This window comes from Giraffa tippelskirchi, chromosome 5 (genome assembly GCF_054371585.1).
Source record: "Giraffa tippelskirchi isolate mGirTip1 chromosome 5, T2T-mGirTip1v1.2.pri, whole genome shotgun sequence".
Classification (NCBI taxonomy): domain Eukaryota; kingdom Metazoa; phylum Chordata; class Mammalia; order Artiodactyla; family Giraffidae; genus Giraffa; species Giraffa tippelskirchi.
In genome coordinates this window covers 30,556,578-30,628,666 of record NC_137279.1, presented here as the reverse complement: position 1 = coordinate 30,628,666, position 72,089 = coordinate 30,556,578, and the positions used below count along the sequence as shown (strand labels likewise).

Here is a 72,089-nt window from a genome sequence, read left to right as displayed (position 1 = left end):
GAATCCAGCTGCTGTACCCCAACATTCAATTAAGTCTTGGAGACAGACTTTGGGTGAAGTAGAGAAGAATAGCTTTATTGCTTTGCCAGACAAAGGGGGCCACCGTGCTAATGGCCTCAAATTCATGTGTCCCAACCTGGAGGGGGCTGTCAACTTAAAAATTAGTCACAGCCTGAAGGTAGAAAGTGTTTTATTCGGTGGGAATATTTTAGGACTTCAAGCCCAGGAAACAGCAACTCTGAAATCTGTAGATCCGAGATCTGTAGATCTGAGAGATTGCTACAAGGAGGCGGGAAAGGAAGTCAGGGTTATATACAATCTTGCCACAAAGAGGGCAGGCAGTCTGAACATCAAAGATTACTGTTAAGTAAGGCAAGCCAGATATCACACTAAGGAATTTAGCATTCTTCTACATACGGGAAGATGCAAGAGTCTGGCACTGTTGAAGCCATTCCTTTCATATGCATCTCAGCTATCTGAGGCCAGCATCCTGTTTTTGTTTTGTTTTGTTTTTATTTCTCACATCCCTCCAAGTTACTCAGCAATCACCATGGGGGGTGGGGGGTGGCATCTGCTGGATCGCAGGTATTGCTTTCCCTTTTAGGAGGCTTCATTCACTTTTGGAGGCCCAATCACTGGTGGCTGTTACATCCTTGTTTATTGATATGGCAGGAGATATTCCATTTCACAGGGTAGGGAGGATTTTTATAGAAATGGTTCAAAGAGGGCATGGTTAGCTTCTGGACAGTCTTCTGATTGGTTAGTGGTGAGGTAATCCGAAGTCAGCATCATCAACCTTCTGGTTGCAACAGGTCTGGGGTCTACGTGCTTGTGGACAGCAGTTAACTTCTCCCACCTGGTGGGGGTTTCAGCATCTGCAGAACTTCTCAAAGATACTGTTGTGTGCATACCTTGAGGGGGAACCAGGACCTGCCCCAAAGTTGCACTATTGCTTCTAGACTGCTCCTCCCTTGTCTCTGTATCCCCTCCCTTCCAACTGTTTGAATCTGCCCTTGGGAACCCAGGCAAGGTCAAAAAGGCCAAATGAAGCCTGTTTCCTATAATCAAGAAGTGGGGGAGGGACTTCTCTGGTGGTCCAGTGGTTAAGACTCAGCATTCCCAATGCAGAGGGTGTGGGTTCAATCCCTGGTCAGGGAACTAAGACTCTATGTGGCAAAGAAAAAAAAAATTGGGGACACAGAAAGACTTTGTGCCAGGAGCCTCACAGGATCCTGCTAGGTTTCAATGGCATCAGATATGCCAACCCCTAAATATGCCATTTTGGCAAAAAGACTGTTTTGAGCCAAAGGCAACTGAGAAACAGCAGACTCCGGAGGAACTTTCTGCCCTTCTGATCTGCCTAAAAGCAGGATGTATTGATAAGTTTTCCTTGTGATGATGTCCTCCTCTCGTTCCAGGAAGGAAGGGACAACCTTGAAGAACAGAGACAGGCAGAGTTGCACAAAGGAACCTCAGTGACATCAGTCTCTCTCCACTTGCCAGCTTAACATTGACCTGACCCCGGCTCCCTGCCCCTTTGCCTTTGCTGTGTCTCTGCTCACAATTCATCCCTAGTTGTTATAATGATGTGGAGGCCCCAGAGATTAGCCGCCTCCTTGGGTCCTCACTTCCTTTTCCTGGAGGCCCTTATGTGTTCTTGTAATAAACTTTTTCTCCCGTTCATCTGTCCTATCAGTTTAACTCATGGGCCTAAGTCACAGAACCTAAGAGGGTGAAGGAAAAGTGTTTCCACCCCTACAAGGGCCTGATGATGGCACCATCTGCCAGTGCCCCATTGCCTTGCATCTGCCACTATGTCAGGAAGGGGGATCCTTTCCAGGGCTTGAGAGTGGTTTCTTGCCTAACACTCGGAACCAAATTGTTCAATGAGACACACACGCTGACAAAGCAAGAGATTTTATTGGGAAGGGGCGCCCAGGCAGAGAGCAGCAGGACCCAGGAGAAATGCTCTACCATGTAGCTCACAGTCTCTGGTTTTATGGTGATGGGGTTACCCATAGTATGACTCAAGGTCGTTCCTGACGGCAGGTGCATATCTCAGCCAAGATGGATTTCAGCGTGAGGGCCGAAATCTGGGAGGTTGGTCATCTCCTCCGTCTCTTGTCCTCTCCCGAATTCTCCCAGTTAGTTTTCAGTGGCAGCATCATGTTCCTTATTGGGACCTCTTGTTGTGAGACAACTCAGGCAAGCAGGCCTGGCCAATGTGATGGCTTCGATCAACAGTTCCCTAACAACTATACCTGGTATTATATGAAGGGAGTGCTTCTTGCATTTTAGAGGTTTGTGCCATCAGTAACCTTTACCTGCAAAGGGTCAGACACTACTTTTAGTTTGTGGACCATACAGGTCCCTGTCACCACAGCTCAGCTCTGTCACTGTAACTTGACACGGCCATAGACAGTATTAAATAATCAAGGATGACTGTGTTCCAATAAAGCTTTATTTTCAAAATGGACAGTGGAGCTGGAGATGATGGATTTGGCCCAGAGGTGGTAGATCTACAGGGTGAAGTAAGCATCCATTGGATGACAGCAGACTGTGAGTAAACAATATAGTAAAACTGCGTTTCCATTCCCATGAGTACGAACAGATCATTAAAAGGTTTCCTCAAGGTTTGCTTTCCTCAAGATGCTATCGCTTTAATTCTACACAAAGTCATGGTCATCTTCTATTTGAATGGCTGCACAGTGGCCAGTTGACCGCCACCCCTATCTGACTCCTGCCAGCCAGCACCACCACTGGTGGCCCCACACCAGCATCTCATGCTCCCCCTCTCTGGGCTTCTCGTCATTACACAGGGTGACTATAGGTCTCACCTTGCCTGGGACGGCCTCCAGGCAGGCCCATGCTCCCAGCAGAACTATTGATAGCCCCCTTTGTGCGCTCAGCAGGTCTGGTTGGGATGATGACTAACATATTTACCGCATCAGGATGCAACTCTTAGCACATATTCTATGATGCCTTCTGTGTGCCAGGTACAGCACAGGCTCTGAAAAACAAAGCTCAAGAAGATAAGTGTATAAACACTATATATGTGTTTCTGTCTGCATACAATGTATACACCATATTTTTTGTATATATGTATATATACATATGCACACAAGGTATATACAATATTATGTATATATAAATACAATGCATATACAATATTGTGTGTATACACAATGTGTGTATATATATAAGCATGTTATATATGCACACAATATTTTATAAGGTATATACAATATCGTGTATACATACACACAATGTATATGAAATATTATACATATATACACATATATGCAATGTATATACTATATTGTATATACACACATGCAAAATATATACATTTTATACATATACATTCAAGGTATATACAATATTGTTTATATACACAGTCAATGTATATATACCATTGCATGTGTATATACATGTGTACAATGTTTATAAAAGATTTTATATATATATAAACACACACATACAATGTGCATATTATATATATATACACTGTCTATACATACAATATTTATACACACAATGTACATGCAATGTTTTATATATACACTTAATGTGTATACTATATATTTATTAGCATATATATGAACCAGCATACACCTATATTGCTGTTGTTGTTCAGTCACTCAGTCATGTTTGACTCTGTGACCCCATGGATTGCAGCATGCCAGGCCTCCCTGTCCTTCACCCTCTCCAGGAGCTTGCTCAAACTCATGTCCATCACAAAAAGCTGCTTCTCACCTCCATACCCTCAGTATGGCTATCCCCACTGCTGGCAGGGCACATTTTGAATTCTTCCTTTTCTTAACAAACTCCTCAGCAGCTTCTGAGATTCTATCCAGATGCTCCTTCTCCAGGAAGCCTTCTCTGCTTGCTCTAATGACACAAAGTGCCCTCCATGGTACTGGTATCCTCCTTTGCCTTCCTCACTAGGCTGGGGCTACTTGATAGAAGGGTCATGTATACATACTTTTATATATATATATATATATATATATATATATATAAAATTTCATCCAGTGGATGACAGAGGACAAGATGATATACATATTTATGTATATATACGTAAATATGTATGTATGTATCCCATCACCATGGAAGACACTATGTGTCATTAGACCAAGCAGAGAAGGCTTCCTGGAGGAAGGAGCATCTGGACAGAATCTCAGAAGGTGCTGAGGAGTTTGTTAAGAAAAGGAAGAATTCAGAATGTGACCTGCCAGCAGTGAGGACAGCCATACTGAGGATACAGAGGTGAGAAGCAGCTTCTTTTGTGAAAAGTACTATCATATTCTAGTGTTGCTGAGGAACAGAGATTTTCCATGAAATAGTAAGATATCTGTCTATTTGTGCATCTACAATTCTTTCATGCTATCCCAGATTTCTCTTTATTAACAATGGGCCCCATAATTTACATGTAATTTACTAGTGGTTTAATATCTAATTATAAACCTCTAATTAACTCTTCATCTTGCAGTGAATAAGGCTCACCTTGTAGCTTAGCAGGTGAAGACACTTAATTTACTAACAGAGTGCCTGCAAACAACCACACAAAACAAAACAGGAAGGAACCACATACTCTGTATCACCCTCTCATGATAATCTGTTTATCTGTGTTATGTGAAGATACCTTTGGTTGGAATTGTCCAGCACACTACAAACAATTCCTAATTGTACCCCCTGTGGCTGCACCTCCTCACTGCCCCTCCCCACTGCCCTCCAGCCAGACCCAATGACTCCAAAGAAGTGGAGAGGAGTCAGATGATTAAAATAACATTTAGCAGGACAAATGTGTGTATGTAGGTAATTCAGGAGATGGTAAATGCTATATAATATATTACATACATTTTACTGCTAACACATGACATAAAACAGAAAATTCACAACATCTACGTGCATGTCTTAGCGGTCTGTTGCTTCTGTACAAGTTACCACACACTTAAAGGTTTAACTCTGCACCCATTCATCGTCCTAGAGTCACAAGGTCAGCAGTCCATGCACCGTGTGTCTTAAGCTACAACTCTGTTGAAATCAAGGTGTCCGATGGACTGAACTTTTTAATGGAAAACAAGAATAAGATTCTCTGGGTGATGTTGAGCTTCCAAGTACGTTCAGGTTTTTGATCAAATTCAGTCCTTGCAGTTGTTGGACTGAGGTCCTGTTTCCTTGCCGGCTGTCGGGTGGGGCTGGTCTTTGTTAGATGTAGACCAAATTCCTCCTCGTGCTTCCCACGTGGCTCCTGAAGCAATGGAAGGTTGAGTCTCTCTCATGCTTTGAATCTTTTTGGATCTCTCTTCTGCTCATATGATTACACTGGACCCACTTAATTGAGAATAGTTCAGTTGCTCAGTTGCATCCAACTCTTTGTGACCCCATGGACTACAGCATGCCAGGCTTCCCTGTCTTGCTCAAACTTCTTGGAGCTTGCTCAAACTCATGTCCATCAAGTCGGCAATGCCATCCAACCATCTCATCCTCTGTCATCCCCTTTTCCTCCCGTCTTCAATCTTTCCCAGCATCAGGGTCTTTTCCAATGAGTCAGGTCTTTACATCAGGTGGCCAAAGTATGGGAGCTTCAACTTCAGCACCAGTCCTTCCAATGAATATTTAGGACTGATTTCCTTTAGAATTGACTGGCTTGATCTCCTTGCAATCCAAGGGAGACTCAAGAGTCTCCTCCAACACGATAGTTCAAAAGCATTGATTCTTCGGTGCTCAGCTTTCTTTATGGTACAACTCTCAGATCCATACATGACTACTGGAAAAACCATTGCTTTGACTATTGGAACCTTTGTTGGTAAAGTAATATGTCTGCTTTTTAATATGCTGTCTAGGTCTGTCATAGCTTTTCTTCCAAGGAGCAAGTGTCTTTTAATTTCATGGCTGCAGTCACCCTCTGCAGTGATTTTGGAGCCCAAGAAAATAAAGTCTTCACTACTTCCATTACCTCTTCCATTGTTTCCCCATCTATTTGCCATGAAGTGATGGGACCAGATGTCATGATTTTCATTTTTTGAATGTTGAGTTTTTAGCCAGCTTTTTTACTCTCCTCTATCACCTTCATCAAGAGTCTCTTTAGTACCTCTTTGCTTTCTGCCATAAGAGTGGTGTCATCTGCATATCTAAGGTTATTGATATTTCTCCCTGCAATCTTGATTCCAGTTTGTGCTTCATCCAGCCCAGCATTTCGCATGATGTACTCTGCATATAGCTTCCCTGATAGCTCAGTTGGTAAAGAATCTACTTGCAATGCAGGAAACACTGGTCCGATTGCTGGGTCCGGAAGATCCACTGGAGAAGGGATAGGTACCCACTCCAGTATTCTTGGGCTTCCCTTATGGCTCCTGCCTGCAATGTGAGAGACCTGGGTTGGGAAGGCACCCTGGAGAAAGGAAAGGCTACCTATTCCAGTATTCTGGCCTGGAGAATTCTGTGGACTATACAGTCTATGGAGTCACAAAGAGTCAGACACAACTGAGTGACTTTCACTTTCACTCTGAATATAAGTTAAATAAGCAAGGTGATAATATATAGCCTTGATGTACTCCTTTCCCAATTTGGAACTAGTCCATTATTCCATGTCTGGCTCTAACTGTTGCTGCTTGACCTGCATACAGATTTCTCAGGTGGCAGGTAAGGTGGTCTGGTATTTCCATCTCTTTAAGAATTTTCCACAGTTTGTTGTGATCCACACAATCCAGGATAACCATCCTGTTTTAAACTCAACTGTTGAGTAACCTTCATTCCACCTGCCAGGTTCCTTCACAGAAGTACCTAGATTAGTGTTTAAATTAGCAGGGGATGAGGATCTTGGGGGGATGGCTTTAGAATTCTGCCTTCCCTTATATGTGAAGTGCAAAAGTGAAAGTGTTATTTGCTCAGTTGTGTCCGACTCTTTGTGACCACATGGACTGTAGCCCACCAGGCTCCTCTGCCCATGGAATTCTCCAGGCAAAAATACTGGAGTGGGTAGACATTTCCTACCTCAGAGGATCTTCCCAATCCAGGGATCAAACCCAGGTCTGCTGCCTTGCAGGCAGATTCTTTACTGTCTAAGGGAAGCCCTTGTATGTATACACACATATACATAATATACTAACTGAACCTCATGCTAGTCCCATGAGAAATGGAATTAAAATTTAAGAAAAAGCACAAGACAAAAATGCAATTCCCTGGATTATAAAGGGGAAGGGATATTCATTTATCTACTTATCATTATTTAATTACTAAATTTGAACATTAATTTTCTGAATGTGTGCTTTCTTATGCCCATGACTTACATCTGTTAAAAACTAGGGTCCAGAATGCCAGACATTATTCTAAAAGAGACTTAACCAAACATTGACATTCTCTGCAAAAACATCTCTGAAAGAAGGTAAAGTATGAGGCAAGTGACCAACTGGCCAGGTCAGATTCAAATTCACAGCCTTCCAATGCCCACAGCAATGCTATTCACCATGACCCTAAAGTGGAAGCAACACGAAGGCCCATCAGCAGATTGTACCGACCATTGGTGGTACAGCCAGCCAACGGACTATTATTCATCTGCAAAAAGAAATGAAATTCTGATTCATGCTATACGGATCAACATTAAAACTCAACATTCAAACAATGAAGATCATGGCATCCAGTCCCATCACTTCATGGCAAATAGATGGGGAAACAATGGAAACAGGGGCAGACTTTACTTGGGCTCCAAAATCACTGCAGTTGGTGACTTCAGCCATGAAATTAAAAGTCACTTGTTCCTTGGAAGAAAAGCTATGATAGACCTATACAGCGTATTAAAAAGTAGAGACATTACTTTACCAACAAAGGTCCCTATAGTCAAAGCTATAGTTTTTCTAGTAGTCATGTATGGATGTGAGAGTTGGACCATAGAGAAGACTGAGCACCAAAGAACTATTGCTTTTGAACTGTGGTGTTGGAGAAGACTCTTGAGAATCACTTGGATGGCAAGGAGATCAAGCCAGTCAATCCTAAAGGAAATCAGTCCTGAATATTCACTGGAAGAACTGATGCTAAAGCTGAAGCTCCAATACTTTGGCCACCTGATGAGAAGAAATGACTCATGGGAAAAGACCTTGATGCTGGGAAAGATTGAAAGCAGGAGGAGAAGGGGACGACAGAGGATGAGGTGGTTGGATGGCATCGCCGACTCGATGGACATGAGTTTGAGCAAACTCCAGGAGTTGGTGATGGACAGGGAGGCCTGGCGTACTGCAGTCCATGGGGTTGCAAAGAGTTGGACACGACTAAGCAACTGAACTGAACATGGATCAAATTTGAAAAATAATGCAAAGTGAAAAAAAACCCACAAAAGTTCATATATTGTATGATTCAATTTATCTGAAAGGTCCAGAACTGGAAAATCCACAGGAATAGAAAGTTAACTGGCATTTGCCGGGAGAATAGGGAATGATTGCTCCTGGGTCCTGGGCTCCTTCTGGGGTGACGAAACTAGTCTAAAATTAAATAGTGGTGATGGTTACACAGTTTTGGTAATATACTTTTAAAAGCTTTAAAAGGGAGTGTTTTCAACAAAGATTTACTGTATAACTCAGGGAACAATGTTTAATATCTTGTAACAACCTATAATGGAAATAATCTGAAAATATGTAATAATAATAATCTGAAAAAATATAATAATCTGAGTGTATACATATGTAATTGAATCATTTTGCAGTACACATGAAAGTAACACAATATAGTAAATCAACTGTACTGCAATTTTTTAAAAAAAGAATATAAAAAGGGAGTGTTTTATGATATGTGACTTCTATCTCAATAAAGCTTTGATCTGCACCCCACCTGAGTATCTTCCATTCAAACCTGTGGACAATGATACATGGAAAGATATTATGCAAGAAAAAGACACTCTCGGCTTTGCATTTCATTCATCTCTTTTGTCTACCAACACATCCAACCCATGTGTTGTCACTCGGTGAAGCAGCAGCCACAGCACCAGGCGTGGGGATCCCATGAAAAGTGAAACACCCCTACCCTTCTGGAGCTTGAAGTCTGGTGAGTGAAGCAGAATTCAAACCACCAATTATCACAGGCTGTTCACAGACAGATGTTAAAGCACTAATTATTACACCTATACATGACTATCAAATAATAATGTGTGTAAAGTGCTCTGGAAAAAATATAGGTTGGGATGTAAATACATAGCTGGGGATACAAGAAGCTTGCAATTACGGGGGAACTGGGTGGTTTTCCTGAGAAATAGGCCCTCGGGTGAGATCTAGGGAGGAACAGGTCCAGGAGGTGAGGCAAGAGCTGGACGTGGAGGGAAGAGCAGGCGTGAGGAGCAGGAGGTAAGAAGGACCCTTGGTAGCCATGAAATGCTTTCAGCTTGTTTTACATGCCCGGATATGTTCCAGTGTCTCCAGGTTTATAGTCTTTGGGAACTTGAATAGAATTTGTATCCTGCTGTCATGTGAAAATTGTATAAATCTTAATTATATTGAATTGGTTCATAGTGCTTTTCAGTTCTACTATATCCTTCTACCTTTCTGTCTAATTCATTCTATTAATTTTTAAGAGTCTGATATTGAAACTCCAACTAAAAATCTTAATTTATCTACTTAAAAGAAAAATGACTGTAATATACAGTGGAAAAGGGAATGGCTATCCACTCCAGTATTCCTGCCTGGGAAATCCCATGGGCTGAAGAGCCTGGTGGGCTACAGTCCATGGGATCGCCAAGAGTCAGACACAATTAGCAATTAACATGGTGGAACTATATGTAACTTTGTTCTGTATCTTCCAAGTCTCCTGTAAATGTGTTATTACACTTTCATAATATTTAAGAAAAAGTGCTTTCAATTATTAAAAAAAGAAAACAGAAGGACCCTAGGTTGAATGTCTAGGGACTTGGAGGTCCTGGGAGAGAGAACCAGAGGTTGCACGTGGGTGGGGAGGTCAAGGGCTGGACCCCAGGGGTCACTGCAGGCCCAAGTGAAGAGGTGGGACTTTATCCTAAGGCAAAGGGAAAACTCAGAAAAACTGGAAACATGGGAATGATGTAGTCATATTTGTGCCTAGGAAGACTGTGCTGAAGACGTGATTCACACAAGGTGGCAGAACAAAGGTGTCTTGGTCTGTTCCAGCTGCTGTAACAGCATGTCTTGGGCTGGGGGCTTCTAAAGTCCAAGATCACGACACTGGCCATTTGGGTGTCTGATGAGCCCTGCTTCCCAGTGCATAAATGACTGTCTTCTCTCCATGTCCGCATATCATGGAAGGGGTGTGGGAGATCTCTGAGGTCCTTTTAACAGGACACCAATCCTAGTCACAAGGCTCCACCCTCATGGCCTAAGCTCCTCCCAGACCCCTCGCCTCCTTACATCACCATCCTTGGGGGTGGGGGAGGCTACTTCATGTGAATTTTAGGGGGACACAAACATTCAGACCATAGTAAAATAACCCAGATATGCCAGGTTAAATATAGCAAAATATATTTTAAGTGCATATTTGATCTTCCAAGAAAGAAAGGAAACACTCCTGGTCTCAGGCATAACAAGAGAATGACAAACCCGAGTGGTGCTGTTCCTGAATGAAGTGGGTAGGTGAGTGGACAGGTAAGGAGACAGGTGAAGGGACAGGTGAGGGGGCAAGTGAAGGGGCAGGTGGGCTTTTAAACATGACCTTGAACTGTAACACCAGGTGTCAACAGCAGGTGAGGCTGAGAACCCAGCTAACCTGGGGGTCAGAAACAAGACCCCTGAATAAAATGCAACTCATAACTGTTACAGCTTCAGTCATGATGTGCACCCCTAGCTGTATGAGAAGAGATGAGGAAGTTCAAATGCTTCTGCCAGAATTCAGGATGGAAACAAAACCCCAAACCAAAATCTGTCTGAGCATCAAATAGCTTGAAACCATGCACGCCGGTGTGTGGGCTTATCAGCATAGTCTAGCGGTTCCTCTGGAACATTCAACAGCTGCAAACCTCAACCAGCTCTGGAGGGACCCTCCCCCACCATCCCAAGACCCTCACAAGGGAATACAAACCTGTGACAGAGACAAGTGTCCAGTCAACACCCCAGGACCCATGAGGACTTCACCTTCCATGAGGGCTCAGAACATGTGAGATCTTACAGGAGGGGCCGACAACCTGCAAGGAAACACATGTGTGATTAACATGATGCAGGACATGTGAATGGACAAAGGCTCAAGGAAAGTCCAGGACCAGTGCCCCCAAACTCCAGCCAGGCCCCTCCATCCAGCTGCATCTCCACTTGAGGGTCTGCTGACCTCCACCTTCTCCCATCTTAAGAGGTGACAAGGCCACGTTTCCAGGCACATGGGACCAGGTCCCTGAAGTCATCCTTAGCCTCTCTCTCTCTCACATACTTCACAACTCACTCCATCCACAGTTAAACAACAAAATCAGGTTGATTTCCAATGAGTAGGGGAGAATTTCCCCATCTTGTAAACCTTCTAAAGCAATGCCACTGTTGCTTTCCAACTGAGTGTGGCCATGCATTTTAGGATTGTGGAATCACTTTTTGGTGAAAGAAAACATTATAGATATTAAATTATTAAGCTTAGCACATCAAATGAAGAGAACAGAATTGATCAAAATGAAACAAGATGGAGTAAGATAAGACAGAAGACAGCAGAACAGAACATGTCACACGTAATCAGGACAAGTAGAATTTGGGGGCAATATCTGTTTCAGATATTTGTGTATGTAGACAGGTACATGGGTACTGGTCACAGAATCAAGAGGGTATGTGTGTGTGTGTGTGTGTGTGTTTGCTGTGGGTGATGAAGATTTGGGGATCCAGTCTATTTATTAGAACACATATGGCAAAAGTCACACTTCATGGAGATGTGCCAGGCACAGTCACTCTACAATCAGGAACAAGACAGGGATGTGCATTTGTATTCAACATTGTGCTGGAGGTCCTGACCAGCACAGTAAGACACGAAAAAGAAATGAACGTTGCACAGACTGAAAAGGAGAAACAAAAACCAGCATTATTCACAGCCACTGTGACCAGCGCACAGAAAGCCCCAGAGATCAGCTCAGAATACAAATCAGAGAGCACTAAACAGTTTCTGGATACCTGGTTCAACCCTCAAAATTAGCAGCATGCTTTTCGTTCAGCAACAAACAGTAATGGTAACAAAATATAATACTTTCTAAAAGTATCATTTACAATAGGAAAAAATAAAAGGTACTGAGAATAAATCCCACAAAAGACATGGAAGATGATCATAAAGATAACTAAATTTTGCTGTTAAAAAATTAGAAATAAACACTTGTTTTTTGTAAGTCACCCAAGCCCATGGGATTCTGTCAAGCAACCCGAACGGACTATGATAGCTCATAACACTTGTGATTATCCAACAATGAATGTCAGCCTAATTATTTGTTGTTGTTAAGTCACTAAGTCATGTCTGACTCTTTGTGACCTCATGGACTGCAGCATGCTAGTCTTCCCTCTCCTTCACCATGTCTCAGATTTTGCTCAAACTCCTGTCCATTGAACCAGCAATGCCATCCAACTATCTCATCCTCTGTTGTCCCCTTTTCCATCTGCCTTCATTCTTTCCAGCATCAGGGAGCTCTTCACATCAGATGACCAAAGTATTGGAGCTTCAGTTTCAGGATTAGTCCTTCCAATGAATATTCAGGGCTGATTTCCTTTAGGATTGACTGGCTTAATCTCCTTGCTTTCCGAGGGACTCTCAAGAGTCTTCTCCAGCACCACAGTATGAAGGCATCAATTCTTTGGGACTCAGCCTTCTTTATGGTCCAACTCTCACATCCACACATGACTACTAGAAAAGCCATAGATTTGACTATATGGATCTTTGTCAGCAAAATGATGCCCCTGCTTTTTAATATGCCAATGTCTAAAACTCAAAGAATCAAGAAAGAAGACAAATGACCCAATGGAAAAGGAGGCCCCTGTGACAAACCTGTTCAGCATAAGGGGTGAGATCTCAGAACCTGGCCACAGATCTAAGATCTACCCATGAGGGTGCAGAAAACCTCTCATTCAGAACTCATCTGTGGTAGTTGTTTGAGTTAATTGTTCATCCTGAAAGAGATGGATAAGCAAGGGGTAAGCAACATCCCCAACTATAGGCAACAGACAAGACGTGCGCATGGCAACGAGAGATCCTGAACACTGACAATTAAAGGGAAAAGAGGCACAAAAGGAAATTTATAGCACTTGACCAATGATGTGATGCATTTTGTAGGGATTTGTGTCTATTTAATGACAAATATCAAACTTGTTACTGTGGGTGACTGTGAAAATAGAGAGAAGTTTAAATATGATAGAGACAGAATCGGAGGTAAAAGTAGCAGGGTCTGAAGATGAGTCAGGTGCATGGGAGAAGGGAAGCAGAGGGGTCAAGGGTAGCCTCCAGGGTCTGAATGAGCCTCTTGTTGAGTAGTGATGTCATTTCCCAATGCAGAGCCCCCTGGAAAAGAAGGGGATGGGCATCCCGTGGGACTGGTAAGAAATGAGACACTCATTATGGACTTAATGAGGTGTTGAGGTGTCATGGTGCCTGAGAGTCATTCACAAGGAAATTTCAAAAGAGTCACTGCTGACATTGGTGTTCTGAGATGGACAGAGTGGTCTGCAGGCTGTATTTGGGAGTAGTGGGCTTCTTGGTGGGGCTTCCAAGGTGGCTCAGTGGTAAAGAATCCACCTGCCAAGCAGGAGATGCAGGTTCTCTCTCTAGGTTGGGAAGATCCCCTGGAGTAGGAAATGGCAACCCACTCCAGTATTCTGGCCTGGAGAATCCCATGGACAGAGGAACCTGATGGGCTACAGTCCATGGTGTTGCAAAGAGTCAGACATGACTGGGCCACTGAGCACACACACATGGGCTTCTAAGTGCTGTAGATTGTCCAGAGAGGGTGCAGAATGAGTCTGTCATCAGGCAGATGGCATGGAGGACCAATGAGACTAAGTTCTCTGATCCAAAGGATATTTGACAACCTGCTCAGTGAAGGATCTCTATTTGGGTCCAATCCTGGGGCTCCTGTTCAATGTGCTGACCTAAACCTCCATGTTCCAGGAACCCTCCCAGGAGTCAGACTCACTGTGGCTGGATTTTGGACCTCAGTCCCGCCTGCCTCTTCCCTTGGCTCACTTGTCCCATGGACCCCAGGCCGAGCCTGCAGTGGAAATATCGGAAGAACATTTGGAGGAAAAAAGCTCTGTCTGTGGATGAGCCTTGCCCAGCAGTGAACAGTTATCTGATGTCTCCGAGCCTGTAGAATGGAGATTACATTATATGGTTATTATGATAGTTCCCCAAGCCTGGTGAGTGTAAGCAAAGCTGTCTGAAATCCATGTATGCCCTTAGCCTTTGAAAACGCTCTGAAGAATGCAAATATGTGGGCTGTTGTTATTTTTATTCCTGTGCACCTTGATTTCTGACCTTTCTTTCACTCTCTATTTTCTAACCTTTTTTTTCTCCTTTCTTCATTTTATAGAGACAATAGCATTCACGCTTTTATCATTCCGCCAGAGCTTTGTAGCAGCCAACATCTTTAGGGGATTCCATAAAATGTCAGACAAGATTAAAGGGTTCTCCAAGGAGCCCTGAGGACTTTAAGCAAGTATGTTGTCAGAGCTGGTGGGATCTGAGATGGTGTCAGGAGAGCTGAGAAGCACAGCTTGTGTTACTTTGGCCTCTGTCTGGGTGCCTCTGAAGGAACCAAGGAATCCTATGGTGATGACCTGCTTGAGACTAGCTCCTGCCAGGGACCAGGGCCTCCTGAAACTGTGGTGGCCAATGTCGCCTCTGGGCTGGGACGGCTGATGGATTTGCCTGAAGGCCAATGAACATAAAGCTTCAGGGTCTCTTAAGGCTGCTTCCTTCCACTCAAGTTCACTGTCACACACCCTTAAACCCTGGCCCAGGCACTGATGGAGTAGCCATGGCACTGGGGGTCCCACCAAGGGGAAGCCGGGTTGGGGAGACCTTTAGTTTCTATTAGTAGAAGAGATTCCATAGTTTGTGCTGTGCTTAGTTATTTGCTCAGTCATGTCCGACATTTGTAATCCCGTGGACGGTAGCCCGCCAGGCTCCTCTGTCCGTGGGGATTCTCCAGGCAAGAATACTGGAGTGGGTTGCCATGCCCTCCTCCAGTTCCATAGTTTAGTTATTGCTAATATATTAGTTTGCTAAAGTTGCCATAACTAAGTACCACAGACTGAGTGGCTTAAACCACAGACAGTGATTTTCTCCCAGTCCTGGAGGCTGGACATCTGAGATCGGGTGTGGGCAGGGCTGGTTCCTCCCGAGGTCTCTGTCCTTGGCTTCCTTCCTCTGTCCTCACCACACAAAACCGCCTCCTCTGTCTGTCCCCAAGTGGTCATCCCTGTATGTCTGCATCCTCATCTCCCTCTTATAAAGATCACAGTCATATTACATTAAGCCCACTCTTGGAAAAAAAAAAAAGTCCTATGACAAACCTAATCAGCATATTAAAAAGCAGAGACATCATTTTGCCAACAACAGTCTGTAGTCAAAGCTATGTTTTTTCCACTAGTCATGTATGGATGTCAGAGTTGGACCATAAAGAAGGCTGAGCACCAAAGAATTGATGATTTCGAATTGTGGTGCTGGAGAAGACACTTGAGAATCCCTTGGGCTACAAGGAAATCAAGCTAGTCAATCTTAAAGCAAATCAACCCTGAACGTTCATTGGAAGGACTGATGCTGAAGCTGAATCTCCAATACTTTGGCCACCTGATACGAAGAGCTGACCCATTGGAAAAGACCCTGATGCTGGGAAACATTGAGGGAAGGAGGAGAAGGGGGCAGCAGAGGATGAAATGGTTGGATGGCATCACTGACTCAATGGAAATGAGTTTGAGCAAACTCAGGGAGATAGTGAAGGACAGGGAAGCCTGGCGTGCTGCAGTTCATGGGGTTGCAAAGAGTCAGACACAATTAAGCAACTGAACAACAGTAACAACCGTTTGTTGTAACAACCCTTACTATCTTATTTTTTGGGCTTCTCTGGTGGCTCAGATGGTAAAGAATCTGCCTGCAATGCAGGAGACCTAATTTTGATCCCTGGGTTGGGAAGATCCCCTGGAAAAGGGAATGACAATCCACTTCAGTGTTCTTACCTGGAGAATTCCATGGACAGAGGAGTCTGGCGGGCTATAGTCCCTGGGGTAGCAGAGTCAGACAGGACTAAGACTTTTTTCACATATGAGCTTATTTTTAACTTAATCACTTCTGTAAAAACTCTATTTTCAAGTAATATCAACATATGAATTTGAGGTGTGGGGGCACAATATAACCCATGCACACTCGTGTCCTTATAGAGAAAAGGGTCTCAGAATTCTCTGGCTGCCCACTGGATCAATTCACCCCATGGAGAACTGTGATATTGGGGCACCAGGCCAGAGCTGTATCAGGCAGTTAGTTAAAAAAGATAACTACCCAATTGGTCTAGATTTGTGATGTTTCTTGTATTTGTCAGCTTTTTAAAATGTGTAATTGTTCATGATTTATTTTCTTGTTGTAAATAAATTTGCATGTTCAAACACACTCAACACATCCATATCTCTCCTCACCACTGCCTCTTACCCTATTGTACCTGGCCGCCCCTGAGAGATGTTTAGAGGGTGAAAATGCTGAAGTGAAAAAATAAAATGCGTAATATTCACATGCTAGCACCCAGCCCAGGAGAGCTAATGGTGAAAATTTGGGTTAGCTTACTTTCTTGATAAGTCCTTCTAATACCTGCAGTATCTTGCAAGTCTACTTCAAATCCAGGAATTCTGTTTAGGAATCTGTTTATGTCAGAGATGGAAAACTTTTCTGGAAAAGACAAAATGGTAACTGTTTTAAGCTTGGCAGACCAATTGGTCTCTGTGGCAACTGCTCAACACTGCCATTGCAGTATAAAGCAGTCACAGGCAATAGAAAAGTGAGTGGGCATGGCTGTGTTTCAATAAAACTTTATTTAGAAAAGAAGGGCAAGGGCCGGATTTGTCTTGTGGGCTGCCATTGCTGGCCTCTGGTTTCTGTATGAAATTTATTACACTGCCTTAAAGGCTAGTGAGGACCTGACACTTCTCTCTCTGTACCTTTGCGTTTCCTGTTTACATTTCTCAGTCTCCACACAGTGCTACCTATGTGGTGGGGGGTAACCCACACATTCTTATTTATTTCAGGTCCCACCCAGGAAATATATTGGGAAAAGGTTAACTGGCCTTAGGCACATCTTCTTAAGGGAGAAAGGATTCACTTTGAAGGGAAAAAAACAAAAAAACAAGCGTTCTTTAGGCTCTTAGTACACAAGTATATTCCCTGGATTCTGTGTGAGGCTGTGTCTCACTGAAGCTCTTTCAGGCCCTTTTCCTTACTCTCTCGGGGTCTGTCTCATCACATCTGAAAAGGGGGTGAAGATGAGGAGTGGCTGGCAGCTGTGCTCACATCTCTGAGTTGTTTTCAGGATGAGGGACCTATCTCGCAGCCATTGACTTGAGGGAAGGAATGTGTGCATGCTCAGTCATGTCTGACTCTGTGACATCATGGACTGTGTAGCCTGCCAGGCTCCTCTGTCCATGGGATTCTCTAGGAGAGAATATTGCGGTGGGTTGCCACCCCCTCTTCCAGGGGATCTTCCCAACCCAGGGATCAAACCCAAGTCTCCTGCGTCTCCTGCATTGACAGGCAGATTTTTACCACTGCACCACCTGGGAATGCACTGAGGCAAGAAAGGTCGATGCCAAGTGCTGGGGGCCCCTCCCCTGCCTCTTGATGGGTGGGGGCAGAAAGGCAGCCAGCTCCCCCTACTTCTTGCTTTTTTAATCTGACCAGCTGTTCTCCAAAGCCAAGGACATGTAAGCCTGGTGGTGAAAGAACTTGAAGGGTTGAAAAACTCCCTCCCTCTGAGTTGGAAAGAACATGGCAGAAGGAGTGTGGGTGCTGGCGGATCACATTTTACACAGGTCACCCTTCATCTGCTCCGAGTTACTGGGGCCTCTTCCATGATTTCTTACCCTGGAAAAGGTACGAAATACTTGCCTTTTCCTGGATGAGGACTTGCCCATAAATTTGGTCTGATCATCCCGGGACCAGAAGGCACTGCTCCCTGCAGGACATCCTGATGTCAGGGTGACCCACCCCTGGCAGGTCTGTAGTGGGAGGATGTGAGGGATCCTGGGGGTAGTGGTAGGAGATGACCCAGTTCTCCAAGGCTTCTGAAAAGAGCAGCAGTGGATGGCTCACTCCTGGGGCCAGAGCCATCAAGGCGCTGGCAGACTGGGTGTCCTCAGAATGTCTGTGCCATATTAAGGGGATCCCTTTTGGAACAAGCTAGTTACCTCTGCTTCATGAATTCCAGATTACACCAAGCTTGAAATGGGTCTTCTCTCTCTCTCTCTTTTATTTTTTTTCATCCAAACTGAGAATCTGGACGAAAGTCCCAAGGCCCTGGAGACAACTGGATTTCTTCTCCTGCAATACCTGTCACTTGAGAGAATCTTACACTTAATAAGAGGGACCTATAGAGGCAGATGTGAGTCATTTATATAGGGCATCTGTGTCCCAAGAACAGGCCACAACATCACCCTAGAACGGATGGTTCCCTCTAAGTCTGATGGAGAAGGAACATTGTGACCACACCCTTAAGCGGGCTGCATTCCAAGTGGATGGGGGTTGGCTAAGTGCTACCCATGCCCCATGGTGAGGGCCATTCATTGTAGCCTGGGTGTGTGTGTGTGTGCGCGCGGAACAGGGACCATGACCCTAAGGGGCTCCTCTTGGCTGGAGAACAATGCCCATCTCTTTTCTGACAGGCTATGACCTCGAGCACGGATGTCTTGGTCATCAAGGATCACTCTTGCCCTCGGGGAGGGAAAGCATCCTCAATGGCCTCCTCTAGCCTCTAGATTTCTCTCCTTTTCAGTGAAAACAACAGAGGTGAGTTTTTAGGACATAACTGAGCAAAAGGCACACAGCAAACATTCCCAAGCGCTGCCATTGGTAACTACAAATGCCTCCAGGATGCTCTGAATGCCTTTTCCAGCAGATTCCCAGGGTGGATGGTAAGCGTCCCCCCAAGACTGTTCTACTACTGCTCAAAGAGCAAAGGTTCCCTGATCAATAAACAGAGGAGCTCAAAGTAGTCTGTTAGCCATGAGATGCTACATGGACCGCCATCCAGGACTCAGCCTCAGTGCATTCGCTGGGCACAGGTGTTCATAGCAGCCAGAGTTTGGTTGGTCCAGGCGGACCTCAGCTGTGCTGGTTGGCATGAGCCACGTTCCTGCCATCCTTCTGGGAATAGCAACTGCCCGAGAGGTTTTCTTGTGGAAAAGGATGAAGCCAACTTCACAACACATTTCATGGGCTTTCCTAGTGGCTCAGCTGGTAAAGAATCTGCCTGCAGTATGGGAGTCCTGGGTTCAATCCCTGGGTTGGGAAGATCTCCTGGAGAAGAGAATGGCTACTCACTCCAGTATTCTGGCCTGGAGAATTCCATGGACTGTATAGTCCATGGGGTCGCAAAGAGTCAAACACAACTGAGAGACTTTCACCTTCACTTTCACAACAATTTCAAGCCCTCTTGGTCATGTCCTGGAAAATCTCATCCATCAAAGCAAGTCTGTGTCCCTGGTCTTGTGAGCAAAAGGACATGCTGGGGGACAGAGGTCAAGATGGTGGGGGTGAATTGCTGGAACCCAGAGTTGGTTACAGTATCTCAGCCCTGCCTTTGGAATCACGAAAGCGGGTGGTGCTCTCAGACTCCCACTGTGACAAAAGCTGTTTAATGGAGCCCAGCATCTCCCATACTTCCAAACATATGTCCTATGTTCAGAGGACATCCTTTCTAACCTGTGGAGGCAGCTTTCTGCAGAACACACAGACCCAAACAGTATAATAATATAAATAGCATGTGATTTCTAACAAGCCAGGTCAGTTCCATCAGTATCCCACTGTCTCCAGATGGGAGAAACCACTCGCCCTCCCTCGTTTCCAGTCCCTCATGCCTGAAATAAGAGTTAGACCACCCTTGACCTGCAAGGGATGTGAGGACTGGGAGAGATGATAGGTGAGCACTCCCTGGCGATGGGGCACATCTGTGATCATCGAGAGAGATGAAGCACTTGTACATCTGAACTAAGAGTTGTAGGATTGGATGGGCCCCAGGAATTTGCCAAGAAGCAAGCCAGGGGCTGGGGTTGTTTCTAAGCCTGGTTTCTGATCATTCTGTCCTGCCAACATTCCAACACATGTGCCACAATTGTGGCAGGTTCTTTACAGGGTGTGTGACACTCCATAAGTATTTCAGACTTAGAAATGTGCGTGGGGCCCCTCATTACTGAACCGTCCCCTCTCAGCAGAGAGCATGGGTGTCATTGCCTTGGCATGTGGATTTGGCCATCTCTCTATAGGAACTTCCAGAGTGCAGCTGAAGCTACCAGATGTCTCTGTGGTGATTAGGTACAGGTAGAGTGATAGCAAACTCAGGGAGATATTGTGGGACAGGGAAGCCTGGTGTGCCGCAGTTCGTGGGGTTGCAAAGAGTCAGATACAACGTAGCGACTAAACAACAACAACAATGATAGAGCGAGGTGAGAGGACTAGGAGCAGCTGTGGGGACAGTGGGAGGGCAGGCCTGTCCAGAGGTGACATTTGGACACTGACCCACAAAACAAGGAAGGAAGCAGAGAACCTTCTGGGGATCAGACCTCCAGGATGGGGAACAGAAAGGGCAAAGGCTCAGAGTCTGGACTGTAGGACGAGCTGCAGCACAAGAAGAAGGCGGGGGTGATGTGGGCGAGTCTGGTGGGCCAGGGGAAGGCCAGCGTCATTCTGGGAGAACCTGGAAACCAGAGAAGCCAAGAAGTGTTGTGATCTGACTTTCCTTGAAAATCAGGCTCAAATCACTTTGAAGGGAAGATATTTCCAGAGATGCACCTGCAGGTGGGGAATTAGTAAAGAGGGGTTTCCAGGGGCCAGGTGAGAGGATACCTGCTCCTTGTTGTCACACAAACGGGGAAGGACAATTCCAAGCAACTGCTGAAAGCTTCTGGCTGAAGAGGACACCCTCCTGGGAAGATGAGGCTGGTGAGGGGTGGTGCTGAGTGCCATCCACCCAGGTGCTGATCTGGGTGCCACTGAACCATCTTTTAGGCTCTTCGCCAACTTCCCTTTAGGATCATCCCTGCTTAGCTGCTGCCAGGCAGCCCACAGCTGCTTCACCTTCAGAATGTACACCAAATTGGCTTTTAGCCAGCCTGCTCTGTTGACTTTTTGTCCAATCACCAGCCAACATCATGGAAACAATTCCTTGGATGGAGGTGAAATATTTAAAAACAAGGAATGGGAAAAAAAGCAGAGTTTATTAAAAGGACTCCATCATTCCAAATCGACACTTTCAGTAACTCCTTTGTCATTCATCCTTATAGATATAAAATTATCATCTGAAGGGAGAATGTTAATAAAACTGACATTTCACCATCAGTCAACTTAATTCACAATATAACATTTTCCAGATCCAATTATGTTTGCTGATGACTGACACCCGGTGAACATTGTTGTTCACGTGGAAAAGTGCATTAAAAAGGCCTGGAGATAATTTATCACACAGAGCACTGCCTTTTCTGATGGGAAGAATGTTAATACTGCCTTTTCCAATGGGAAGAATGTTAATGTGAAGATGAGCAGGGGATCTCCTCTCAGACAGAGGCAGGCTCGCTCATTCTGGGAGCTCACAAGAGCCCAGGTTGTGACAGCTCAGAGGGAAGGGCAGCAATCATGAGAACCCCACCTGAGACAGGACACCCTGGCTTTGTCCCAGATTAGAGAGCAACCTTTCTCCCCTCCCATCTGACCCCACCTTTACAGTGCACCAGTAGTAACCTCCATGCCCACCCCCTATGACTCAGCTTCGTGGGAGCACATTAGGTTTGCAGAAGGATGAGCAAAATGCATCAGAAGGCAGGGGATTCCAAGGATGTAAAGGAATGGAGTGTTGTTTTCCTGGGGCAACCATAACAAAGTGCCAAGGACTGGGTGGCTTAAACAACAGAAATTTGCTGTGTCCCAGTTCCGGAAGCTGAGAGTCTGAGATGGAGATGAGACTGAGTCTGAGATCAAGCTGTTGGCAGGGCTGGTTCTTTGCAGAAACTCAGAGGGAGAAACTGGACCAGCCTCTCTCCCCACTGCTGGTGGTTTGCTGCAATCTGTAACATTCCTTGGCTTGTGAATGCATCACCCCATCCCCGAGTCCATCTTCACATGTCTGTCTCCCCGTATGCATGTCTCTATTCAAACCACTCATTTTATAAGGTGTTAAAAAATTATTCCAATACTTGTTAAAATGCTGAGGAAGACATTATTTAAGACTATTGCAACAGGGAAGAGAGATTGAGCTCAGCCTCCAATACAGCAAAAACAGCGGGGGATTTATAGCCAGTGGGCAGAGCGAGGGGGTCAGTGAGTAGAAAATGAATAAGGGGGGACATCAAAGGTAGGGATTCTGGTGAAACTGACTCAGCAAACTCCTGTCACAGCCAAGTCAGGCAAGCCAAGGACAGGATGGGGAGCGAGGTGGAGGCCTAGTCGAAAAGGGGTCAGAGGATCCTGAGTAAGGTGTGAGGTCCAAGGACACCAGGCATATTGGACCAGGCCCCCCTTAATGACCCCATCTTAACTTGATGACCTGCCAAGGCCCTACTCCCAAATGAGAGCATGTTCACCGGTGCTCAGGGTTAGGGTTTCGGCATCTTTACTAGCAGAGGGGAGCAGGAAGCACCATTCAACCCATAACAGAAGGCATTCTTCATCCCTGACCTTAAAAAATCCACTGAGGGCGGTGGTCAGAAGCCTAGTTTCTCAAGACGCAGAGCCTGAGACAAGGGTTGATGACTTGGGAGGGTTCAAGTGGATGGGTGATGCTATTAGGAGGAAACTGAAACAGGGAAGGAAGTTATATGGGATAGGAAGTGCTGAGCAGGAACTGAGTCTCAGGCTGATCATGGCCTTGCCCTGAACTGGGGGTCCTTCCTGCCCCTGTATGAGTCAGTCCTGGAAAGAGTGTACCCCCCCTGTCATGAAATGATCGGTGGCTGAGGCTCATTCTCCTGGGGACAGGGTGGCTGGGAAACTGCAGGAGCCATAACACAGCTGGGGACTGGTCCCTGTTGGCAAGAGGGACCGTGCCGGGCAGTGCCAGGGGGACCAGACATGACAGAACAGGAGGATCAGGGAGGACAGCAGGAGGAGGTATGCCTAGAGGCTCATGCCCCTGCCAGCCTCACCACCAGCTGGGAGCTGCCAGACTTCCTGCCATATCCAACCTGCCTGAGCCACTTGGTACAAATTGCCGAGAACTAATGCCCTTTAATGAAATCCAGTGACAGTGACAAAAGCCCTAATTTTGTGTCTTTTCTATTCTCCAGCTGCAGCAGCAATGCCCTGAAGAGGTTTCTGTTGACCGAGTGCAATTTATCAGACCAGCCAAAGGAGCAGGAAACGGCAGCCCTAACTCAGGTTTCCGCTCCCTCAAAATATTTATCTGTTTGTGATGTTCTATTGGGATGTCATCACTGTCAGCTCAGGGGTGGTGACCAAGCTTGTTCCAAATTGCTTTAAATTGAAGCAAAGAAATAATCTTTTCCCCCCTTCTGAGATTAGGGAGGAAAACTTTGTTTCAAAACGAATTTTTTTTTTAAAACACTCAAAGGTTTGTATTGGAAATGGCATGAAGAGACCGTTTTCATTGAATACTTTAAAAAAAACATAATCTTGTAGTTTAATATGTGAGGGAGGATGGGGGAGACAGGTGAAAAGATAATTTCTTGAAAAATATTTTTTAAAATGTGTCCCCAAACAATGAGGCAGAATGGCCCTAAATCTTTGGAGGATAGAATTTTTGGCCAAGTTAAAAAATTCTTCACATATTTGCACTGCTTGGTTTCCATGGGAACCCAAAGAGGTACTCCATAATGCCTTGAGAACTTCTATTTTTATATTAACCCTTCATATCACAAACAAAGGAAAACTAGAGGGGAGGGTGGGGTGGAGAGGGGGTAGTTTACAGATTCTTGCATCTCATTTCAAGACCAAGGAAGTATGGTTTCACTGGAGGAGAAGTAAGTTAACACTTACCTGAAAGCAGAAAGCACACTGTGTATGCCAACCATCTAGATTCAAGGATGTGGTGGGGAAAAATAATTAGCATAAATAAGACTCATTCAGCCTGCTTACATTTGTACGTGACTGGGGACTTGGATCCACCAAGATGTGTTTTCAGTCTGGAATCTGCTGGCCCTGGGCTGAGGGATTTGATCCTGGAAGCAGTAAGAAGTGTGGGTAAGTGGTTATTACTCTGGGTCTACCCGCTGGCTCATTCGATGCCCCTGGGTCTGAGTTCACAGCAGCCCTGAATACCCTGGGAAGAGCCTCAAGGCCATCGGAACATGGAAGAGAAATTGCCTTTTAGGAGATAATGTGAACCTCAGTCTACATCGGCGCCTGACCTATTTCACAGACTCCCAGGACATTTAAATTTAAGCTCCTTTCCTGTGTGAGAAGAAAAAGGCAGAACTTACAGAAGAAACAGAGACTTTACCAACAGTGGGAGTACGATATGGCTTCACAGATGTTTCTAAACCTTCTGAATGCTGGTGGAAAAAAAAAAAAGACACAACAAAAACAGCAATGTGAGTGAGTAAATATGAGTGGGTTTTTTTCAGGTCACATTTCTCCTCAAAATAAACCTATTTTAAAAATAATATGTGAATCAAACAGCACAGGAAGCTGATGAAGCTAAATGTGAGCACCTGTCTTTCCTACACAAGAAACAAAAATAAACTCACTGTAATGAAAATCAAGTGCAAAAATGATTGCCTAATTAATTGAATGCCTAACTGATGAGCTGTGCTTGGTAAATGTCTCTGGTGTCTTTTCCATTGATTGACAGTTCAGAGAGATGACGAGGCATTTTGGCCTCCAAGGATGTTGGTCCAGAGGTCCACCCTAATGGAGCAGCCTCTCAGCTCACCTGCCCGACACCCTGCGTTTCTCTCATCCTTGAGGGAGGAAGTACGAGGGTGAGGCCAACAGGTGGTCTCAGGGTGATTTCCCAACAATTACTAAATTGCTGGGACCACAGAAGACACGCATAATGCCCCTGTTGCATTTGTCATTCAGCACTGTTGTAATTTCAGAGAAGGCAATGGCACCCCACTCCAGTACTCTTGCCTGGAAAATCCCATGGACGGAGGAGCCTGGTAGACTACAGTCCATTTGATTGCCAAGAGTCAGACACGACTGAGTGACTTCACTTTCAACTTTCCCTTTCATGCACTAGAGAAGGAAATGGCAACCCACTCCAGTATTCTTGCCTGGAGAATTCCAGGGAAGGCAGAGCCTGGTGGGCTGCCATCTATGGGATCACACAGAGTCGGACACGACTGAAGCGGCTTAGCAGCAGCAGCAACTGTTGTGATTTTACCCATATTTTATTAGCATTGTTTCCCCAGCTAGACTGTAGGCTCCATGAGGGCAGGAACTGAACATGTCTGGGTTTTCCCCCATCATTTTATACTTAGCACCTATTCAGAGGCTGGACACAGTAAGAACTCAATATATATGTATGTGTTGAATACAATTAGTGTTTAAGAAGAAGAGAATAATAATATCTGGTTAATTTCCTACTGCTTTGCTGTTCAGTCTCTCAGTCATGTCCAACTTTTCGCGACCCCGTGGACTGCACCCCAGGCTTCCCTGTCCTTCACCATCTCCCGGAGTTTGCTCAAATTCATGTCCATTGAGTTGGTGATGCCATCCAACAATCTCATCCTCTGTCGTCCCCTTCTTGTGCTACCTTCAGTCTTTCCCAGCATCAAGGTCTTTTCCAATGTGAAAATTATGCAAGGTAGTGGTGTAAAACAACAGACTTATTCTCTCGCTCTTCTAGAAATCAGAAATATGAAGTGGATCTCAGTGGACAGAAACCAAGGTGTGGGCAGGATTACACTCCTTTCTGGAGGCTCCAGGAAGAATCCATTTCTTTGTCTTCATCTCCTTCATTCTTTTGCTGGTGGCCCCACCCTCCATCTTCAAATCCAGCAACATCAGGTCAAGCCTGCCTCACACTGTTCTCTCTCTGACTTTCTCTCCTATCTCCCTTGTCCACTTTTAAGGACCCTTGTGATAATGTTGGGCCACCTAGGTCATCTAGGACATTCTCCCCACCACAGGGTCAGCTCATGAACAGGCATAATTCCATCTGCAACTTTCATTCTCCTTTTCCATGTAAGGTGGCGTGGTCACAGGGACCAGGAACTAGGACATGGTTGTGTTTGGTAGGGACCATTATTCTACCTACCACAAATACCACCAGACAAAAATAGACTTCTGGAAGAAAGCAGGAGGAGACTGCAGAAGTCCCCTACATATGAACCTTCGAGTTGTGAACTTTCAAAGATGCAACCACTCAAGGAACCAGAACCTGAGCCATCAACATCAGGCATGAGTGAAACTGCAGCTTGCCCTCCAAATCCTGTTGCTGACAATCCTTCAATTCTACCATCTCCCACCTCCTCTTTCTTCTCCAGTCAGTAACTCTTGCGTCTTCACTTGATGCCAGCCCCTGTATGACAGCTGTTGTACTGTACTCCTATACTTTTCAAAGTACTATACAATATGATTAAAAATGTTTTCCTTGTTTTTTGTGTTTGCTTGTTTTTTACATATTATTTGTGTGAAAAGTATTATAAACCTATTACAGTATAGCCCTATATAGCTGATTGTGTTAGTTGGTTACCTAGGCTAACTTTGCTGGACTTAAGAGCGATTTGAACTTACCAACACAGTGTTAGAATGGAACTTGTTTGTATGCCGGGGACTTACAATATATCAAGGTGGTGTTTTGTTCATTTTTTGTGTTGTCCACAGGGCCAAGCAGAGGGAATATATTGCAGATGTTTCATTAGGAAATGTTTGTGGAATAGATTCATATCCTACACTCTCCTGTCAGGAAATAACCACCTGTTCTGTGCTCCTAATAGCACAGAGAATCACTGGACTAACAAGAATGCACAGATCAGAACAGCACTTCTATAATTAAATCCGGACTCCTTGGTGATAGTAACCAACACACAGCAATCATAACTAGCCAACATTCAGAGAGCACTTTTAAATCCACAAGGTCTTTCACAAACCTTATCCCACTGCATCTTTATCCACACCCTGTGGGTGGCAATGATTAGTTTCATTTTACAGAAGGGGAAATGTTACATTCAAAGAAATTGAGTAACTGGGTGGAGATCTTTTGAACTGTGGTGTTGGAGAAGACTCTTGAGAGTCCCTTGGACTGCAAGGAGGTCCAGCCAGTCAATCCTAAAGGAAATCAGTCCTGAATATTCATTGGAAGGACTGGTGCTGAAGCTGAAACTCCAGTACTTGGGCTACCTGATGCAAAGAGCTGACTCATTTGAAAAGACCCTGATGCTGGGAAAGACTGAAGGCAGGAGGAGAAGGGGATGAAAGAGGATGAGATGGTTGGATGGCATCACTGACTCAATGGATGTTAGTTTGTGTAAGCTCCGGGAGTCGGTGATAGACAGGGAACCCTGGCATGCTGCAGTCCACAGGGTCACAAAGAGTTGGACACAACTGAGCGACTGAACTGAACTGAACTGATCAGGGTCACAGGGCAAGGCCATCCCATTTTACCACATTGCCTCCTGAAACAAAAAGGAGATAAAATAACCAGTCTTTGTGGTTGAGGCCAAAAATGCTGAAAGTAAGATTAATGATGTCCAGGCATAGAGAAAAGTCTGCAGTGGGGCGGCAGAAGCGTAAAGACCATAGTGGTGCTGGAGCATGAAGACCATAGTGGGGCAAAAGTACAAAGACCACGGTGGGGCAGAAGCATTAAGGGAGGGAGCAACTTTGATTGGCTACAGACAGGGACCCCAGGTATCTTCATTCTTATAACTTAGTGCGGTCAGCACTCTGATCCCAAACTGCCATTTCTAAATTATTCTCCACCACCTCCTCCAGACATGACATGCTCCATCTCACTCTCCACCTACTAGTATTGTCCAACCCCTGAGACCTGACTCTTCTACTTTGGAAATCCAATATGAACTGAACTGTTTTTTACTGAATTGCCAATACCCACATCATGATTGCTATGTGGTAAAACCACATCAGTAACTCTGGAGTGACCTAAACACCATTTTCCTGATTTATTCTTTTTGGGTCTGATCATGTCCAAGAGAAGGAGAGTAAGACGGGAAGAGGGAGGAAAGAGGAGGCAGGGGAAGAAGGTGTGAGGTTCTTCTCAAGGTCCTTGTGTACTGCTATTGGCTCTTCCTGTGGTCGATTAGACCACACTGTGGACTCGCAAAGAAATGCCTTTCAAAACCTTTCTTCACCTCCTTGTTTTCTCTGTTCTCCAGACTTCTCCTTCCTCACGCTTTTCTGAAAGAATATTCATAAGGCATAGCAGGTTACAAAACCCCAAGAAATGAACTGACCTGCCCACAGTTAATTTTAGTAAAGTCTAAGGTGGGGAATTTCCAATTGTCCAGGCTTCCTGTCCCTTCCAGCAACAGAGCCCCACCGTCACTAACCAAGGAGGAGATAATGCAGATTCTAAGGCGAGGGCAGGTATGGATGGAGTGCAGGACTCAACCCAGGCATCAGATATTCAAATGCTTTGATTGTGACGAGCCATGAAGAAACTGGAGATGGATGCCCACCCTTGAGAAATAATTTGGTTGGGGGAAAAAAATGTTCCTAGCAACCCATGGAATGAGTAGACAATCAATGATTTATTCACCAGTGTGTAACTGTGACCTAAACTGCATACATCAGGATGATGGGAATAGGGGGAAAGAATGGCGTTAGCATAACTCTCAAGTTATCTCTAAACAAAGCCAATCAGCAAAGATTTCCACAGATGCATGAATTCATTCATTCAGACATGTTAACTGGCACACCGTGCCTTGGTGATGGGCTCAGGGATAACCCAGGAAACAAGAAGGATAGGATTCTTGTCTGCATAGAATGCAAGGAAACAAAAAGTTGTCAAGAACTTTGTGAATAGAAAGAACAAGAGAGAACAGGAAAGAGAAGGACAGGGTGAACCCACAGCAGGGACCACCCCCCCACACACAGTCACCTCACTGCCCTTTTGTATTTCTTCCCTAGCAATTATCACGATCTGAAATCATTGCCTTTGTTGAATTCTTTCTCATTTTTTAAGCAATGCTACATTTTTTTTTCATCTTCTCATGGAAAATTTCAAACATATACCTAAGCAGACAGAACAATCTAATGAATCCCCGTGTACCCACATCCCTGCTCCCTCCATGATCAATTCATGACTCTCTTATTTCATCTACACCCACTGGTCTTCCGCCTACTGCCTTGTTTGAAGCAAATCCAAGTTCTTGTCTCTGTAAATATTTCCATATGTATTTCTAAAAGATAGAGAATTGTTTTCAAAGTGTATTTCCATAATGCTGTTATCCCAACTTTAAAAATCAACAATAACCTCTTTAAAATATCAAATATCATGTCAACTTGAAATTTCCAATTGTTTTCATACTATGGTCCACACATTGCAAGTGATTATGTCTTAAGTCTGTTAACCCACAAGATTCCCCTCTGATAGTTCTCTCTTTCCCTTCCTCTTAATATATTTATTGAAGAAACCAGTTCATTTGTCCCCCAGAATTTCTCTGGTCCGGGTTTTGTGGATGGCAAAAGTCATGTGTTCATCTGACTTCTGTGTTTCCTGTACTGGATTATTTCTTGAGCATCCCCACCTTCCTCTTCAGAATGTAAATAAATGAGGGCAGATGGTTTCCCCCTCCTTGTTCTCTACTGTATCCCTACTTCCAAAACAGTTTAAACTTTTTATCTGTGCTTAGAATGATTTGCTAAATGGACAACAGTGTGAATGATGAGGTAGGTCTTTACACTCAACAGAGGCCATGCATACACAGGAATAAGAATCTTTAGAGACATGCGGACAGTGATGCCTGTTGGTGGCTGTGGTTGTTTGATCAGACTCCAGCTAGTGGCAGCATCCCCTTTCTTTTTTAATCAACACCGTCTCTTCAGTGTAGTCTACGGTTGTCAAATTTTTCGTGCCGTTTTTATGGGACCAGGTTTGTGCTATGTTAAAAATGAGATGGATCAACTGAATTTTTTGGAGAAGACTTTACTGCTCATTGCTCCAGCACAAATCGCGTATAGCATGTTATAGTCTTCATAGTCCCATCTGTGCGCAGAATAGATGTTCCGTCGTGGCTGAGCAGATTCAGAGGATGCTTGATGACACTCCCATTTCCTTTTTAGATCACGGGAAGAGTGCACTGAAACATAACATCTCTTATTGCTTGTACCCCAGAGGCACTGCAGGGGGTGTTTACCAAGGGGCTTGGAACACAAATATTTTCAGAGATTTTCATGCAGTTGAGGACCCAGTCTATTTTGGACTTGAGTAGATGGCACAATTGATCTGTAAACTTCTTGCTTCAACAATTACTTCTAATACTCTGGGTTTTCAGGATGTCATCACACTTTCCCTGCAGGTTGTATTACTGTCAATGATCCCTTCCTGGCAATGTGTTGGCTGTTAGCTGTGAGAGGTCACTCCAATTCTCCAATTCCAAATGCAAAGTCAGTGGCCTTGCTGAGCTCTAGGATCTCAGAAAGGAGATGCAGGCAGACTTGTGGCAGGAGCCAGAAATGTCAAATAGGCTGCATTTCAATGTGGATCTGCAGAGGAAATGCACACACTCACACACATGCAGACATGCATGCACATGTGCACACTCAGGTGGAGCTGGGTTATGGCTAACATCAGCTTCAACTTCATCTGTTTATTGTGTCAGCAGCAGCTACTAAGTGGAACTGGAGATGGGACTGTGCCTGTCTTCCCACATCAGTGGACCTGCATCTGCCATAACTTCATTTAACATCCCATCAGGAGAGGCGGCGCCACCAGCCCATCTAGGAACGGCCTCATTATCTCCTGATACAGCAATTGCCTCACACACGGGCTGAACCAGGGCCCGGTTTGCATCAGGCCGTTCCATTGCCTCTGCACCCCTTTCTCCTGCAGCCTCCTCTCCAAAACACCAGATGAGGAGCCGCTGGTGGCCTTCATCTGAGAAATGGCCTGCACTCTGGCTCCTTCCAGCACTGAGGGGCTCCCTTTCTGTTCCCTCAAAGGAGAGGAGGGGCTCATAGCCCCCTAAAATACATGAGATTGGAGAAACACACCCTCTGCTGCCTCCATTTCCTGGATAAGCCCCTCACTGAGCCAGGCAGGGGCTGAAGTTCCAGACATCTTCCATCTCGATTAGAACTTGAACAGCTTTCTCTGCTCCAACACAGCAAAAGTCTATTAAATATATATAGTTTAGGTACTTACTGATGCTCAGAAAGAAAATAAAGCTCTCTGTGGACCGGAAACAGAAATGTGGTAAGGAGGGGACTGAAGTTTTGGACACGCTGGGCTCTAGTTTTTTTTTTTTTTCTTTTTAAAATCTAGAAATAAAGGGGCAGTAGTAATGAGACAGCAGTCTTCTATGAGAACTGAATTAGAATACTAATGTTAACAGCTGTCTGTCACACTGCACACCTCTCCATTTCTAAATGGCTACTATGTTAAGAACAACAACTGTTGTGTTAGTAAATGTGTGGTCAAAACTCTTAAAAAAAAAAAAAAGAATCCTCCAGAAGTGGTAGAAGGTTTTGGTTCCTGAGGCCAACCCCTTGGGAATGGGAAACCACAGCTAAATTCGTGGATGAAGCCAGGAGCAGGTAGAAGGAGGCTAGGAAATGCTAGGAGCAGAGGATCCACATGGTCAGACATGGGTTGAGCAGCACATTGGCCCTTAAATCCATCACTTCCTCCCTAACATCCCCATGGGCTGGGGGATGGGACCCTTTAATGCAACACTGGTCTGGACCAGGATTCTCAGGGTCAGAGGAAAAGCAACTGTCAAATCACTAAACAAGGTCAGATGGAGGGTGGGGAGAATGAGAGAGAGAGAGGAGAGCCCCCCCCCCTCCAACTCAGCACAAAGTTCTAGAGACCATGAGGGGGATGCAACTAATGGCGGCAGTGAATACATTACATTGTTAGCTTAAGGCACTCACCACTGATGAGAGGCAAAGATTAGAAAAACCTCAACAATGAAAATCTTATGGACAGAGGAGCCTGGCAGGCTGCAGTCCATGGGGTCACAAAGAGTCCACACAACTGAGCACACATGCATACACACAACAACGACTCTAGAATACCTCTCAGGGCCTCAAAGAGATAAAGAAAGAAATAAAAGACAAAATAACAAAAGGTTACGAATCAGATACAAAATAAAAGCAGATCATTTTTTAAACCTCAATTAAAGATCTTAGAAGTGAAAAAGACAGTCATTGGATTTTTAAAGTCACAAATGGATGTAAATCTGGTCATAGAAAGATGTATGAACTGGAAGACAGTACTCTTTTATATATATGCATGACATATATATAAAATTAAGATGGGTGAAAGACAAGTAAGAACCATAAAAGAGAAACTGAGATTCCAACATCCAGGAAGAAAGCATAAAGGGAGATGAGAAAGAAACAGTATTTGAAGAAAGCATGGCTACAAACTTTTAAGATTTGATGAAAAAGCATGAGCTTCTTTGCTAAGGAGCCACCTTGAGTGCTGAGTAGGATAAACACAAGTAAATCATAATGAAACTGTTGCAGGACAGAAAAAAAGAAAGAAGATATCTAGAGCCATCAGAATAAATCATATTATTACAAAGGAATGACAAGTTAAACTGACAACAAATGTCTCATCTGCAACAGTAGATGCCAGGAGACAATGACCAGCATCTAAATGTGAAGGAAACTTAACTCTTCAATGTACCCTGTGAGGTCATTGTTCAAGAGCAAGGGCAGAAGAAAACAAGGTATTGACAGTGAGGGAAATGAAATACGTGCTTTACCGTCCTCCAATCATTGCAGAGAAAACTACTACAGGATATATTTCAGAAAGAAGAGAAGTGAACCAAAGGGGAAACGGCAACCTGCCAGAGATAATTCTGAGCAAAGAAACTGATAAAAATATTTTGGTAAATCTATTTAATTAAAATTTTAACTTAAGGATATTTAATTGAAATTTTAGACAACAATGTAGGATGGGACAGCTTGACATGGACAGAAATGTCAAAGAACTTGATAGACTTTGTTAGAAAAATGACAGCTATGTCAACAGTTTGTGTAGCTGAAATATAGAGAAAGACATAATATAATAACTTTCAAACTAGAAAGGGAAAAGACACAAGAAAAAAATTTTGTAATTAAAATCAGGAAGAGAGAGAAAATGGAAGCAAGCATAAATACAAAACAAATATAAGTTGATAGAGAAATATCTATTGATACTCAATAAATGTGACAATCAAAATTACCTACAAAAGTCAGAGAGCTATATAAACAGATAATAAAAAATCTAGTTACATGTCATTTAAAAGAGACAAATCAAGAGTCAAATGACAGAAATATTTCAAATGAACAAGTGGAAAAATGTGTACATATATAAATGTACATGTATACATTTATATATATATATATATGTACACAACATAGCTTGTGGGTTAAAAAACACATCACAATCATAACAGCAAACCATTTAGAATTGACTGGAAAAATGCCATTTGTATCAGAATTCATGAGACGTAGAGCAGTGTTTAAAAGTAAATTGCAACTTTCAATGCATTTCTTGAAAGTTATTAAATAAGTGAGCTAACCATTTAATTCAAGAACCTACTAAAATAAAAGGAGAGGAGAAAAGAAGTAACAAATAAGAGCAAAAAATAACAAACACAAAAGACAAAAAATGGAGGGATCCATAAAACCAAATTCTGGTTCTTTGGAAAGGAATTATAAAGCAGTTGTCTGAGTGTGATGATCAAAGCAAAAAAAGAAGGCATGAATAAATAGGACTAGAAATTCAATGAGTTTAAAATCATAAAACATTATGAATAATTTCTGTCAATAAATATGAAAACTTAGAAAAGATGGACAATTTTCTAGGTAAAAATTGCAAAAATCATTCAGACAGAGATTCTGGTGGTTTTTAACAAAGAGTTTCACAAAAGAACAGAAAATTTTTTCTTATACAGATTGTTCCAGAGAATAGATAAAGCAAATAAAAAGCCTGACTCTTTTTTAATGCCAGTATAATTTGATATCAAAACTGGACAAGGACATTATGAGAAAAGAAAATTACAGGCCAGCCTCACAAAGACCATAGAAGCAAAAGTCCTAGATTAAATATTTGAAAATTGAATCTAACAATGTGTTAACAGCAGTACATTGTAGTCAAATGGGTTTATTTATCCTGGGAAGTAAGAGGCAGTTCAGGTAAGAGTCTAGGACCGTCACGTATGGATCTGCCTCCACAAAGAGATGGACAGCCAGGGCCTCAAAGGGCCTCCCCACCCTGCAGCGCTCTACATCCAGGGCATGTACAGAATCAAACAAAACAGAGCTGGACAGGACAATGACAAACCAGAAACCTCCTAGCAAATCCAAAACAAAACAAAACAAACCTCCCAACTTGATAAAGAACAGCTAAAAAGAAGCGGGGAAAGGGGAAGCCATGACAAATTTTATTTTCTTGGGCTCCAAAATCACTGTGGACGGTGACTGCAGCCATGAAATTAAAAGACGCTTGTTCTTTGGAAGAAAAGCTATGATGAATCTAACCAGCATATTAAAAAGCAGAGACATCACTTTAACCGATAAAAGTTAATATAGTCAAAGCTATGGTTTTCCCAGTAGTCATGTATGGATGTGAGAGTTGGACCATAAAGAAGGCTGAGTGCCAAAGAATTGATGCTTTCAAACTGTGGTGCTGGAGAAAACTCTTGAGAGTCCCTTGGACTGGAAGGACATCAAACCCATCAATCCTAAAGGAAATCAACCCTGAATATTCACTGGCAGGACTGATGCTGAAGCTGAAACTCCAACACTTTGGCCACCTGATGCGAAGAGTTGACTCATTAGAAAAGACCCTGATGCTGGGGAAAATTGAAGGCAAAAGCAGAAAGGGCTGGCAGAGGATGAGATGGCTAGATAGCATCACCGACTCAATGGACATGGATCTGAGCAAACTCCGGGAGATAGTGAAGGACAGGGGAGCTGGGCATGCTGCAGTCCATGGGGTCATAAAGAGTTGGACGTGCCCTAGTGACTGAAAAACAACAATTGCCAGCACCCAGATGCACCCCAATTCTGGCACACTTGTGCTCTGCATGGTGGAATCCTGGACTCCACAGTCACACTGGAGCCAAGATGGTAAATATTACCCAGATGACAGAGTGGGGCTTGACTACAGCACCTACCACTATGGCTGTTTTCACTGCTTTATCTTCATTTTGTGCTCACAGGCATCACATTTTGGGCCAGAATCACCTTGGGCTAGAGTGCTGAGGGAGGTCTGACACATGTCCAGAAGTCCAGCTTTTGTGATACAAGTGGAAATAGTAGAGACAGCCAAGTTTTCAACACACTGGTGATGTTTGCCCAGTTCTTCCTGGTTTCTCTCTGGGGTGGCATAGAGTAAATCCACACTGGACCGGAATACTTGATTTAGGGCACCCTGGTGAAATGAAATGAAAGTGGCTGAAATACCCAGAAACATCTTTGTTTCAACCAGACTTGGAATTTTATTTCAAATTTTTATTGGAATACAGTTGTTTTACAATGCTGTTATTTTTCTACTGTAGAGCAAAGTGAATCAGCCATAAATATACATATACCCCCTCTTTTTTTGGCCTTCCTTCTCATTTAGGTCACCACAGAGTACTGAGTAGAGTTCCCTGTGCTATACAGTAGGTTCTCATTAGGTATCTATTTTATATATAATATCAATACTGTATGTGGATTAGTGCAGCCACTAGGGAGAATAAGGTAGGAGTTCCTCAAAAAACTGAAAATAGAGCTACCATATGATCCAATGATCCCACTCCTGGGCATATACCTAGAGACCGTAAGTGAAAAAGATACACCCACCCAAGGTTTATTGCAGCACTATTTACAACAGCCAGGACTGGAAGCAAACTTGAGTCCATCAACAGATGAATGAATAAAGAAGTTGTGGGACAAATATATAATGGAATATTACTCAGCGGACTGAAACTGTGCCATTTGTAGAGATGTGGGTGGACCTAGAGTGTCAAACAGAGTAAAGGAACCGGGGCTGGAATTTTAAATGCCCGGGATCCCCGTGCTGGCTCAGGAGGTTATGTGGACAGGCCTGGGTGGAAGGGGACCCCATGATTCTGGGCTCACAGCCCCACCGACCACACACCTGGACAGAAGCGAGACGCAGGAGATGCAGAACCTGCAACTGTGGGTCCCTAAGTGGTAGGGGCTGGGGACTCTATCCGGGGTTTGATTTAGGACTTGCCTTTCCTCCTGTGACACCTGTTTGATTCCTTCCTGCCTCCCTTGTCCCTCTAGGACCCATCTGGGGTGGAAGTAAGTGATCATTCGGAGGCTCCTTGGGAAGCTGGACTTGTGTGGACTGCAGCCCTGACGGATGGGATGCAGCCGTAAAGGCCAGTGAGAATGTGTGCGACGGGTTTGGAACAAGGTCATCCTGATGGTGCACACGTGACTGTCACCACACTCAGGGGTCAAGGATGCCTGCAGCCAATGGGAAATGAGATTTTGGGAAAGGGGTGGGGCAAGATGGAGCCCAGGGAACCAGCAGTAGCAGCTGCTCTTCAGTGATCCTTTGGGGTTGATCTAGTCCAGCTCAAAAGCCTCCTCTGTGTTTTCCCACCAAAAGATCGGAAGTGACTCCTCCAACATGAATGCACAATGTTATTGTAGAAAAGCATTTTGGGAACAGTCACATGCAAACTATTGTTCCCGTTTAAAGTGAACCATGAAGACCCCACCCCATATTTCCCAACCCCTGCACTCGGGCTTCCCTCGTGGCTCAGACAGTAAAGAAATTGCCTGCAATGCAGGAAACCTGGGTTTGATCCCTGGGTTGGGAATATCCTCTGAAGAAGGGAATGGCAACACTCTCCAGTATTCTTGCCTGAAAAATCCCATAGACAGAGGAACCTGGTGGGCTACAGTCCATGGGGTCGCAAAGAGTTGGACACAACTGAGCGACTACCACTTTCACTTTCTTTCACACTGTCCCTGTTCCCTTGAGCAGCACAATTTTTTCCTTGCCCTTCTCACCACCCAGCCTACCTCTTGGGTGCACATCCAACCTCCCAGACCTCCTACAAGCCCCTCACTTGGAGCCCTCTCAGCTGCTCCCCTTGTAAACACCAGCTCCACTGAGTGTTCCTGTCTCTCCTTCCAGTATCCCCTTGGGCTAGACCATGGACCCCAACTCCAAATCAGGCATGGTCTGTAGGGTTGTGGGAGGCCTGGGTTCCTGCTGCCACCTGATTCCTCCACTGTCCCAAGGGGATAGCAGCTCACAGGGTGGTGTGAGGATGGGCTGAGGAGGAACCTGAGGCATAGTAAGAAATCAGAAAGAAATTAGACCAGGGCAGGAGTTCCCATTGGGCAGAGCTCACTGCTTGCCCCTCCCCTGTCCTCCTCTCTGATTAATTAGAACAGGCTGCCTGTTTCCTGCTGGGGGAACCATGATGGAGGAGAGGGTCCCAGGGAGCAGAAGAGCCAGCAGGCTGCATCTTCGAGAACATTCCACTTCAATGTGGCTTGCAGACTCCAGAGCTCCTGGAGTTCACTGCCCTGGCCACACAATCGAAGCACCTGCTTTCAAAAGTACACACACAGACTTCCCTGGCGGACCAGTGATCATGACTCTGCACTTCAAATTCGGGGAGTGTGGGTTCGATCCCCGACCTGGGAAACAGATCCTGCATGCCATGTGGCTTGGCCAAAAAGAAGAAGAAACACAAACAGACACACACACACACACACACACACACACAAACACACACACAGATCCCTTAAACTAATGGAACCAGGATCTCTAGGCTTGGGCTCTGAGCATCGGCTCATGTGGACCCTCTGTAGAAGATCACCTCCGATAAGCATGGGGATTCGCACACCAGAGATGAGTGCTTCCCCAGGCTTCTAAAAAGGTGCAGAAAAATCGTCCCAACGAACCTAAAATCCAGAGCAATTACAAAATTGCTGGGTGTGTCACCAAGTCACTTGCCACGCTCTAAGGGAGGCTTTCTGCCTTACTCCAAATGCAGCAGAGACTCCAGTGCCTGGGGGAGCCAGAAAGACCGCTAGTCCCTGGCCCTTGCCTCCCTCCCCACCCTGCCCTTCCTCATTTACATACTTTTCTTTGTTAAAGAGGGTTATTTGTTTAAAGGCAAAGAATCTCATCGGATTGTTACAGGCAGCAATATCTTAGGCCTTTACGGCTCTTTGGGGACACAATTTGTGTGTCATTTTGCTTTTTATTGCTTTTTATTGGCTGTGGGACTGCTGGAAAGAAAATGAGGACTATTTATCATGCACAGAGGAAATCTGCCACAGAACTCTGCGGATAGCTGTCAGCCAGAGAGAGAGGCAGCCAGGAGGACGCTGTCGGGTGGAAACAAGTTGCGGGGAGAGAGCGATGAAGAGCAGCGTATGAGAGTGTTCGTGCAGCCTCAGCTCCTGGGGCAAATCAGCGGTTACATGCCCATCCCGTCACCAGACATGCAGGGAGGAATCATGAGTGTTTTCAAAGGCGATAGAGCCATCCTCCCCATCGTGTAAAAAGAGGAGCTTCAGATCACAGACAGCTCTATATTCACTTACTGGACTATGGGCTGCACTTAGGAGACTGGGGGCCTAACCATGAAAATGCAGCTTCAAAGGGCAGGGTGTGCAGAACCCATGGAAGGCAGGCGAGGCCTCTGTAACAGGGTATCCCTGACACAGGTGATGCTGGATGTAGTCCTGAGCTGGACCATCTGCCAGGAAGCCAAAGTTTGGAGCACAGATGTAAGCAGGGTTCCAGGAGGGGAAGGAGGGAATGTTAAAAATTTAATATTGATCAGCCTTAAAGAAAAGGAGGAAATCCTGGCATTTTCAACAATGTGGATGGACCTAGAGAGCATCACACTAAGTGAAATAAGCCGGACAGAGAACGACAAATACAAGTGCATGGAGTCACTTATATATATGATGTCTTAAAATAAATAAATGGATATACAAGATTTTTAAAGGGCAAACTCATAGAAACAGTAGAAAAGTGATTGCCAGAGACCAGGGCGGAGGGTACGAGAAATGGGAAGATATTGGTAAAAAGATTCAAACTTTCAGCAATTAAAAAAGAAACATACTGTTTCTATTTTTAGAAACACAGATAATCAACCAGAACCAGACTTTAAGCCAATAAAAAAAAATGGATTAAAAAAAACAATAACATTGTGGTAAAATACATATCACAAAATTGACCATCTTAAACACTTCTATGCGTGCAGCTCAGTGGCATTAAGTACCTTCACATTGTTGTGCAACTGTCCCCATCATCCGTCTCCAGAACTCTTTCATCTTCCCAAGCTTCCCATCTGTCCCCACCAAATACCAGCTCCTTGTTCCCCTTCCCCAGGTCTTGGCACCCACCATTCTACTTTCTGTCTCTGCAATTTTGACTACTCTGGATGAAAAGAGAGAAAATTTAAAATAAACATTTAATTTTAGAACAATTTTAGATTTTTAGAAAAATCGCAGAAATAGTTCAGACAGTTCCCATATCCAGTTTCACCTATTATTAGCATCTTACATCAGTAATGCATTTGTTAAAAAAATGAACTCCTATTGATACATTATTATTAACTAGAGTTTACAGTTGACTTGAAATGTCCTTAGCTTTTCCCTAATGTCCTTTTTGGCTCCAGGGTCCCATCCAGGACACTGCACGACTTTAAGTCAAGTCTCCTCAGGCTCCTATTGGCTGTGACAGTTTCTCAGATTTGTCCTTTTTTGATGACCTTGACAGTTTGGAGGTGTCTAGTTAGGTAGTTTGTAAGGTTTCCCTCTATTGGGATTTGTCTGATGTTTTTCTCATGGTTAGACTTGGGTGATGGGTTTTGAGGCGGAAGATCACAGGAGTAAGATGTTATTTTCATCACATATCAAGGGTACTTGCTATCAACATGATTTATCACGTTGATGTTGACCTTGACCACCACTGAGGAGTGTTTGCCAGGCTCCTCCACTGTGAAGGTCCTCTTTTCTGTCCTTCCTGGAAAGAAGTCACTGTGTAGCCCACACTTAAGGGTGGGGAACTATGCTCCCCCCTTTTGAGGAGTGATTTAATTTTCTTTTCTCTCTCTCTTTCTTAGACTGTTGAGCTGTGGGGGACTTTCATTTCCCATTCACACCATGCCACCCCTAACTCTAGGCTAAATCTCAAAGTGAGACGAAGGTCAGTCCAGGGCCCAGAATCTCGTCAAGTGTACAACCTCCCCCAGAACTGGAACCACTGGCTGGGTCTTTGGTGTTGGGATCAAAGCTGAACTGTCACTGGGTTCAGTTTCCTTGGTCAGAGTGTCACGTCCTCTGGACCATCCCTGACTGCTGTGACCCAGCCATGCATGAATGGATGCCCCAGGCATGGAGGTCCACCTTGGTCTGGAAAAGAGGCTTCCACCCCATCGTACCATTGGCCATTTTGCATTGCTATGTATTTACCTCTTGCTCTTAAACCTTGGCTCCCTGGCCTGGCTATATGGCCCTGGCGTGGGGTGGGGGGTGAGGTCACATCTTGGGATCCTTTGTATCAAGCCTTTATCCCTTTGATGGCTCAGTGATAAAGAATTGGCCTGCCAATGTAGGAGAAGCAGGAGATGCTGGTTCCATCCCTGGGTCAGGAAGATCATCTGGAGGAGGAAATGGTAATCCACTCCAGTATTCTTGCCTAGAGAATTCCATGGGCAGAGGAGCCTGGTGGGCTATAGCCCCATGGGATGACAAAGAGCTGAACATGACTGAGCGTGCACACATGCCTGAGCTCTTTACCTTCAAGAGCAGAAATTCTGAGCTCCCTGGACTGGAGAAGGTCTATAACAGGGAAAACAGCTCTGAAACATCTGCTGGGATTCGCAGCTGAAAGCTCTGTTGGCCGGACACGCATACATCATGTGTAAGAAGGTGTCAGGCACGGCACCCCCCTTCACCAGGAGGCCCTGCCGTGATGGACTGTGCTTTCATCCCTTGGTAAGTAGTGAGCAAGCTGCTGGGGCAGGGTGTGACCAGGAGGTGTTTTCCATTAAAAAAGAAAAAATATGCTTTTTTCCATCAACGATACTCATATCTTCTAAGTAAAGTCACAAGAGAATCCCCTCTCTTGCCCCATAAAGCCCCCAAGAAAAAGCCTTTCTGGGGGAATAAAAAGGCCAGCATCCTCCAGAAGTTCTTAGCTTTTTGTCCACAAGGCTCATCCCTGACTCTCTCCAAAAAGAAGCTTCACTGATTTAAATGCCCTGCTATCAGGGAGAGTATGAGGCTTCCCAGGATGCCTGGCTTTTTTTGGTGCCCACCTTCAAGTGGCACAAGTGTAGATGAGTTGGTGCCCATCAGATTCATAAAAGCTTGGGCACAAACTCTGCTGCACCATCCCCCACGTTCACTATCTAGACACCTTTATTGGACCCGCCTGTTCCCAGACCCTCAGCAGAAAGTAGTGAAGGTCGGTGTGTAAATACACGAAAGCCAATGGGGCCACTGGCATTTATTATTTGCAAAGATTCCTGAATGGAAACCAGCAGCCCCTACCCCAGGAGCTGTAATCTCCAATATGATAGCCATGAGCACTGGACCATAAAGAAGGCTGAGCACCAAAAAATTGATGCTTTCAAATTGTGATGCTGGAGAAGACTCTTGAGAGTCCCTTGGACAGCAAGGAGATCAAACCAGTCAATCCTAAAGGAAATCAACCTGAATATTCATTGGAAGGACTGATGCTGAAGCTTCAATACTTTGGCCACTTGGTGCAAAGAATTGACTCGTTAGAAAAGACCCTGATGCTGGGAAAGATTGAAGGCAGGAGGAGAAGGGGATGACAGAGGATGAGATGGTTGGATGACATCACTGACTTAATGGATGTGTTTGAGCAAACTCAGGGAGACAGTGAAGGACAGGGAAGCTTGATGTGCTGCAGTCCATGGGGTTGCAGAGTCGAACACGACTTAGCAACTGAACAAGAACAACAATCTGTGGCTGATTAAGTAAATTAATCAAAATTGTATAGGATTTGAAAGTCAGAGCCTTGGCTGCGCTAGTCACATTCCAAGGGCTCACAGCCTCCTGTGGCTGGTGGCTACGGTGTTGGACCGTGTCGACCTGGAAAGTTTCATTGCTCGCCACTGCCCTTAGTGGTCCAAGGGAGCCCTCAGAAGGTGCTGCGGATATGACAGCAGAATCTCTGTGGTCTGCCAGGGAGCAGTGCTCCAGGGGGAAGCCCAGGGCCTTCACCAGCTCCTCAACGCCATTCATGACCCAAAGAAGACCAAGGCACCACCCGATCAGACGATCAGGCCATGCGATAGGAGGCAGGTAGGAAGGGGCATCCTTCTCACTTAGAGACACCTTATTGCCAGTTCCTAGTTGTTTATCCAAGTTCAGGTACTTTGTGCTGTGTTTACTTATCCTGAGAACAAGCCCAAGGCTTTGGAAACCTCCTGTCTCCTAGCAAGGATGTCAGATTCCTGATGAAAGCCAGGGGACCTGCAGGGACAGCTCCTGGGATCCCCCATGAATGAGAACCTTCCTGCCAACTCTGAGGCAGAGGCACAGGGTCTTCAGTCCCACAGCACCTCCTGGGAGATGCCCTGGAATTGGTGTTCTGGCCTCCTGTCGGTGGTACCTGCCTATACTCCCCTCCACTGGGAGAACTCTGGGATGGTCCTTTGTGTGAGATTCTACCCAGAGCACACACTGCGGCCAAAACAAGTTTAAGGTCAGGGAGATGGCAAAAGGAATTGACGTTTTGTGTCCTTAACTAGAGGTGGGGTAGGGGAGAGAAGGCATATTTGGGCCAAAATTTCGATGCTGGAGTCCTCTCAGGAATCCACCAGAGGAATCTGTCCTTCCCCCTTGGTCCCGCAGGCTGGAGCCACAGGAGTGCTCCCAGTGTTCAAGGGTAGGATGCTAAGGATAGAAATGGAAACACAGCGGCTCCTGGTTCTAGCCCCAGCAGCTCAAGGCCTGCATCATTGATTTATTTAGTCATCTTTTCAATGGTTGCCAATAACAACCTGGGTCTGTAAAAATAAGACTGAAAAAAAAAAAAGAAAAGACTTTGCAGAGCACTTGCCCAGAACAGTCTGAGCAACTCAGTCACCCAGAGGGTGAGTTCAGGGACCTATGCATGAGAGCATGTGTGCTAAGTTGCTTCAGTCATGTCCAACTCTATGAGACCTTATGGACTGTAGCCCACCAGGCTCCTTTGTCCATGGAATTCTCCAGGCAAGAATACTGGAGTGGGTTGCCATGCCCTCCTCCAGAGGATCTTCCCAACCCAGGGATCGAACCTGGGTCTCTTACGTCTCCTGCTTGGCAGGTGGGTTCTTTACCACTAGCACCATCTGGGAGTCCAGGGACCCACTTCTGTCAAATCAGCCATGCGAGGGCTTCCTCTGCTGGACCATTCGTTGTTATGGGGTAGACACACCCCCAGAAAACCACCTCTCCTCCCATCCCTTCCCTTTGGAGCAGACACCTGGCCCAGCATACTCACTAACCCTCCTTCCTTTTCCCAGAAGTGTCACCAAGTGTCACCTGTAACTGACGAAGCATTTAGAGGTCAGGCCCGAATGAAAGGTTGAGCAGGTCCCAGACTAATAACTCTACCTCTAATTGAGAGGCTTATCCCATCTCCACCGAGATGTTCATGCTATTACAGGGGTTTATTTAAATTGTAAACCACATTGACTCATCTGCTCTTCCCTCAGGCCTATCTGCTGGCTATTTGGGGTCCTGAGGTCTCAGAAGTTATTCATTTAATTGTGATCCCTCCTCCACATGTGAGCTAAAATGTTGAACAACATTTAACATACTAAATAAATGTTGTGATTGATTTCAGGTTTTTCAATCAATGTCACTTACAGAACCAGAATTTGCAGCACTGGGGGACATTTGGCACACAAAATTAGTTCCGTGGAAGTTTGCATTGGATGAGGGGAGGTTTTCCCTCCCCCAAGAGGAGGATGTGGTGGGGGGCCGCAGGCAGGGGCTCAAAGACCGTGAAATCAAAGCTGTCGGTGACCCTCCTTCTGGAAGGCTTCGATGCCTGTAATTCAGACCTTGCTGTGGTTTAAAATGGAGGAGACAGAGCACATTTAGAAACAGAACAAAATTCCGACCCACACCAAAAATATCTGTATCAGATCCGTACCCATGACTCAGTTGGTGCGAAAAGAAGGCATCTTGTTATCACAGCTCAGTCATCTGCGCTCAGCAACCAAAATAGGACATTTGGCAACCAGTCAAATGTGATCAGTTGCTACTCAGAAATCGAATCCAGGTTCAGGCTGGGATGGCCTGATGTTCTGCCAGCTTCCACCTGCCCCAGTCCAGCCCCAGGTTCTCATAGAAAAAACCTGAGGTGTCCCTGGAGTTGGAACAGGGTAGAGGGGATGAGCAGAGTGCTACTCCAGACCCCCTCTGAGGACTGCTCCCAGCTCCTGGGGGACTTTTCCCATAATTGCTTCTGCGTCTCTTTGGGCAGGAATATTCCAATTCCTGAGAGACTGGAGAAACCCAGATCACACGAGAGCTGTGATGATGGGCAGGTCGCCTCTAAGCTGCTTCTCACTTGGTGAATCTCATCTGATTTCTGTTTATGTCTTAAACACTCTGTCCCATTCAAATTGCAACACATATACATTTCCTATATTAACCAGCCAGGAAAGTTGAAGACCTTGAAGCATATTGAGATGATCTTGCCTTGCAGAGAGTAACAGATGAATAACAAAACTAGTATTAACTAAACACCAAATTCCAACTCCCACTTGGCCCCCCAACCTGCTCCTGCCGCCCAAGGCTCAACACTCAAAGGCTGCAGCTTCTTGTTGTGGGAGGAAATGAAGACATCAGACCTCTTCAGAGTGCAGGCCCCTGTGTCCTGCGTGTCTTGCCTTTCATGGCTGGTGAACATGGGCAGCGAGCTGTAGCAGCCACATCTTTAAGGATCATAGTCCACGTTCACTTGGTACATTGCCCCAAACAGTAGCTTTCACTTGGATCTTTCCAACGTGCTGGGGAAAGTGATCTTATAAATCAAAGCTCAGATTTTGCTTAGGTTTGGTCTACACTTAAAAGAAAAAAAAAAAATCCAGGTGGGGTTTTTGTGTTCAGCCTTTGTCCATAAGGTTGGGAAGATCCCCTGAAGAAGAGAAATGCTACGAACTCCAGTATTCTGGCCTGAAGAATCCCATCAACTATATAGTCCATGGGGTCGCAAAGAGTCAGACATGACTGAGCAACTTTCACTTTCACTTTGTCCATAAAGTTTCTACCTCAGCTACGGTTTATTTAGGGAAAGTAAGAATGCCAGTAGCTTGAGTTGAGGAGAAAGGAGATGATATGGTTAAGAAAAAAAATTAAAGATGAAGGACAGGGAGGTAATGGGGTCCCAGCATCCATGAGTCCTCCTGTGTGTTTGCAGAGGTTCTTAAAGTTCCTTGCACAACTCTCTCCCATACCTCTCTACATGCTCCCCACATCAACTGGGGTCCACATCGCTGGCACAAGGACCTAATTTCTCCCGCTCCAGCACCTTCTGCCCCAGAGCTCCAACCTCTGCTCCAGGATCCCAGTTGCAACCTTCTCAGGACCATGGGGGCAGCTACCAAACCCAGCCTCTCCCCACCCAGATACGCTGGCCTCGTCCCTCTCACACCCTGCAGTGTTGGCCCTGAGCAATCAGGAGTAGGGGACACCTGGGGACAGCTCAGGGCTCCAGTCCTGCCTGGACACCTTGGACAGGCCACTTATCTTCAGTGAGAATTTGTTTCTTCATTGACCCCTTCCTGGAGGGTCTGTGAAGATAAAATAAGAATTTTTTTTTTCTAAACACTATTTAGTTTCCAACATCTCTGACACATACAGGCATGTGTTATTATTCTTACAGTAATTATTCTACCAAGCCACCCAGGCTGAGAGTTCTAGCAAGATCATTCACCCGCCTTTTCAAGCTCTGGTCTAACTGGTGCTTGAGAACTGTAGCCTGCCTCCCTCATGTTCTACGCATCTGTCACCTTTGTCCATTTTTAAGATCACTGTCTAGCTGCATTCTCCAACCGCCAGCTGCCCAGGTGCAAAGCCCCCTCCCTCCCCAAGGGTCCTGGCTGCAGCACCTACCCTGAGAATCTTCTTAAAGTGAAGCTCAATTCTGGGACTGTCATAGCCAGACACCATGGGTGGGTTCATTGGAATAAATTGGTTGCCTGGCAGGGGGTGTCTCAGTGTGTCTTGACCCGCCCTGTCCTTACAGCCAGCCAGAGGGGCAGCTGCACATGCTCGCCCCCAGACCTCCCACTTCCTACCTCCTGCATCATCACCTGGAGAGCCCTGCCCCCCATCAAGACCCAGGTAAGCACCTCCATCTCCATTAAACCATCCCAAATACCCCTAGAGATTTCTAGACCCCCTGCTACCCACCCTGAGGATAAGCCATTTCTCCTGGTATCTGTCTGGTCCTGCAGGAAGCTACTCTCATCCTCCCTGCTTCCCTCACAGGCTCTGGGCACAGGGACTCCGCCTGGACTCAGCGAGCCTGGACAAGTTGAACTAAATTGGAGTGACCGCCACCAATCCTCGGTCCTCTGCCTTGAGACTGGTATTCTTGGACTTCCCTGATGGTCCAGTGGTTAAGAATCTGCCTGCCAATGCAGGGGACACGGGTTCAATCCCTGGTTTGGGAAGATCCCACATACCGCAGAGCAACAAAACCCAAGTGCCACAACTACTGTGTCTGCCCTCTAAAGTCCATACTCTGCAACTAATAAAGCCCAAGTGCCTAGAGACTGTGCTCTGCAACAAGAGAAGTCACTGCAGTGAGAAGCCTGTACGTTGCAACAAAGAGTAGCCCCCTGCTCACCACAACTATTAATGGAGAAGGCCCACACAGCAATGAAAACTCAGCACAGCCAAAAAAAAAAAAAAAGATTGGTGTACCCACTACCCTTTTCTCCATCCGGTAGGCAGAATCTCCAGGAGAATACTACACAATGCTACATAGAATGCTACACAGAATGCCCACCTGTGTGATGAACTCCAGTCAGCTTGGGAGCCTTCTGATTCTGATTGCTTGATGTGATAAAATATAAACAGACTCCAAGTTCAGAGCTGAGATATAAATGATGAAAAGCTCATCTTTTCCCAAAACAAGCTGGGTCACAGTCATAGGATACAATGCCTTGCTTGTAAAACATTGGTTCTTGCCAGGAAAGCAGACTCAAGGGATGATTCTATTTTTTAATCAACTTTATTGAGGTATAACATATTAAATAAAGTCCTTCATTTCAATGAACTGTGATGAATTCATACATCATCACAATCAAGACAGAATATTTCCTCATTCTAAAATGTCTTAACTACTTATTTCTAAATAAAAACTTTATTTCAAATTTATTTATTTATTTTTAACTGCAGGATAATTACTTTACAATACAGTGATGGCTTTTGCCATGCATCAACATGAATTAGCCACAGATATACATGTGTCCCCTCCATCCTGAACCCCTCTCCCACCTCCCTCCCCACCCTATCCCATCAAGTTGTCACAGAGCACTGGCTTTGGGTGCCCTGCTTCATACATCAAACTCTCACTGGTTATCTATTTCACATATGGTAATGTATATATGTTTCAATGCTCTTCTCTCAAATCACCCCACCCTCTCCTCCTACTGTGTCCAAAATCTGTTCTTTACGTCTGTGTCTCCTTTGCTGCCCTGTACATAGGATCATCAGTACCATCTTTCCAGATTCCATATATATGTGTTAATAAACTATTTGTTTTTCTCTTTTCAACTTACCTCCCTCTGTATAATAGGCTCTAGGTTTATCCACCTCATTAGAGCTGACTCAAATGCGTTCCTTTTATAGTGAAGTAATATTTCATTGTATATATGCACCACAACTTTCTTATCCATTCATCTGCCAATGGAAATTTAGGTTGCTTCCATGACCTAGCTATTATAAATGTGCTCAGTGAACATTGGGGTACATGTATCTTTTTCAGTTATAGTTTTTTCGGTATATACCCAGTAGTGGGATTGCTGGGTCATATGGCATTTTATACGTTGTTTTTTAAAGAATCTCCATAGTGATTGTATCAGTTTGCATTCCCACCAGTAGTGTGAGACAGTTTCCTTTTCTCTACACCATCTCCAGCATTTATTGTTTGTAGACTTTTTGATGATGGCCATCCTGACTGGTGTAAGATGATATCTCACTGTGGTTTTGATTTGCATTTCTCTAATAATGAGTGATGTTAAGCAACTTTTCATGTATTTATTAGTTGTCTGTATGGCTTCTTTGGAGTGATGTCTGGTTAGGTCCTCTGAGCAATTTTAGGTCCATGGCATAATTGAACAGAAAGCACAGAGCTCACCCTTATGCCCCTCCCCCACAAGCACAGCCTTCCCCACTATTGACATCCCCCACCAGCACATTTATTCTGATTGACTAACCTGCCCTAACACACCGTTCTCACCCAGTGTCCATGGTTTACATTAGGATTCATGTCTGGTGTTGTACATTGTATCAGTACTGACAAATGTAAAATGACACGCATCCTTCATTGTAGTACCATACAGATAGCTTCACTGTCCTAAAAGTACTCTGTGCTCTGCAGATTTATCCAGCCCTCCTCCCTAAATCCTGATAACCACTGATCTTTTTACTGTTTCCAGAGTTTTGCCTTTTCAAGAATGTCATATAGTTGGAACCTCGTAGTATGTAGCCTTTTGAGATTGGTTTCTTTCACTTGGTAAAATGCATTTAAGTTTCCTCCATGTCTTTTCATGATTTGATAGCTCATTTCTTTATAGTGCTAAATAATATTTCATTGTCTGGATGGGCCACAGTTTATCTGTTCACCTCCTGAAACACATCTCAGTTGTTCAAAGTTTTGGCAATTATGAACAAAATTGCTATAAACATTCATGTGCTGGTTTTTCTATGGACACACGTTTTCAGTTCACTCACTTGAGTAAATATCAAGAAACAGGATTGCTGGATCATATGGCAAGAGCATGTTTCACAAGAAGCCACCAAACTGTCACACAAAGTGGCTCTTCCAAGGCTTCCCTGGTAGCTCAGTGGTAAAGTATCTGCCTGCCAATGCAGGAGACATGGGTTCAATCCCTGGTCCTGGAAGATCCCACATGCCATGGAGCAACTAAGCCTGTATGTCACAACTACTGAGCCTGTGCCGTAGAGTCCAGGAGCCACAACGGCTGAGGCTGTGTGCTGCAACTACTGAAGCCTACATGCCCTACATGCCCTAGAGCCCACTCTCTGTAACAAGAGAAACCACCTCAATGAGAAGCCCACACATGTCAATGAAGAGTAGCCCCTGCTCACCACAAGTAGAGAAGCCTAAGCAGCAATGAAGACCTAGCACAGCTAGGTCTTATAATAAATAAAATTATTATTTTTTAAGTGGCTGCACCATGTTGCATTCCCACCAGCAATGAATGAGAGTTCTTATTGCTCCACATCCTAGCCGAAATTTGGTTTTGTCATTCTAGATTTTGGCCATTCTCATAGGTGTGTAATGCTACCTTGTTGTGTTAATTTGCATTTCTCTGATGACTTATGACAAAGAGCATCTATTCATACACTTATTTGCCATATCTACATCTTCTTTGAGGTGTCTCTTTAAGCCTTTGGCATATTTTTTCTATCAGATCCCTCATTTTCTTATTGTTAAGTTCGTGCTCTTTGTATATTTTGGATAATAGTCTTTTATCAGGTATCCCTTTTGCAAATATTTTCTCCCAGTGTGAACTTGTCTTCTAATTCTCTTAACATTGTCTTTCACAGAGCAGGGCTTTTAATTTTAATGAAATCCATCTTATCAGTTACCTTTTTATGAATTATGGCTTTGGTGTTTTATCTAAAAAGTCATCACCAAACCCAAGGTCATCTGCATTTTCTCTTATGTTACCTTCTAGAAGTTTTATAATTTTGCATTTTACATTTTTAGTCATTTACAAATTTAGTCTAATTTCCTTTCTAATTTTGCATTTTACATTTTATAATTTTTGTGAAGAATGTAAAGTCTGTGTCTAGATTCATTTTTTAATATACATGAGGATGTCCAGTTTTTCCAGCATTATTCGCTAAAAAGACTATCTTTGCTTCATTGGGTTGTCTTCACTCCTTTGTCAAAGATTAGTTGACTATATGTGCGGGTCTACTTCTAGAATCTATTGCTCTTCACTCTGTCCTACTGATTTATCTGTTCTTTCCATGATCCCACACTGTATTGATTACTGTATTCTCATAGTAAGTTTTAAAGTCTGATTGTTTCAGTCCTCTGACTTTGTTCTTCTCCTTCAATATTGAGTTTGCTATTCTGTATCTTTTGCCTCTCCATATAAATTTTAGAATCACTTTGTCAATAGTTACAGATAATTTACTGCACTTTTGTTTAGTATTGTGTTGAATCCATAGATCAAGTTGGGAAGAACAGATATTTTGACAATATTGAGTCTTTCTATCCATAAACATGGAGTATCCATTTATTTTATTCTTCTTTCATCATAGTTTTGTAGCTCCCTTTCTATGAGTCTTGTACAAATTTTGTTAGATTTATACCTAAGTATATCATTTTGGGGAATGCTGATAGAAACAGTAATGTGTTTTTAATTTCACTGCTGGCATATAGGGAAATGATTGACTTTTGGGTATAAACCTTGTATGATCATTCATTAGTTCCAAAAGATTTTTTTTGTTCCTTCTTTCGCATTTTCTACAAAGACAACCATGTCATCTGTGAACAAAGACAGCTTCACTTTTTCCTTTTCAATACGTATACCCTTGATTTCCTTTTCTTATCTTATTGCATTGGCTAAGACTTTCAGTACAATGTTAAAAAGCAGTCATGGGAAGGGACATATGCACCTTATTCCCAGTGTTGGGACAATTCTAGAATCAGAACTTTCTGTAGAGTGGTGGCACTCAGGGCACCAATGAAGTAGGGATGAAGAACTGGAGTCTGTGGCCTGACAGGCATGTTGGCTATACAGCATGACTCACTGGGCATGAGGCCTGCAAGAAGGGTGTGTTGGGGAACACAACAGACTAGCCATCTGCTTTGCTTTGAATAATTAGCAAGTGTGAAAGTTGGACCTTGTGGCTTTAGGGGAAAGGGATTCTTGGTTCCTGCTCATAGAAGTGCTAAGCTGGGTGGGCAGAAAGCAAAATTAACAAATTATCAGGGGGCTGGATACAGCAATGGGACCCCAGGGGGCTCAGTCCCAAAAGGGATTTTGATACCTTTGAGGTAGCCCTAGGAAAGCATGCTCAGGGAGATGAAGGGGAAGCCAGGGCTCAGCACATCCATCCAGGCAAAGAGCAAGAGGGAGGACAGTCTGTTCCTAGTCACCAGCACCCTTGATCTCAGCCAGAAGAGCAGACAGAGAGCAGAGCCTACTAGCTGAGAAGTGCTTAGAAGATTGACACACAAACAAGGTCTCAAAGCAGGCCAAGTTGTCCACTTACTGCCATCGCTGGGAACCACTGGCTTGTGCCACAGATGGAGGAATTCTCAAGGACCAAGCAAATGTGGGAGACAGGGGATGAAGTGACAGCAGACTCAAGCATTAGGAGCAGCAAAACGAGATTTTTATTGAAATGGGAAAAGAACTATGGGGTCCCAACAAATTGCTAACTCAGCCTAAGCCACCCTCGAAAGTCTTTCTTTGGGAATCACAGCAGGAGTGGCTGGGAGCATGGTTTGGAGTCATGCACATGGGTCAAATACAGAATGCTTCACTCCCACTCCCAAGGCAAGTGACACCCTCAGAGGATCAACCCCTCCTTTCTGAAATAGGGGCATTAAATGAAACTCTCTGTGTAAAGAACAGGATTAGAATCCAACCAACATGAGGTCACTGTTAATATTTTCACTCTCAGGTATAGGATCTGCACCACCTTCTACCATTTTTCTAGAACAGGTGCATGCTCCTGAAAGATACTCTTAGGGATGGAAGGGAGGGGAGGAGGGAGGCAGCTCAGTTAGAGGCCTTGTCTCCAGCTGACCACAGAGCTGGGAAAGCAGATTTAGGACAAACAGTTCCCAGTCAAGTTCGTTGTTGTTTTTTGTTCTGTTTGCTTCTTTTAGGAATGCGAAGCTTTCCATCTTGTTTCTCTATGTTCCTAACAACCTCTTTACCCCCCACCATATCCCCCTCCCATCTTGTGCTTTCCACTGGATTCACATGAGAAGTTGGACAAGGAGACAAAACTAATGAAGCATTGGGCACCAGAAGGGTTAAAAAATCCCTCCCTCATCACTGACCCTACCACGCCAGTTTTGCTTGTAGAAGGTGGGGAAGTGTAGAGGTGAGGAGAAGACAGGTAAGGAGCAGGGCTCTGGTCCAGCCTGGCAGGATGCCTGGCAGCTGTGCTATATGTCATGGTGGGGGGAGTAGAGGGAAGGACAGCCCCCTCTCTGCTCTCCTGTGCTTTGCCTGACCCGAGCCTGGAGCCTGAGCCCACAAGGCTTCAGGCAGTGCCAGCCATCAGCACCATGTGGCCCTTCCCCAGAAGCCTGTGAACCAGCTTGCCTGGGAGTGGGGAACCCAGCTCAGCCTGGGCATAGGGGAATGACCGCTGGAAAAGAGGGGGAAAACATGGCTTCCTTGTAGCCTGTGTGGTGGCTGGAAAACTCAGCAAGAGAGGAAACAAGACCCAGCCCTGGCCTTCTCAGAGACCAGCCCCGCTTTGCAGGGGATACTTCAAAGAAGTGAGAGGGATCCATGTGTGCACCATGTCCCCACCCCAGCCCCCACAGTCATCAGGGCCATGTGGCCAACATGCTTTACAGATTGGCAGGGTAAGCAAGCCCAAGTCACTCAACCTCACGGTTCCTTGGTTTTCACAGCTGAGAATGGGCTCTTGCCATCACCTCCTTTAACTCCTTCTTCAACCATGCCTGGTCGGCTGTGTCCTTGCTTGCAGGTACATCTACCCCTGCCCAGGAAGGAGGCGCATCTCTGGCCACTGTGATGTCTGTCTGTCTAGTGAAACATGAGCAGCATGGCTTGTTTCCCGTCTGAGAAGGAGCAACAGCGATGGGCTCTTTTCTTTTCTTGTGGCCACAATTCCAGAAATGCCCCAGATGGAGGTGATTCATGACTCTGATTCTGGAGGACGGATGACACAGAAGAAAACTGACATGGGTAGACACACACGGCACCAATAAGAAACATAGATGGGGGATTAATGTAACGCACCCCACCCTGACCGATAGATGAATCACTTCCTCACCTCTGCATGTGGTTGCAGCGCTGAGCCCAGCCCCACCCTACATGGGAGCACGTCTCCCCCTCCACCATGATTTCCCACAGCACGCATGACATTGACGTTGCATATCTTCCATTTATATTTTGCTTATATTCTGTCTCCCGTTAAATGAATGCCAACTCCGTAAAAGCAGGACTCTGTCTTCTGTTCATAACTGTCTTTTTCACCAGGAACTGTGCTTGGCACAGGGAAAGTACTCACAAAACATTGAACAAAGAAACATAAAGTAGTAGAAATTAACCTAGGTTCCACCCTAAATGAAATATATATGTTTTTAATCTTCAAAATGGCCCCATATTTCAAGCAATGCTATAAGGTCCCCACTTTGCAGACAAGAACACAGAAGCACGGAGGTTAACAGAATTTTCCTGAGGTCACATGCTGCACCAGCACGCTAGTCCAGTCCACTCTTTCAGTCTGTTACCAATACCTTCTTTGCAGCTTTGTTGAAAGTGTTAGTCATTTGGTCATGTCCGACTCTGTGAGACCCCATGGACTGTAGCCCATCAGGCTCCTCTGTCCATGGAATTCTCCAGGCAAATACAGTAGTGGGTTGCCATTCCCTTCTCCAGGGATCTTCCCAATCCAGGGATTGAACCTGGGTCTCCTGAATTACGGGCAGATTCTTTATCATCTGAGCAGCATTGATGGGAAGAGGTACAGTGCTTGAACACCTGAAAAAATCAGCAAGCGGTAGAAACAAGGTGTTGCCATGAAAAGGTAGATGGTGGTAGTGTGCACAGAATTCTAACTTTTTACACAAAAGTGGTTGGAAGAGTCTCCCTTCATGGGAGTATAGCCTTCAGATGCCCACCAACATCAGTTTATTTCCCTGAACATGATTTCTTCCTTCCTGCAGCCATTCATAAGTGGGCCTGGTCAGGATGTTTCCTGTGAATTAACAAAGGTATTTTAGCTTAATACTCATGACCTGAGAGGCATGGTTCCAAGAAATGGGCCATTATGTATAATTGAGGCTTAGAGGCAACATCCCTTTAGTGATGAATTTGTGATAGAACACAGAGGTTCTTCCCTATTGTGCTCAGACTTCCAGCCTCCAGAGCTGTGAGACAGTAGATTTCTGATGTTCTGAGCTGCCCAGCATGTTGCATTTTGTCACTGTGGCCCTGGGACACTTCTGCAGAGTGGAAGTGGAAGCATCTGCATCTTGGGCCAAGGTGATGAGCCAATAGGACTCAGCGGGCCCCAGGTATTCTGTTCCTTGAGCTACAAGGAAGACCACCTCATGTGGGAGATCAGGACACCGGGCTAAATGGAAACAAGAAAGCATCTTGATGGAAACAAAACCAGTTTCTAGTCCCCAAACCCTGGCCACCAACCTAGAACTCTTCCTAGGACTCTAATATACTCCAACAGTTGCCGTCTTTGATCTTATTGCTGTGAGTAGAATCCTTTGGTTTGCAGGTGACAGAAACCAAGTTACTACATGTGCTCTATGGAGAAGGTGGACACTGGGTTGTCAGAGCCTTAAAAGTCTAGATTACAATCCCAGGTCCAAATCCTAAAAGAGAAACCTGACTCTGAAGGCTTTGCTGCATCTGTTTGCCTGTCTCTGCCTTGTTTCCATGTCAAAGCATGATAAAATGGTTTCTCACTGGCTGACACATGTCTTCCTTCCCAAGGGTCACATTCCATTCTTTCTATAGTAGAGCCCTCTGCAGCCACACACTCAGGCATAGGGAGGTTTTCTGCCCCCCAGGATGGAGACGTGTTTGGTCTGAGCCAGTTTCCCGCATTGTCAAGGACCGGCACAGAAGTGTGATTCAATGTGGCTAGTGGGGTTTAGGAAATGTTTACAACAGGCTTAGGGGGAGCATTTTCCTCCCTAGTTTAAGGGGCGGGGAGAAGAAATATGGCCAGAGTGGCTCAGGTTATCCTGTAATGCCAGAATCACTGCAGCTGGTCTCCATCCCTGGAGGGGTGATATGCCCAGCTTGCAGTTAATGGCAAGCAGAAGAGGATACACTTCCGGGCCTTTGATAATCATGACCCTGAAATCTCAGAGTCTGGAGCCACTTGTCCCTCGATTGCATATTTTATAAGATAACAAATAATATCTGATTATTTAAACTCATCTTATTGTGAAGCTCTTCTATTCCTTTTAGTCAAAATCATCCAAGCTTCCACAGAAGGATGACTGCTCATCCTGGGGTTGTGCTGCTGTCCGTGGTCCTGATCCCACTTCTGTTCCGAGAGGATACACACAGAATGTGTGTTTTTCCAGTAGTCACATATGAATGTGAGAGTTGGACCATAAAGAAGGCTGACTGTTGAAGAATTGATGCTTTCAAATCACGGTGCTTGAGAAGACTCTTGAGAGTCCCTTGGGCTGCAAGGAGATCAAACCAATCAATCCTAAAGGAAATCAACCCTGAATATTCATTGGAAGGACTGATGCTGAAGCTGAAGCTCCAATACTTTGGCCACCTCATGTGAAGAGCTGATTCATTGGAAAAGGCCCTGACACTAGGAAAGATTGAAGGCAAAAGGAGAAGGGAGTGGCAGAGGATGAGATGGTTAGATAGCATCACTGACTCAGAGGAGGTGATGATTAGATAGCATCATGGACATGAGTTTGAGCAAACTCTGGTAGATAGCAAAAGACAGGGAAGCCTGGCATGCTGCAGTCCACGGGGTCACAAAGAGTCAGATATGACTTAGTGACTGAACATACAGACACTCAGAATGTGTGCATATAAAGAAGGGTGTAAGTAGATACAACATTATAAATGTCATTTGCATCTCCCCTAAGATCCTGTTCTGCAGCCTCCCAACTCTAAGATCAAGCCAGAGGGTGTCTTGCCCCAGGGAACCAGAACTAGGGAACACAAAGTCCTTCAGTCAGCACTGTGGCTGGGAACTGAGTTTATGAAAACTCTTCAGCAAAACAAGAGAGGGGAAACTGAGAAGTTGCCAAGAGAATGTTGTTTTTGTTGTCGCTTTCTTGACACATCAGGACTAAGCCTATAACCCTAAAACCAAACTTCTATGGAGCTGCAGGGGTATCCCTACTGCCTGCTATATGTAGGCTGTGCAGTGCATGGATGACCTTTCTGCTCTAGGGGACTTTGAGGGGAGACAAGAGTTGATGCAAGGAGCCACAGCAGCCCCACCATGGATGCAATCTGGGACAGGCACATGAGAAGCAGTGGAATATTGGAAACCTGAACTCTTTATCTAAATGAGATCCAGATTTATCTAAGGAGCCTGTTATTGAGGTTTTAGGGAGCCAAAATAATACATACATTGTTTTCCTCCTGTGTTATTTTCCTGGGCTGCTATTATAAAGTACCACAAACTAGAGCTATAGATGAATATAGCTACAAGATTCAAAATAAATACATCATAATATATATTATTACACTTTGCAGTGAGTCTAGAGAGGGTGATAGAAATATGTAACTCCTCTATAAACGCTCAAATTTCAGGGGTTGAGCCATGCCTCATTCCCTTGAGCATGGACACCCATCCAGCTGTGTCCTTGTCATAGACTGGTCCTCAAAAAATGTTGAATAGATGCATGGATAGATGCATATGGAATGTAGGTCAATATGGCACAGTAATTAAATGCCTCCTTTCAGTGTTTTATCATCACAACTTTTCATTTTTGTGAACCTATGCATCAGTTGTTAGTAACAAGTGATGTGTGTGTGTGAATAAACAACAAATAAATCAAAGAGAATTATTTCAAAAGAGTATGGCCACACTGCACTGTCTGAAGGAACTTTCTACATGAGACCACTCTCACTGAAAACACCACTGAAAGTTCAAGCTCTCCAGAGACACTCTCACAGCAAAGCACCCTCTACAAATTTGAGGGATCCCACTGCCCCTCACAGGCTAAATAATTTGCTAGAACAAGTCACAGAAATCTGGAAAGTACAGATGTTAGATAATGAAAGGATGCTCATAGAAATGGCCAAAGGCAGAGATGTACAGGGCCAGGGAGGGTCCCCATGTGAAGCCGCCATGTCCTCTGGATGTTTCAGCCCTCCAGTGCCACCTGTGACGATGAACACCAAGTATCACCACCCGGGAGGCTCAGTCCAGTGTCTGTGTCCAGAGTTTAACTGGGGTTTCATTATGTAGAGTGATTGAGTCATCAGCCATATGGTTGGACTCCATCCCCAGCTCCCTTCCTCTTCTGGGAGGTCAGGCTGATCCCTTGTGTCCTGAGCCCCACCTTCTAATCATGTGATGGGTCTCCTTGGTGTGGCCAGGCCCATTCTGAGTCATCTGTTAGCACAGGGTCCCATCCTGAGTTGTGAAATTAGGAGACTATCAGATATGATGAGGATGAGTCCTGTGTGAAAAGCAAATACACTCTCATCCCTCAGGGAATTCCACAAGGTTAGGAGTTTCCTCCCAGGAGCAGGATAAAAGTCAGAGTTCTCTAGGTGGGTCATAGTCCTCACCACATACTTTCCCAGCAGGTGACTGTGCCATGAAGAAACAGATGTTGACAATGCCAATTTCTGGATCCAAGAGTGGAAGCCTCTTTGAAAGAACGTTTAAATTTATGAAGAGTTGGGTGTGGGGCATTTCAGAAAAGCCCCCATACAAACTTATGCAACACAAAATACATGAAATTATAGTGTATTCTCTGTCCTTCTGAGGTCATTAGCAAGACAAATAAGTGATGGCAAAACTATCGACCATTCATAAAGATGGGGACGTGAACGACATCACTTTTCTTCTGGAGGAGCTTCTGTCTATAAATAAACAAAAAGCAGTCTTCATCAATAAAAAACAGTCAGAAGTGTGATTCGTTTTTATCCAACAATTGATTACTTGGTGCCTGTTGTTTGTAAGGTGAACATCAGCTCTGGGAATCTCCACTTTGCTTCAGTGTTCACGTTTATCACAAGATCTTTCCATAAAGGGGTCTCTTGCCCCAGTCTCCTGAAAGAGCTCCAAAGAGTAATCACCTTATTTTTAAAATATCCAAATAACAATCTTTATCTCCAGGAATGCATGCATTTGTGCATGGTCAGTCATATCTGACTCTTTGCGACCCCAGGGACTGTAGCCCACCAGGCTCCTCTGCCCATGGGATTTCCCAGGCAAGAATACTGGAATGGCTTGCCATTGCCCGCTCCGGGGAATATTCCCCAACCAGGCATTGAACCTGCATCTCCTGCATAGCAGGTGGACTCTTTACCACTGAGCCACCTGAGAAGCCCTATTTCTGGGAAAGACATTGGCTAAAGAGCCAGTCACTGTTTGCTCAAAACACACAGAAGGAGTTTCAGGCTGAATTGTGTTCCCTCCAACATTCATGTGTTGATGTTCTGGTTACCCTAGGACCTCAGAATGCAGACTGGGAAAAAAGGGCCCTTAAATAGGTGATTACAGTAAAATGAGGTCATGTGGATGGGTCCTAATTCAACAGAACTAGTGTCTTTATAAGAAAATATCAGGACACAGACAGCACAGGGATGACTATGTGAGGACACAGGGACAGCTGTTTACATGCCAAGGAGAGAGACCTTGGGAGAAACCAGCCCCTCCTATACCTGGATCTCAAATGAATGGATGAATAGTTAGATGGATGGATGGATGGGTGGATGAACGGGTGGGTAGATGGATGGATAGGTGGATGTAAGGTAGAAGGATGAACAATTCTAAGTGGTGAGACTGAAATGAATCTACAGCATGTGCCACAAAAGAGATGATGACATCCTATCTCACACCCTCCCTTGATTCGGTGCCTCCCTAGTGAACTCTTCAGAAACATAGAGTCTCAGCCAAAGCCTTTTCTCAAGTGGTCAGAAGGGAAGAGGACAACGAACCTCCTGCTTCATTCTCTTTCTGTGTGAGCCATTCTAACCTCTACCATCAGACTACCCTTCCCTAAATACCTCTTCTCATTTCGTTCTTTTCCAACAACCCCCATGTTTACGTCACTTACCATGGTCCTTAACCATGCCCTCTAGAATCCTAGGAAAAGATGTATTTATACTGAGGCTATTGACTGCAGAGTATTAGGAAACTGCGCTGATAAATGACTCATGCCTTTGGAGTCAAGTGATGGGATTTCAGAAGCAAGAAAACAAAAATAGCAACAGCTCCAAGTGTGTATTGAGCACTGATCATGTGCAGACACCTCACTGAGGGCTTCATTCCTATCCCAGACACCAGACCAACAGCAAGCCCCAAACTCGCATTTTTATTGGCACCTTTGTCAATAGGACAACTCAGCCTTTGGATCAATTCGATCTTGTGACCAATGATTCTGCAAGTGTCAGGGGCTGACTATGAGGAAGGTCACCTAAGGCCCTTCCCTCCATACCCAAAGGTGAATTGAGAGACGTCTCTTGGCTGGGGGACAATCACTATCCTAGAGAGGAAAGCATATCCACAACCACCATACTGGAAGGTGGGAGGGTGCAGGGACGTTGTTAAGATGCAGGAGCTCCCATCTTCTTGTTTGGGCTGGCACCGCCATGTGCACTGTCCACTTACTGGGCTGGATTAGTGGATCCCCCATGGCCTGCCTTGGGCTAGTGGGGAGTCAAGGCACAGGGATGTGGTGATTAGTGAAGCTTGGGCTAAAGGCCAAAATTATGATTAGGGGCTTAGCAGGGAGCGAAGCCCATCTGTGGCTTCCCTTGTGGAAAAACTGAGAGCCAGAGCAACAGTCCAGAGCCAGGGGCCACCCTCTGACCCTCTCTCTTTTTCTCTGGCCTGCTGGATGCTGTGCCCCTAAGGATCTGCACCAGAAGAGGCAGAGGTCTCCATGGCCATGCCCATGGTGTAAGAACATGCTCCAGGGTCTCCCTCCTTCAAAACCCTACCTGTGACACTTGACAAAGACTCCTTTCTTGACCAAATTTAGTTGGCTTCAAAGCCTTTGACTGTGTGGATCACAATAAACTGTGGAAAATTCTGAAAGAGATGGGAACACCAGACCACCTGACCTGCCTCTTGAGAAACCTGTATGCAGCTCAGGAAGCAACAGTTAGAACTGGACACGGAACAACAGACTGGTTCCAAATAGAAAAAGGAGTATGTCAAGGCTGTATATTGTCACCCTGCTTATTTAACTTATATGCAGAGTACATCATGAGAAACACTGGGCTGGAGGAAGCACAAGCTGGAATCAAGATTGCCGGGAGAAATATCAATAACCTCAGATATGCGGATGATACCACCCTTATGGCAGAAAGTGAAGAAGAACTAAAGAGCCTCTTGACGAAAGTGAAAGAGGAAAGTGAAAAAGTTGGCTTAAAGCTCAACATTCAGAAAACTAAGATCATGGCATCTGGTCCCATCACTTCATGGCAAATAGATGGGGAAACAGTGGAAACAGTGGCTGACTTTATTTTCTTGGGCTTCAAAATCACTGCAGATGGTGATTGCAGCAATGAAATTAAAAGACACTTAATTCTTGGAAGGAAAGTTATGGCCAACCTAGACAGCATATTAAAAAGCAGAGACATTACTTTGCCAACAATGGTCTGTCTAGTCAAGGCTATGGTTTTTCCAGTGGTCATGTATGGATGTGAGAGTTGGACTGTAAAGAAAGCTGAGCACCGAAGAATTGATGCTTTTGAACTGTGGTGTTGGAGAAGACTCTTGAGAGTCCCTTGGGCTGCAAGGAGATCCAACCAGTCCATCCTAAAGGAGATCAGTCCTGGGTGTTCATTGAAACGACTGATGTTGAAGCTGAAACTCCAATACTTTGACCACCTGATGCAAAGAGCTGACTCATTGGAAAAGACCCTGATGCTGGGAAAGATTGAGGGCAGGAGGAGAAGGGGACGACAGAGGATGAGATGGCTGGATGGCATCACTGACTCGATGGAAATGGGTTTGGGTGGACTCGGGGAGTTGGTGATGGACAGGGAGGCCTGGCATGCTGCGGTTCATGGGGTCGCAAAGAGTCAGACACGACTGAGCGACTGAACTGAACTGAACTGAGCCCCCTTCTTGACTAGGTCTTGACCTTGTTCTGCCTTATCATGAATCCACTTAAGTCAGATTTAGCAAGAATATGTTAACCTTAACTGCTCCTCTCAGTAATTTTCCATGCACCCCATTCTGATCCCCTATTCTTCCCATTAGCTATAAATTCCCACTTGTCCCTGGAGTTGTATTCCCTTCTCTGTTGCAATAGTCTTGAACAAAGTCTTCCTTTCTGCTCTAACAAATGTCAGAATATGTTTCATATGTCCTTATATCCCACATTTCTTTTCTTTCACTACTCCTCTTCTTGGCAAACTTGTAGCAAACCTTTCCAGGCCCTCTCCTGCCCCCAGGCCAGATGTCTCTGGAACTCCTTGTGAAAGAGCTTCTGTCTTCTCCATCCTGCTGGACTGGCTTATGCCCAAGCCACCCTGGACTCCATGGATCTAACTCCAATGGCTACATCCCTGTTTCGACAACTCCTCCTCTAGGCAGAACTCAACATGCTGTCCACTTCCTCCTTTCAATATATCATTCTCTCAACTCCTAGAACATCTCCCTAACCTTGTCCTTCCTGCATCTTCCTGACCACCGTCACCTCCATCTCTGAAACATGTTGCTCATTGTCTCCCTAAATCCTATGTTTTTGACTCTTCAAGAGTCTTCCCTGTTCTCTCTTTTCTTCTCTGTGTTTCTCTTCTGCCCTAGGAGACCTCAGATAGTCCCAGAGAGTTTAGACACTGTGGACATGCTGATGACTCCCAGGATTTATCTCTTGATGTCTTCCAGAGGCTCGAGTCTTCTATGTTTAACTGACAACTCAATATTTGCATTGGGACATTTGAGACATCTCAAACTTACTTTGCCTAAAGCAAAATCATTTTTCCCCCAACACACACACAAAATAGAAAACAAAACAGAAACTATTATTCCCCCAGCCTTCCTCCATTCAGTCAATCATTCATTCAACAAAAGCCCATTGAGTACCTTCTACAGGCAAGCATGGTTCTAGGTGGTGGGACGCTGCAGTGAACAAAAGAGACAAAAATTCCCTTACAGAAAATGACAGCGCCATGCACCCAACTCCTCAAATCAAAGGTCCAGGAACTATCACCAATTCTATTCTTTCCCTACATTAGTGGTTCTCAACTGGGTGCCTCCCCCGCCAGAGGATATCAGGCAAGGTCTGAAGACAATTGTGTTGTCATGACAGAGAAAACGTGCTATTGGCATCTTGTATACAGAGGTCAGAGGTGCTGCTCAAATACAACAATACACAGGATAGCCCCCTCCACCTCAGACAACTAAGAATGATCCAGCCCCAAATGTTACAGTGCAAAGTTAAAGAAGCTCTGTCCTCATGTCCTCATCCAGCCCATTAACATGCACCATTGGCTTTGCCTCCAACATTTATCCCAACCATACAACTTCTCCACACATCCATGGCCACCGACCTGGTATAAAGTTCCATTCTCTGTCATATGGTTATTGAAATGATTATTTGGACATTGAGTTTTCTTTTTTTTTCACCAGACTTTCCTGTCATCATAGGTTACATTTTCCTTCTCAGTATCCCAGGCAACTGTCAGAAGACTTGGCACTTTTTCATGGGTATCATAAGCATCATCACCACCATCATCACCATCTTTATCACCACCGTCATGCTACATCATCACCATCGTTACCAATGTCACCGTCACAACCATCATCACCATCATTTTCACTTTGATTGTCACCACCACCATCATTGTCATTATCATCATTGTCATCACCATCATCACCATCATCATCATCGTCACTATCCATCCACTGTTGACTCTATTCTAGGACCTGTGCTGGGTGCTTTATGCACATCATCTGCTCTAATCCCCCACCTCTGTCTGAGGCAAGCATCACTGCCTGTAATAAAAATATCCTACTAGCTCAGTGATAAGTTTCTTAAATCTGGAACCAGGCTACCTGGTTCTCTCAAGTTACCTCTAAGTGATGTTAGAGATAAGTTATTTTAATCTCACTGCTCCTCAGTTTCCTTCCCTGAAAAATGGGAGAAATGGCGCTCACTTCACAGAGTTACTGTAAGGATTACAAGAGGTGGTCTGGGGGAAGCAATCATCATGGTGAACCAGCTTACAACAACTCAAAAAGTGTTGACCAGTCATCAGGTTGTTGAAAGAAAATAAGGAAAGTGAGGCTCACAGGGGTTAAGTACCTTGCTCATACGGTAAAGCCATATGGTACGTGGTTAACCCACAGCTCACTCCACCACACAAGGCTACCTCCTGCCAGGGCCAAGAAGTGTCTACTGGAAAAAGAATGAAGAGCAAATGAACGATAACCGAACCCCAATACTAACCACCCAGCTCCTTTGTTCCAAGGGACTCCATGGACACAGAAGACTTTCCTTTCTGATTTCTATAAAATATTCTAAAAATTGCAAAAGCCCTGAATTAGGCTCTTACTGTTTTTATAGCTCTGACCTTTCAAAAATCTCTCTGCTTTCCTCTCTGAGCCTGTCTGTACCATTTTAAAGGGAGAGTGAGATGAAATCCCTCCTCCCTCCTCTCTGTTCTCCTGGACACTATCCTAATCATCTCCTTCCACCAGCCTGCTGACTTCTATACATCTGTTCTTAAGCCCCTGGCCTCCGAGCCCAGCCTTCCAAGACAGAGAAAAGGAGGCCGTGATATATCGCTGACATTTGCTCCACTGTAAATTAGCTTGTCTGCAAAGCTAGAGAAATTACACAGAGAGAAAGTTGCCTAAAGTTCATTTTTGATTACAGTGATGGAAGCAAGTATCATTAGGGGCCTTCCTTTGGCAGCTGAGAAAGAGAGAAACAGAAAAGGCCTTCATCCCTGAGCCACAGGGAGTATTTCACCTGAAGAGGAAGGGCCCCAGCAATCTGCCCTTGACCTTGGTGGGTAGATAGGACCCTAGTGGACTTCATTCCTCTAGGAGATGGCCTTGGAGGTATGCTCAAAAGCCCTTTTCCTTTATGCAGGCCCCTGAGGATTGCATGCAGGGTGGAATAACCTCTGCCTCTTACTGCCTTCCCACCCCTTTGAGCATGCTGTGTTGACGATATTTCACTTGCATGAAGTGTACTTCCGCCTTTTCCGACTCTTACACACCCAGCCACACTGAGCTGGGGAGTCACTTCCTCCAGGAAGTCTTCCCTGAATGACTTATATGTAAATCTCTCTGTTTCCTCTCGTTCCCTCATGGGGCTTGCCCTGTGTTCCGTAATATCCTCTGATAATATCTCTTTGCTCCTGGTAACATCCCTAAATAACACCCAGAAGGACAGGTAAATTCTCTGGCACCTTGATTCTCTGCTCATAACACACAGCCCTCCCGGTACCCTCCTGGGAAGCCACCTGAGGGAAACAGGGCTTCTTGGCTAAGCCCAGATTGGAAGAGGATGCTGGCACCAGGTTCTCACCTCGTCTAGGCAGCAGAGGTAGACAGGGTTGATCCTGCCAGCCTCTGGGGTCCTGTTTCTCTCTGCTTCTCACCTGTCAGGGACCTCAGCCAGAAACCAGAGCCAGGCTTGATTCTCACCCCACCCCCTGTCCACCCCCAGGACCTTCTGCTTAGCCTTGTAAAGAATTCTTTCCCTCCCTTGTCTCCATCCTTATCTGGCTCGGAGTGGCATCTCCTCCCTCCTTGTTGAGTCCTGCCCCCAAGGCCACAGGTGTAGCTGACGCTGACTGAGCACCTTTGTAACCATTGCCAAAAGTCCCCTGATCATCACTAGCAGGCTTCTTGACTCTCAATTAGGCAAAGATGCCCACTCCTGTAAACACTCTATAGCACCCCAACCAATCCCCTAATGCCAACCTTCCAGCAGGAATTTTCTGTCTTGAGGCTATAAAATTTGGTTATTAACTCACAAAACCAGTCAAGTCTCCCTGGTCTGTCAGGAATTGTTGGCCCGCTGCGTTCACAGTGCCCATTTTATCTCTGCTCTTTGTTCTTAGTAAACTGACTGCCTTCTGAAATGCTGTGTGGCTGGAAATTCTTTTCCAACCTGGGCTCAGATTGCCTCAACAATTCTAGCCCAGCAGGGTTCAGGCATCCTTCTTTTTAAAAAAATTTATTTATCTTTAATTCAAAGATAATTGCTTTAAAATGCTGTATTATCTCTGCTATACATCAACATGAGGCTTCTTTCTTCTCAGATTCTTTCTCAAGAATGGCAAGGTGGCAAAGCCAAAGCACACACCCCATCAGACCCCCCAACACACCCTGGGAGGAGCCTGGCCTCAGTGCCTCAGTGTCGCCAAGAACCAGGACCTCAGCACTCCTTGGCAGGTCGTGAAAGTCCTTGGGCTTTCCCAGTCAGCCCCCAGGCCCCCGAGGTGCTGGTGCCAAGAACTGTCCATCGCCTTCTACCTGAGATGCGACGTAATCCTGCCACGGTCTCCTCTTGACACCTGTCCTTCCCACACCAGCAGCCAGGGGCTGGAGACATGTTCAGAGGGGAGGGCAATGGAAACCCTGCTCTAGACATGTGTGCAAACCCAGCCTCACAGGAGGAGCACATTGGACCCTGGCCATGGAGACAGACCTGTCCATACCTCTTCCCCAGTGCACACGAGGCTGTCCCTGCTGCCCCGTCTGGATGGATAGGGGATTGTTCTGGAACGAGGTTTGCGGTAATCACAGCCTGAGCAGCTCCCCAGGCTGAGTGCAGATAACACCAACATGAAAAGGGGCATGAGGCATCTGCTAGGCTTCCACACGGAAGCCTGGTTCCCAGCACCCACCCCCACCCCCAGGCCATCTGTCAACAGGCCACATGGAGAGCGGCATCTCCAGCTGTGGGGAAGCCATCTCACCCGTGGAGGGATCCGCGATGTCTTGGCAGACTTGTTGTCTTCTGAACACCATATGCTGGAGGAAAAGAGGAAGATGTGCCAGCAGGCTGGAGGTGAGGTCTCGTGTGTGTGGGAAAGAGAAGCAGCATCACAAGACTGTCCTAGATGTCTGCCTGCTCTGGTGGGCAGCACAGAGATCCTGCAGACCCCCACCCCACCCGGCAACCCACCCTTGCAACAAACAAAGGAGCTTCTAAGGCAGCGACGGTGCAGATCATCCAACAGCTGGACTCCCCTCAGAGCAGGAGCGCCTCGCAGCCCAGCGATGGCAGTGACGGGTGAGTTAGTCACACAGTATCTCTGATGGCTCCAGGAGCTCTCAGGGCAGAGATTGAAGAGGGGCCTGGACTAGACTCCTGGTGCTGGTGGATTAACCAACAGAAATATGGGGTCTCACAGTCTGGAGGCTAGAGGTGCCATTCTAGGAGAGGGCTCACCTCCCTTCATGAAGACGGCCGGCTTCTTGCTGTATGTTTTCATGGCAGAGAGAACCACCTCTCTGGTCTCTCTTCTTAATAGAAAGTATTAGTCGCTCAGTTGTGTCTAACTCCTTGCAACCCTATGGACTGAAGCCCTCTAGGCTCCTCTGTCCATGGGATTCTCTAGGCAAGAATACTAGAATGGGGATTTCCTCCTCCTGGGAATCTTCTCGACCCTGGGATGGAACCCAGGTCTCCTGCATCACAGGCAGATTCTTTACTGTCTGAGCCACCAGGGAAGCCCCCTCTTCTTACACGGATGCCTCCTATGGGATCAGCCCTCGCCCTTGGGACTTCAGTGAACCCCAACTACCTTCTCAGAAGCCGCATCTCCAAATACATCTTCTAATACATTAGGTGTTAGAGCTTCGACAAACGAATCTGGGTGATGGGGACATAATTTGGTCTGAAGCAGAGAGATAGACCACCAGGACAGTGTTTCTGAGCTGAAACAAAGGAGCAAGGACTAGCTCCCTCCAAGGATCCAGTCCTGATCTGGGCCTGGGTTTCTCACTACATCTACATAAACAGGCAGGTCTGGGGGACTTCCCAGGTGTCACAGTGGCAAAAGAATCTGCCTGCCAATGTAGCAGGCTCAGGAGACCCAAGTTCAATCCCTGGGTGGGGAAGATCCCCCGGAGGAGGAAATGGCAACTCACTCCAGTATTCTTGCCTGAAAAATTCCATGGACAGAGGAGCCTGGCAAGTTCCAGTCAAGGGGTCTCAAAGAGTCTGACATGATTGAGCACTCAAACAAAATTCTCTTCTCTGGGGGTCACTATATGTGACATTGTGATTTGTAATTAAAAGTATATCTTTTGTCTTTCTTTGGTTCCTAGCACAGAGTTCCCCAAACCCTAGGCATTTCCTAAGTGAAAAGAGCTGGGAAGGAGCCTTTTGCTATGTTAATGAGATGACTTTGGGGGAGCCTCCGGGTCAACTAAGGATGGGGCTGGTTGCCAGGGGAACCAACTCTGTGATTAAAGGATTAGAACTTTCAATCTCACCCCAGACCCCCAAGGAAAGTGAGGCTAGAGACAGAATCCATCACCAGTGGCCGGTGATTTTATCAGTCATTAAACACCACCACCACATCACCTGCGTAAGGGAACCTCCATAAAACCTGAAGAGAATGGGACTCAGAGAGCTTGCAGGTTGGTGACCCCATAGAGACTTGTCAGGAGAGGTTCCAGGCAGGCGGGAGGTCACCAGGGGGGCTTTGCTGCTGTGGGAAACATGGGTAGCACAGGGGGATGACTGGTAGGGTGGGGAGGAAGCGGGGCTCAAAGAGTCTTTGGATCCTTTTATTCACTGTCTGTTGGTCTTCCCAGCAGACACAGGGGGTGCATGGGGAAATCCTCCTTTGGGGTCTTGTCTGCAGGTGGAGAGTGTCTTCCCCAACTCTTCCATCCTCGTCCAAAGGCCCCCAGATCCCCACGAACCCCATAGATCTGCCTCTGTCCCAAGAGTCCTCATTCTGTGACTCTGTCCTGTCAGGCTGCCTGTGAGCACAAGATCTGACCCTGAGAATCAAATGTCTGTACTCTCCTTTCTTTTTTTAGTTTTCCTTTATTTTTTTTTTAATTGGAGGATAATTGCTTTGGTGTCTGCTGTACAGCAACATAAATCAGTTATATGTATGTGTGTGTGTGTATATATATATATATATCCCGTCCCTCTTGAGCTTCCCTACCCCACTTTCCCATCGCATCCCTCTAGGCCATCACAGAGCACCTAGCTGAGCTCCCTGCACTATATAGCAGCTCCCCACCAGCTGTCTGTTTTATTTTCCTTTAAACCTTTGCATTTCAGTACATCTCTGGACAAAAACAAGCAGTCAGAGATGGAGAAGGAGCCTCTTAGGCTGTTCAAGTACAAGGGCCCCTCCCTCCACTTTCTTGCTTGTGCTTGTGCTTAGTTGCTCAGTAGTATTGAACTCTTTTGCGACCCCATGGACTGTAGCCCCTCAGGCTCCCCTGTGCATAGGATTCTCCAGGCAAGAAAACTGGAGTAGGTTGCCATTTTTTTCTCCAGAGCTCCACTGTCTTAGTTGACACAAACACTGCATTTTTTTTTCTTTATAGTGTTTCCATTAGAACAAGGGCCATGCCTAATTACCAAACACACAATACCATTTTAATGATAATCATAGGCTTTCTGTGTCCCAGCAAACCTCACACTCCAGTAGAGGTGGGTTAAATGCTCCTGGGTGGGGGAAAGGGGGTGGAGGGGGTAGCTGCCCCCCAGATTCCACCCGCCTTCCACTATGTGAAGTGTAATTTATGATCCTGCCATCTGATCAATATGCATAATTCTATTTAAAAGAAAGCCCAAGCACAGCACATGCTGTAGGTCTTCCCTGCCTGTTATCTGACAACATGGGCACCGACCTGTAAGGAGTCTGGACAGCTGGGGCACGGAAGATCCAAATAGCTCCTTCCAAAGCAGCCTCTTGACCAAGTCAAGCTGTGTGACATGGAGCTGACGACTCAACCTCTCTGAGCCCCATCAGGCCCCTTTTCAGATAAAGCAGTAAGTACTTGCCAGACCGAACACACAGGATCCAGCGAACATCCAACCAGATAATAAATGTGAAATCATGGTTTGAGGAAAACGCTAGTACCAGAAGTTCACGGTCACCCTATTAGTTTTCTGGGGCTGTGATGATAAAATGCCACAAACCAGGGACTTGAACAACAGACATGTGTTCTTTCTTGGTTCTGGACGCCAGACATCTGAGATCCAGGTGTCGCAGAACCATGTTCCCTCTGAGAGTCTGGGGGGAGACCTTCCCGCCTCTTGCAGAGTCTGGAGGTTGCTAGGAGTCCTCAGCTTGTAAAGGCTCTTCGCTCATCTTTACCTCTCCCCTCTGCATCCTCTGCTCCCTCTTCTTACAGGGATATCAGTCATCAGAGCTGCTGCTGCTGCTGCTAAGTCGCTTCAGTCGTGTCCGACTCTGTGCGACCCCATAGACGGCAGGGCCACCCTAATCTAGTATCGACTCATTTTAACCCTAGACATCTGCAAAGGTCAGGGTCACACCCAGAGGCTGCAGGAGGATCTCTGGCATTCCTGCAAAGCACTTAGAAATGCACGTGGCACTTAGAGCTTTGCAAGTGTCCGCCATTACTATTTCTAAAGTAATCTCACAAAGTTAACAAACAGCCGACTCACTGGAAAAGACCCTGATGCTGGGAAAGATTGAAGGCAAAAGGAGAAGAGGGCGGCAGAGGATAAGATGGTTGGATGGAATCATCTACTCAATGAACATGAACTTGGGCAAACTCCGGGAGACAGTGAAGGACAGGGAAGCCTGAAGTGCTGCAGTCCATGGGTCCGCAAAGAGTTGAACACAACTGAGCAACTGAGCAACAACAACTTTGAAAATGCAAATTGATTTTGTGATTTTCCTTATTCCTACAAAAATGCTGCTTATTTCCTTACTGGAGACCTGCTGCAGTGCACGGGTACCCATCTGTATGCTGTAGACAGGATTTAGCTCCATTGTCCCAAGAGGTGTCAACCAATACCACTGAATCCTGTCCCTGGGTGGACCAAGCTGTTCTGGTCTCATAACCTCTGCGTGGTGGTCAGAGAATCATTCTGGGAGAGCTCGAGTCATGATGAAAATTCTTTAGCGGAGAGAAGCTAAGGAGAAAGAGGCTATCCCTGACCCCAATCTCAGTTTCCCCATGGACCTCCCCACCAGAATGAGCCTCCCCGTGCTCATACAGATTAATGACTTAATAGCAACCCTGTGTGCGCCTGAGGATTCCACATATATTAGATTTGTTGTTATTACCTCTGTTTTCATATCAGATAATAGCAGACACACGCCCCCCAGGCTCATCACTGCTTTTCATGGGGTGATTCGATATGATTTACCCATAAAAACCAGAAACCAGAGCCCCACCTAATTACAACTAATTACACTTTGCGGACGCTGAAGAAAATGCCAGTGGGGCTGGTTCTGTGGTTTGGGAGCCCAAAGTAGTCCAGGCATGTGATCTGTGCATGTGGTGGGTGCTCGCAGCAGGCAGCATGATAAAGGGATTTTACCCTCTCATTCTGAGAGCTCCCAAATTTTTCCAAACGAGTAAAACTCTGGTGTGTGGCCCAAGGCACCTCTGTTAACTGGGAACAGGAGAAGAGGCAGCTTCTGGGGCATTTGGGCAAATCCCATGTTTTCCCTAACAGCCTAGGATGACTCCTCCTTGGCAGCAATAATACTGTAAGTGCAAATATAAATACCAATGATTCATCTTGGAGGCATTTTTGAGGACAATTTTACTGCTGATTCCAGGTTCCGGCAAGCTCCTGATTAAAGTTGAAAGCCACGTAAATGGTTGCCCTCTGGGTCGTTGTGAAACGGAGGAGGTATTTTTTTTTTCCTCCCACCTCTCATCAGCAAAATCTAAATGGAGCGCTGGGTGTAAATTGGTGCGCAATAAACATTTAAAAGGATAAGTCACATTTTAAAAACACAGTGAACGTGAGAAAATACAACCCCACCTGTTTTCAGAGCTGGTTCTCTTTAAAAAAAAGGTAATACTGGGTTATTTCCTGGTGGCTCAGATGGTAAAGAACCCACCTGCCAATGCAGGAGACCTGGGTTTGATCCCTGGATCAGGAAGATCCCCTGGAGAAAGAAATGGCAACCCACTCCAGTATTTTTGCCTGGAGAATCCCATTGGCAGACGAGCCTGGTGGGCAACAGTCCTTGGGGTTGCAAACAGTCAGACACAACTGAGCAACTAACATACACACACCAGGCTCTTTGTTCCTGGATGAGAGGTGAGCCTGAGCAGGGCAGGGGGTACCTGCCTGCACTACCAGGGGCTGAAAGAACACACATGTGGACGCCCTTGGGTACCAGGAACCCACACATTGTAGGTGATGAGCAAATATTAATTCACTCTAGAGCCCCCTTCCTCCAGGACTGGACCAGAGATGCCAAGTGTATAAATGTAGAAGCCATTGTGCTGCGTGAGAGCAGAGGGTTCCATCTGATTTTCCATCCTGCCACCTCCCTCTGGCTCTGTCCTGACCCTTATATCAGCCAGAGCCAGGTATCCTGACCTCCTGCATTACCCTTAAACAGTGCTCTGATCTTTCCTCCTCTCCAGCTCAATAACCTCCCATAGCTCCCTACACCCTTAGACTGGCCCCTGGCATCAGTCCCCCCTGTTCCCTTGGGACATTGTTACCAAACCACCAGCTTCAGCACCTTTCATCAGCTCTTCCCTCCTCC

The 72,089-nt window shown here is 45.4% G+C and overlaps 1 long non-coding RNA gene across 1 annotated transcript; it reads right to left on the bottom strand.

The window, feature by feature from the left end:
* Positions 1 to 51,845: 51,845 nt before the first annotated feature.
* Positions 51,846 to 67,776, bottom strand: LOC145505081 (uncharacterized). Its single transcript, XR_014052827.1, has 5 exons — positions 66,797 to 67,776; positions 66,321 to 66,375; positions 63,689 to 63,781; positions 53,515 to 55,900; positions 51,846 to 53,390 (listed from the first exon to the last, which is right to left on the bottom strand). It is a non-coding gene; the product is annotated as an uncharacterized LOC145505081 (long non-coding RNA).
* Between the last annotated feature and the right edge of the window lie 4,313 nt (positions 67,777 to 72,089).